This window comes from Callospermophilus lateralis, chromosome 3 (assembly GCF_048772815.1).
Source record: "Callospermophilus lateralis isolate mCalLat2 chromosome 3, mCalLat2.hap1, whole genome shotgun sequence".
Taxonomy (NCBI): domain Eukaryota; kingdom Metazoa; phylum Chordata; class Mammalia; order Rodentia; family Sciuridae; genus Callospermophilus; species Callospermophilus lateralis.
In genome coordinates, this window is record NC_135307.1 from 43,085,116 (window position 1) to 43,157,204 (window position 72,089).

At 36.6% G+C, this 72,089-nt stretch overlaps 2 protein-coding genes across 4 annotated transcripts; both read right to left on the reverse strand.

Annotated features, from left to right (window-relative positions):
• Positions 1-22,231: 22,231 nt before the first annotated feature.
• Dtd2 (D-aminoacyl-tRNA deacylase 2) lies at positions 22,232-33,137 on the reverse strand. 3 transcript variants are annotated; one of them, XM_076850174.2, is made up of 4 exons: positions 32,984-33,137; positions 29,589-29,658; positions 25,550-25,712; positions 22,232-23,133 (listed from the first exon to the last, which is right to left on the reverse strand). In XM_076850174.2, exons 1-4 carry the CDS (start codon positions 33,092-33,094, stop codon positions 22,968-22,970), a joined length of 510 nt encoding a protein of 169 aa, XP_076706289.1. In that variant the 5' UTR covers positions 33,095-33,137; the 3' UTR covers positions 22,232-22,967. The 3 variants fall into 3 exon arrangements, with proteins under 3 accessions (XP_076706289.1, XP_076706291.1, XP_076706290.1); XM_076850176.2 differs by having other exon boundaries at positions 25,494-25,712; XM_076850175.2 differs by having other exon boundaries at positions 22,232-25,712.
• A 16,818-nt stretch (positions 33,138-49,955) lies between these two features.
• On the reverse strand, positions 49,956-54,343 carry Gpr33 (G protein-coupled receptor 33). Its single transcript, XM_076848196.2, has 2 exons — positions 54,335-54,343; positions 49,956-50,984 (listed from the first exon to the last, which is right to left on the reverse strand). Exon 2 carries the CDS (start codon positions 50,976-50,978, stop codon positions 49,956-49,958), a length of 1,023 nt encoding a protein of 340 aa, XP_076704311.2. The 5' UTR covers positions 50,979-50,984; positions 54,335-54,343.
• Positions 54,344-72,089: the final 17,746 nt, after the last annotated feature.

The following is a 72,089-nucleotide window of genomic DNA, read 5'->3' on the forward strand; positions in this document are numbered from 1 at the left end:
ACGATGTGGATGTATATATAGGTTAGTGTAAACAATAATATGAATATATTTATACCTATGATACATTTATACATATATAGTGGATGTGCATATAGGTTATTGGAAAGTGTCCTGGAAAAGGTATTACAGGATCCTGAGGAGAGGGCCAGTACTATAAAGTCCATGTAGGAGGCACGTGAAAGATTTAAAGAGAGAAATGACAATTAAAATGGCCTTTGAGCCAGGCAGAGTGGTGCACACCTGTAATCCAGCAGCTCAGGAGGTTGAGGCAGAAGAATGATGAGTTCAAAGCCAGCCTCTGCAAAAGCAAGGCTCTAAGCAACTCAATGAGACCCTGTCTCTAAATAAAATACAAAATAGTGCTGGGGATGTGGCTCACTGGTAGAGCACTCACCTGACACACATTAGATACTAGGTTCGATTCTCAGTACCACATAAAAATAAAATAAAGGTATTGTGCTCATCTTTTAAAAAAGGGGTGGGGGTTGAGGAGGTGGCTCAATGGTCGAGTGCCCCTAGTTTAATCCCCGGTAAGAAAGAAAGAAAGAAAGAGAGAGAGAGCGGGAGGGAGGGAGGAAGAAAGGAAGGAAAGAAGGAAGAAAGGGCTTTGATGCCAGGCATGCACCTGTATTATAGCTCCTTGAGAGGCTGATACAGGAGGATGTCTTGAAGCCAGCCTGAGCAACATAAGGAGACCCTATGTATCTATCTCAAGATAGATAAAATGGACTTTGAATGCTACATAAGAATGAAACAATAGGATACATTGTGTTAGATATTGAAAAAAACTGAAAAATAAGTTGAGGGGGCCCAACACAGGGAAAGTAATTCCTCTTGACTGAGTATGTGATGCAGAATAATACCAGAATTTTAGAGCTATTAGAGGTAGAAAGTATATCACTTATCATTGAGTACTACCACTAGTTTTACAGAGGATTCAAAGATGACTCCAAAATTTCAGCTAAATGACTACGAGAATGAAATTAGAAGAGACAGTTTGGAGGAGAAAATAGTAAGTTTAATTTTGAACATGTCCCATTAGAGGTTACAGTAACACAGTCAAGGAGAAATGTGGGACTACAGTTCAGAAGGTGGGTCAAAGCTAGAGATGAAGATTCAGACTTCCACTTGGAGTTGACAACCAACACAATGAAAGGGGAAAAAAGAGAGAGAAAAAAGCAGAACTCCAAAACCCCCACCAGTTTCATCTTAACTAAATGGAAATGTGTCCCACCCTTCAACTACTCTTATACTTCGTTTAATACTTTGTTCATTCTCAAATTGAAATTTTAAGTCACAATAAAGAGATAGCTGTATTAAAATTAGTGGAAAGAACATAGCTTTGGCATCAGTAACTTATGTCCAAATTCTAATTTCACCACCGTAGGCATGGCCTAGCAAAACTATTTCTTATCTTAGAAGGTCAGTTTCCTCACTCATAACATGAGAATAAGATCTCCTTCTCTGGAGTGTTCTGAAGATTTGAGATACAATATAAATAGCATGTTTTCCATTGTCAATTGACAGCTGGAATTAATAGGCACTTATCTTAACTCCTCATTGCCAACTTGTCAACTCAGTTGGTATCACTGTCTGGTACACAAAAGGCACTCATCAGATATTTGTTGTAGGAATGGAGAATTTTATACATTTTCTATTTATTTTATACTCATTACTATAAAATTTGCAGTATTTGTATAAATAATGTTATACTGCATCTTCTTGGCTTTCTGTACAGATTAATTTCCCCACCAATAAACAAAGCATTCTCAGAAGTAGAACTGTTTGGTATTTATTGGCATGTGTGAAAATTTTAAATCCAGTACTCATTTAACTTGCTATGCGATATCCTGCTTTAATTTATTGTTCAAACACAACTGACACAATGATTTTAGGTTCCAACCAGCACACATTTAAATAACTGAAAATAGTAGATTATCTGTAAGATTATGTCAGTTTCAAGGACTGACATTTGTTGGGAGCTGCCACATGGGAACTGAGTACCACTTAGCTTTGAGCATTAAGAGTGTGTTGATGTGGCAAGCCAGCCATGGGCTGTGTGTGTGAGTGTGTGTGTGTGTGTGTGTGTGTGTGTTTGTGTGAACTATGAGCATTGAGCGCATAGGGTGGACTGAATTCCTGTTGCCCCTCTGTTTGGGCAAACAATGTAAGCGACTTTTCAGTTGCTCTGCCTATGATCCCCACACAGCACATGAGATGGGCAATGCCTTCCTAGATGTCAGTCAACCTGCTGACAGCAAGACTTTGGGAACCTAGACTCAGCCCCCTGAAACCTGACCCCTTGCCTCATTTGAATGGCTTCCCTCCAATAAAAGGGTTCAACACTTGCTCTTTCCTCTCTTTCTTGCCTGCCCTGCCCCACTTGTGGGAGCTGTGGCTGAGGAGCGGTCACTGAACCCAAAGATAAGGTAATTTCTGTGTCTGTGTTTTTATTTAGTCCCCAAATTCACTTGGAGTGACCCTGATTGGTTTAATTGTGTGCCACAACAGACATTCAGTGATGGAGGCTGGGGATGTAGCTCTGTTGTAGAGAGCTTGCCTAACATGCACAAGACCTTAGGTTTGATCCCCAGTACTATCAAAAAAAATCAGGGGCTGGAGTTGTGGCTCAGAGGTAGATCCACATCTAGCATGCGTGAGGCACTGGGCTTGATCCTCTGCACCACATAAAAAAAAGATATTGTGTCCACCTATCACTTAAAAATAAATACTAAAAAAAAAAAAAAAAAATCAGTGATGGTTGGTAGAATGGTATTATCCAAACAATGGAATTCTAGTGTATTCATGGAACTAGGGTTTTTCTCTTGATTCTACCCTTAAAGAGATTAATAGGAGTTCCTTTAAAAAGGCATTCTTAAATAAGTTTGAGGAGCACTATATATTAAAATATTTTAGTCGTTTCTCAGAGAATCATCATGTGTTGTAGTAGACCACTTTTTTAAAAAAATTCTTGTAGTTGTAGATGAACAGCATGCCTTTATCTTATTTGTTTATTTTTATGTGGTGCTGAGGATCCAACCCAGTGCCTCGAAAGTGCGACGCCGCTGAGCTACAGACCCAGCCCTGTAGTAAACCACTTTTAATGTAGTCTTTCTCAAACTCATTTACAATGGAATATATGTAAATGTTAAGAAAGTGTGTGTGTGTGTGTGAGTGTGTGTATGTCTGTGTGCACGCGCATATTTTAAGAGACAAAGTCCCGCTATGTTACCCAGACTTTCCCCACACTCCTGGGCTCAAGTAATTCTCCTGCCTCAGCCTCCTGAATACCTGGGACTATGGCATGTCACCAGTAAAATATGTCCATATGCACCAGTAAAATATGTAGATTTTAAAGGAGTGCACATGAATGTCTTTTAGAACTACTATTCCTGGGAGCAGACTTTGGGAAATGCAGCTCTGGAAGCTGGTTATTAATGATCCACTCCAGTCATGCCAGGTTGTTCAAAGTTAACAGAAGTACCATGGACAATGGGGTATATATGTGGCAAGCTTATGTCACAAACTCACGGGTTAAGCACAGGTTCCACTCTGTCAATTTCAATGTGGTCTGAAGCCTGATATGTAACTGATACTCCACTCCAATAAAAGATTCGCAAGCGCTTTGTGATTTAACTTTCCACTTTTTGTTCTATTAAGCATTATTTGTCAATGTACTGCTGAGCTTGCTGTAATCTGTGACAGCTTTCAGCACTAAATTTCCAATGAGAACTTTTGACCATGAGTAGAATTCCCTCAGTAGGCAGACTATCACTACAAATATTCAGTTGAAGAAATACTTAAGCATAGAGGCATAGATCTTGACCCACAATGGCAAATAAGTCAGGCAGATCATTTCATCTCAAACGAAGTGGTTAAATTTAGGGCTGGTAGCTTTTAAGCAGGAATACTTAGCAAAGGCAGATATGCCATATTTATCTTCACACAAGAAGTGGCTGAAAATATGTATACCAGACTAGGACACTTAATATCCTCTCTAAATCCTTATTCTCTGATCACATCAAGAAGTACAGTGTTTCACATCGTATATAATCTTTACGATTTTGTTTGTTCCAAAGTTGCTGTCATACTTTATAAACAAGCCTCTTAATCTTGTTGGACTGTATTTTCCTCCAATGGAGCATAAGTGTTTTGTGTTAAGGTGGTCTCCAACATCTCCTCTAGTTTTATAATTCAAATACTCTATTGTTACTCTTTTAAAAATCTCTTCAATGCAAATAGAGTAGCTATCATTCTGAAGAAATAGAAACCAAGACAAGAATAGTCAAGTGATTTGTTCATGTTTGGAACAAGATTCCAGAAACTAGATTTTAAAGTCTGAATCCTTGTTGGATAACTTTTCCGTGTTATCCTAATACATGTATTAAAAATCGTATAAAGTATACTAAGCTGATGACACTTTGTAAGGTCTCTCTTTTATAGGGATATAGTTATACATTTATTTTAAAATACTGACATCAGTTTGAATATGTAATTTTTTTTGTACCAGGGATTGAACCCAGGGGCACTTAACCACTGAGCCATATCCCTAAGCCTTTAAATTTTTTTTTTTAGTTGTTGATGGACCTTTATTTTATTCATTTATCTATCTGTGGTGTTGAGCACAGTACCTCACATGTGCTAGGCAAGCACTCCACCACTGAGACACAATCCCAGCCCTCCCCAGGCCTTTTTAATTTTTATTTTGAGACAGGGTCTCACTAAGTTGCTGAAGTTGGCTTTGAATTTGTAATCCTCCTGCCTCAGCCTCCCAAGCTGCTGGGATTACAGGCATGAATATGTAATATTTTTAAAAACTTCAGGAAACAAAAACAATCCTGTTATCTCTGTGTGACAATTATTTTCATTTATTTGAATTATTTCAATAATTACATGTGTACACACAAGTAATATGATTGTGGCATATCAACTTTGTATTCATAGTTATTTCATTACCATATAAATATCAGTTTCTGGGTAATATGTTGCTCACAAGGGCCTGAGGGAAGGGAAAGTTATTATGATAATCAATACACCTGGGGGAAACACCAGTTATCTCCTACATGTGAGTAAATAATTGGCAAAGAGTAAAGAGCACTTAAAGTGATTCTGTGTCTGCTCTGATTCCCCTTTCCCCTCATAACTGGTTTAAAAATCTCATGATTAGAACTAATCCTCTGGTTTTCACAAGAAAGTCAAGGAAGAGACTTCAAGAAGCCAATATTAAATTCCTGTGACCTGAGATGGAAAGAAGACCCTGGAGATCTCCTTTGGCTTACACTTTAATACAATTCTCACCTTGAAAGACAAGGAGGATGTGACCCTGAAAGGGTGAGCAGCAAGACAGGAATGTTCCAGCCAAGATGGGAGGATCAGCCAGCAATACACCTGCTGCGGCCAGGGAGAACAGTCTTTGGATAATGGGATCCGGAGCAGTCTTTAAGAAGGGGGAAGGAGGTGTCTGCAGGGAATCAATAAAAGTAGGGCGGAAAGGAATTACAAGAGTCCTTGGTCTGCTTGTCAATTTTTCCCTGCCACAAAGTCCCTGATGGAAACCACAGGACATACCATCCTATGCCAAATTAATCACAAAGCTAATCTATCAAGGTGAAGGAACAAAATTTAATGACATTAGCAGGCACAGTCAAAACCCAAGGAATAGAATGGGTCAAGCCAGAGCTAGAACTGAGGAGGAAGGTTATGCTATTTAAATACTATATAAACCTTTAATTTTTAAAGCAAGTTCTTTAGGCAAGTTACCTTTAGACAGGTAACTAAGTTTGTGTTTTCATATAGGGATGCTTCATTCTTTACAAGTAGCACATAAGGTATTCCCCAAAGAAATTGTATTCACCAGCAGGAGATTTATTTGAATATGATGATCCACTTAAAAACCAAATACATTAGAATAATACACAAGACAACACTGCCTTAATTTGCTATAAAATTCATAATTAGAATTATTCATCTAGCTCAAAAAATTGAACTAGGCAAAACTACATAGTTGATAAATAGTATTCATGCCGAATCGTCTATTTGAAGACAAACTATATGCAGTAGCATAAAAAAAGCCTAAGGTAATTCTTATCAGTTGTTGTGTTTATGAATATAAATCTATTAACTTCTTTGGGCCACATTATTCTTGAAGCAGATTCTAGAAAAAATTAGTTTAGTTTATACATCAAACTTTTTCTTCAGCTACAAACTTAGAGGAGAGAACCCTATCTAGATGCAACTATTTAACTGACCAGTAGGAACATTAGCTAGAAATTAAATTACCCATATAATATGATTAAGGTAATCAGTGGAGTCTGAGTCATAGATCAGGAAGAAAAAGAAAAATGCTAATAATTTGGAATAGAATTATATACTCTTGAACTCAATTTGCCAACCTACGAGGATTGACAGACCAGAGCACAAATCCATTTATAGACCATATTTGCTCATCTTAATAATATTTTATTGACTTATACTTTTTCTCCTTTTGTTTGCTTCCTCTCTGTATACTCTATGAAACCAAAATCAAGAAAACACTCTCTTATTTATAATAAAATGTTAATTTTTTAAAAAGTAAAATATATAACTCTGTCATCCTAACTGAATTACATTAAATGTGTGTAATTAAGAACAGACTATAAGGGAATAAATAAAAATGAAATAATTATATTTGAACAATGAGATTCATGAGCTTTATAAAATCTTTCCAATGTTTGTAACTGTTACATTGCTTTTACAAAGATAAAAACATTTTAAAAAGTTTTCTCTTTGCAATTTCTTGGTACCTTTTTTTTTTTCTTTTTACTCCTTTGGAAAGGTACTTAACACATAGTAGGTGCTCAACATAAACTTGTTGCATAAATATAAAAATATAAAAGGTGGCAACTAAAATTACTGGCAGTTTGGCTTATTTTTAAAGGAATCTGATGGTAAGTTAAGGATAAAACAAGTCAGAATTTATTCATCCACCTGCCCAGAGTCCACTAATTGACTATCCCTGCTTCCTTAAGCTAGTGGTAGAGATTTATTAGTAGGATAATGTATTGTTTACTGTTACATTTTTGACTGTGTAAAGAGGAATTATAAATAAACCAGGTTTTTGGACATGGTATCTAAAGCCCAAAAAAACTAAAGAAAAAGTATATGTCAGACATTATCAAAATTAAAAACATTGCGATTTAAAGGATATATCAAGATAATGAAACAACCCATAAAATTCGAGAAAATATTTACATATAATTTATCTGATAAGAGTATCCAGGGGCTAGGGTTGTGGCTTAGTGGTGGAACACTGTCTATCACGTGTGAGGCCCTGGGTTTGGGATCCTCAGCATCAGAGATAAATAAATAAATAAAGTAAAGGTATTGTATTCACCTGCAACTAAAAAATAAATATTTTTAAAAAAAATTTCCAGAATATAGAAAGAACTCTTACAACAACAATAAAAAGACAAATATCCCAATTAAAACTGGCAAATATTTGAATAAACCTATTCCAAGAATATATAACTGGGCAATGAGTACATGAAAATGTGCTCAACACTGTTAGTCATTAATGAAAGGCACAGCAAAACAATACAAGAAGATATCATTTCACAAACAGTAGGTTAAGGATAATTTTTGGGGAGTGCTGGGAATGGAACCCAAGGGCTTGGGAATGCTAAGCACATACTCTATCATTGAGCTACACCCTCACACTAAAATTATTCAAATAAATTATTTTGTTAGTTGTAGATGGATACAATACCTTTATTTAATTTATTTATATGTATGTTGTACTGAGGATTGAACCCAGTGCCTCATACATGCTAGGCAAGTACTCTACCACAAAGCTACAACCCCAACCCCCAAAATAATTTTTAAAAATGTAAAATAATAGGTATTGGTAAGGATGTAAGGAATTGGAATTCTCATATACTATTAGTGGGAATGTAAAGTGATATAGCTGCTTTGGAAAAGAGTTTGGCAGTTTCTCAAAAAGTTAAATATAGAGTTAACATTTTGGTATGTACCCCAAAGAAATGAAAACATATATCCACATAAAAACTTGCACTCAAATGTTCATGGAATTTAGCAGGGCATAGTGGTATGCACCTGGAATCCCAGTGGCTTGGGAGGTTGAGGCAGGAGGATTGAACAAAGCCAGCCTCAGCAATTTAATGCAGCCCTAAGCAACTCAGTGAGACCTTGTCTCTAACTAAAATATAAAAAAGGGCTGGGGATGTGGCTCAATGGTTACGCACCCCTGGGTTCAACCCCCATTACCGATAAAATAAGATAAAAGCAGATTGTTTTCTAACTCCACATCATGTACAATCACAAGAATGGGAAGTTATCCTCCATGTATGTATAATATATGAAATTACATTCTACTTTCATGTATAATTAAAAAGAACAAGTAAACAATTAAAACAAAGCAAAAAGTTCATAGCAGCACTATTCCAAAATAAGTGGAAACAATGCAACTATCTATTGACCAATGAATGGGTGAACAAATGTGGTATATCCATATAATGGAATATTTATTTAATTCCAAAAATGAACATGGATGAACCTTGAAAACATTATGTTAAGTGAAAGAAGCCAGACATAAAAGGCTAAGTATTATATGATTCCACTTATATGGAATGTCCAGAATAGTCAAATCAATAGAGATCAAAAGTACAATGTGGTTGCAGGGGCTTGAGGTAGAGATAAAATGAGGTACAACTTTAATGGGTACTGTGTTTCATCTTTTTTTTTTTTTTGAACCCAGGCCCACTTAACCTCTGAGACACATCCCTGGCCCCTTTTATTTGTTTATTTATTTTTTTAAAAAAACTTTTAGTTGTCAATGGACCTTTATTTTACTTCTATGCAGTGCTGAGTATTGAGCCCAGTGCCTCACACTTGCTATGTGAGCGCTCTACACTGAGCCACAATCCCAGCCCATGATTCTTTTTATTTTGAGACAGGATTTTGCTAAATTGCCGTAGAGCCTGGCTAAATTGCTGGGGCTGGCCTTGAAATTGCTATCCTCCTGTCTAAGCCTCCAGTGCCACTGGGATTATAAGGCATGCACCACCACACCCAGCTTCAGGGTTTCTTTTTATATGATGAAATGTTCTGGAATTAGTGCTGATGCACAATCTAACTGTAATATTGCACAATACAACAATATTGCTCAATCTTGTGAATAGATGAAAAACCATTGAATTATATGAAGTGGTGAATTTTATGGCTTGGAAGGCCAAGAGAAAAAAAATTAAGATAGATAATAGATAAGCTGGAATAGTGGGATAAACTGCAACTGAATGTATGTTGGTCCTAGATTAGGCACTCAATGTACTTCTAATTCGGCTAGATAATCAGAAAAATGCAGAAGTTACCCAAATGTTCCCTCCAGAAGAAAATATTTTAGCCTGAAGTCTAAAACTTTAAAGGGAATGCTTTACTAGTACTACATATGTCTTCCAGATCCTCTTCATTTTGCCTTTCCTAAACAATATGAAATCAAAAGTAAGGGTCTCATTTGATTTATATTACCATCATTTACTTTTTTTCTCCTAAACAATATTCAACCTAAAATTATCATTATATCTCTATTCATATTTACTCTATTTCTCATCTCCCTGAGACTTTATATATATTATTTTTATTTTTGAACCAGGGGTTAAACCTACAGGCACTTTCCAATGAGCTACATCCCCAGTCCTTCTTATTTTTCATTCTGAGACAGGGTCTCACTAAATTGCTTAGGGCCTCACTAAATTGCTGAGACTGGCTTTGAACTTGTGATCCTCCTGCCTTAATCTCCTGAGTTGCTGGTTCTACAAGAATGTGTCACCACACCCAGCTAATTTTGTGTACTTTTTAATGCCCTGTTTCTCTCATGATATAAGTCCTTGAAGTCACTTTTTCTTTTCTTTCTCACAAATAACTTGCTGATTCTTCTACCCCTCATGTTTTCTTCTGAAACACCATTCTACTATTAATAAACTTTCCTATACTTCTAACTTTTTGTTATGCTCAAATTCAGGACCCCCAAAAGACCACCAGAGACCAAATCGATGTAAACAGCAAAGAGGTGTTTATTGCGAGCTAGCTTGGTCCTCCATGCGCACACAGCAACTGGTGACGCTGAGAGGCCCCAGCCCAGGGTTTGCAGCAGTTTTATACATTCTTTGGAGAAGGCAGGGACTTCACATACATCATAGCATCTCTTAGCAAATCATCACACACTGCGGGAAAATCAAACAACAACTCTAAAACATGATTAGCACATTCACTGGCAGGAACAAGTTGGGTAGGGGTGATTGGTTACTACAAGAGGGGGATTCCTTTGAACTGATTGGTTTAAGCCAAAAGGGGTGTTCGTGCTGAACTACATGGTTTTTCAAGATGTTATCAACCACCATAAACTACTGGGAGGGTCATCTGGCATCCCAGGTATTTCCCTGTCTCATGCTGATTGGTGGCTGCTAGGGGATTGGTATGGGTCCCCACCTAGCCTGACTGAGTCAGGGACACCTGGCGCAGCAGGTCTCTCCTGTTATTTGTAGATAAACCACTTAGCAGGGTGGGAATGTGCCTGGGTCTTTCCAAGGACATAGGTCATGTCCCTTCCTTGGACAGGCTTTGCTCTGAGGTAGAGGCTGGTTTTTCATTTTCTCTCACAATCCTTTGATCTCTTTTCCATAAGGGAAACCTGACTTGCTCTGACCATACAGATCCCTTTGGGTGAAGGTGATGTCTATTTTGAGACAGGAAATGGAGATGACAGTTCCCTGTCTCGGTATCAGCGTTTTCAGACCATGATTCTCCTTTGCTCCTCCAGAGAAGTTCACATCTTCTTGAAACATTACTCTCTCTTCATCCTTAGCTCTCTCTCTTTCATATCATAGTTTAACTAAGTGCTTAAAGATTTGAGCACAGGGTTATAGGTATTTCTCTCTATTTTGATTTATCTTTATTGTCCAAATGGAGTAGTTTTCCAGCAGCATGGCTGTTGAATTCCTTGACATTCTCTACTACAACTACACATTCCCACAGCCTCACCCTAGATCTTATCAATTAAAATAGCTCTAACCCAAAGACCTCATACTGTGACCAATCTTTAATCTTTTGACTTCTCCCACTCTTACTCTCTCTAAACTTTTCCCTTCTGACTTGTTAAAAGCAGTAGTCTTCTTGACTTCTCTTTAGTCTGTTAGCACCTAGCTGATTCTATTCCTTTTCCAGATTGGTTTATGAGATCAGTTGTTTCAACTACTTTCTTACTAGAATTCACACTTCCTTCCACTCTGTGACCCCAGTACATTGTGTCTCTTCTGCCAGTCCCTGAATGTGGATCAACACAACCATCTGCTTTTCCAATCTGCTCTTGGACTGTCAAGAAAATTGCATAACCGTGCTTTCCAATTTACTGCATTATTTATGACTCAGACTCAGCTAGTTGGCTGACATACCCATAGTCCGTCCGTACTGGCTCTGTCAAATATTCCCTACTTTCCTCAAGCCACTACTCCACACTATCTTCCTCCTTCTCAGATGATTCTTTTGTTTTACAACAAAAGTAGAGGGCATGATGTCTGAAGTCCATCAGAGCTCCTGTTTCATCCTAAACTCACCCATCTTTTCCTTTCATCTCAGGGGACACCCACAGTTTCCCAAAATCATCCCTTCATCTATGATTATTTTGTTTGTTTTTGTCTTTGGTTTTGTGATATTGGGGATTGAATCCAGTGACACTCTACAACTGAGCTATATCCCCAGCTCTCTTTAATTTTTATTTTGAGACAGGGTCTTGCTAAATTTCCCAGGCTGGTCTTATGATCCTCCTGCCTCAGACTCCCAAGTCCCTGGGACTACAAAGCCTGTACCATGATGCCTCACTATCTACTGTTTTGATATGGGATTTTGCTCCATAAATTATTGCCTCTCCTTTCTTAAAACTTCTCTATTTCCCCTTCCTCTAAACATATGCTTGGATTTTTCTCCATCTTAAAAAAAGTCCCTTAATATTGTCTTCCTAAAAAAACTAACAATCCTCCATTTTCTTCCCTTTATTCCTAATTTCCTGAAAGAATTGTCTACAGTTACTAACTTTAAAAGTCACATTTAATTCTCAAGATATTTGGCTTAGTTTGGGGTGCATGCATGTATTCTCAACAACTCTGGAGGCTGATGCAGGAGGATCACAAGTTCCAGACCAGCCTAGGAAACTTAGCAAGACCTTGTCTCAAAATAAAGAAAAAATTAAAAGGGCTGGGAATGTAGCTAGTGTTAGAGTATCCCTGTATTCAAGAAGATATTTGGCTTATGTAATTTTAAGGAACCTGCACTCAATAATATTCATAGTGATCACTTAACTGTCAATTTCAAAGCCTTTTTTTCCCTTCCCAGGTGTTGGGTTTGAACCCAGGACCTTGTGTTTGCTAGGCAAGTAAGTGCTCTACCAAACTATGCCTCCCCAGCCAGGCCTTTTTATTGTACTTTGTTATTTGATCTCTCTTTTGGTTTTAACATCATTCACCACAACATATGTCAATGGAAATTCTCCCTTCTTTTGGATTCCAGGACATCATTTTCTTCTTTCTTCACATCCCTTGTCATCCCCTTGATGGTGTCTTTTAATCTTAAGTATTTACCTTCTTACTGTATCTTAATTGACATCTTTTATACACTTTGTTTCCACTTTGGTGACTTTTTAAAAAGTGTACAGTCCAATAGTGGTAAATAGATCCACATTTTGTGAAAAAGATCTCCAGAACTTTTTCATCTTGCCAAATTGAAACTCTATAGCCATTAAACAACAATTACTATTTTCCTCTACACCTAGGTCCTGGTAACTATCATTCTACTTTTTCAATGGATTTGACTGCTTTAGATATTTCATGTAAGTGGGACACATGGTATTTGCCTTTTTGTGACTGGCTTATTTCACTTAGCATAATGTCCTCAAGGTTCATCCATGTTGTAGTGTGTAATAGGATTTTCTTCCTTTATACGTATGAATAATATTCCATTGTATGTATATACCACACATTGTTTATCCATTCATTCTTCAATGAACACTTGAGATGCTTCTACTCTTGGTTATTGTGAATAGTGTTATTATGTGCACATGCTTTTTTTTTTTTTTAATATATAAACTGGTCTCACTATGTTGCCTAGGATGGTCTTGGTCAGGATTCTTCTACTTTAGTCCCTGAGTGACTGGGATTACAGATATGAGCCAGTTGAAATAATGTTACTATGAACATGAGGGCACAAATATCTCTTTAAGACTCAGATTTTAATTTTTTTACTATATACCCAGAAATGAGATTGCTGCATCATTTAATAGTTTTAATTATTAAGTTTTAGAGGGGCTGGGGATGTGGCTCAAGTGGTAGCGCACCCGCCTGGCATGCGTGCGGCCCAGGTTCGATCCTCAGCCCCACATACAAACAAAGATGTTGTGTCCGCCAAGTACTAAAAAATAAATATTAAAAAAAAATTCTCTCTCTCTGTCTCTCTCACTCTTTCTTTAAAAAAAAAAAAAAGTTTTAGAGGAACTGCCATATTATTAACCTTAGTGACTTTACCACATATGGGCAGTTAATTCTCAAATCTACATTTCTTGACCCAATCTCACTGACTTCTAAAATATATAAAGGTATGAGCCCCCAAAGGAAGGGAATATGTCTTATTTTTTATCTTCTATTTTTCCAAGTGCTTCCTATACAGTACATTCTGTATAAATTCTTTTTTTTGTGTGTGTTTTTTTAAAATTAATTTTTATTGTAGGTTGTTCAAAACATTACATAGTTCTTTTTTTTTTAATTAATTTTTATTGTAGGTTGTTCAAAACATTACATAGTTCTTGATATATCATATTTCACACTTTGATTCAAGTGGGATATGAGCTCCCATTTTTACCCCATATACAGATTGCAGAATCACATCAGTTGCAGAACCATTGATTTACATATTGCCATTCTGGTGTCTGTTGTATTCTGCTGCCTTTCCTATCCTCTACTATCCCCCTCCCCCCTCCCCTCCCCTCTTCTCTCTCTACCCCCTCTACTGTAGTTCATTTCTCCCCCCTTATATTTTTCCTCCTTTCCCCTCACTTCCTCTTGTAATTTTGTATACCCCTGAGGGTCTCCTTCCATTTACATGCAATTTCCCTTCTCTCTCCCTTTCCCTCCCACCTCTCATCCCTGTTTAATGTTAATCTTCTTCTCATGCTCTTCGTCCCTACTCTGTTCTTAGTTACTCTCCTTATATCAAAGAAGACATTTGGCATTTGTTTTTAAGGGATTGGCTAGCTTCACTTAGCATAATCTGCTCTAATGCCATCCATTTCCCTCCAAATTCTATGATTTTGTCATTTCTTAATGCAGAGTAATACTCCATTGTGTATAAATGCCACATTTTTTTTATCCATTCATCTATTGAAGGGCATCTAGGTTGGTTCCACAGTCTTGCTATTGTGAATTGTGCTGCTATGAACATGGATGTAGCAGTGTCCCTATAGTGTGCTCTTTTTAGGTCTTTAGGGAATAAATAGACCGAGTAGGGGAATAGCTGGATCAAATGGTGGTTCCATTCCGAGCTTTCCAAGAAATCTCTATACTGCTTTCCAAATTGGCCGCACCAATTTGCAGTCCCACCAGCAATGTACAAGAGTACCCTTTTCCCCACATCCTCGCCAGCACTTGTTGCTGTTTGACTTCCTAATGGCTGCCAATCCTTAGGGTGGTTTTGATTTGCATTTCTCTGACTGCTAGAGATGGTGAGCATTTTTTCATATACTTGTTGACTGATTGTATGTCCTCCTCTGAGAAATTTCTGTTCAGGTCCTTGGCCCATTTGTTGATTGGGTTATTCGTTATCTCATTGTCTAATTTTTTTTAGTTCTTTGTATATTCTGGATATTAGGGCTCTGTCTGAAGTGTGAGGAGTAAAGATTTGTTCCTGTATAAATTCTTATTGAAAAGAGTATGCCTTTTGAATTCTGAGTATATCTCCCAAAGGATGCTAGAAGAGCCAAAGTGTATATATTTTTCTTATTATCATGTAAATAAGGTTGAATCACTGTTGTAAGCTTCTTAACTGTAAGAAGTCTAATTACCTGTTTGCTTTCAATGCCTACCAGTTCTTTGTATAGACTAGGTAATAAGAATCTGATTAAGATAGGTAATAATCTCAAATCAAATTGAAGATAAAAGACTAATTTTGAAACACTTGCATGATTTCTCTTTCTTGTCTCCGAACAAAATATCAGAAAAAAGGGAGGAGGAAAATATAGGAATTAATATGGTATTACTATTGTCTTCCATGTGTTTTAAGATAAACACAAATATATGATAAACTTCATTCTGATCATATCACAGTAAGTTAGAATATGGCAATAAAAGTTTTAGGAAAGTTTAGTAAATTGCAAATTTATATAACACTGTGGGGGAAAAATTTTAAACCTTGGTGGAAAATATGGATATTCATTATTTATGAGTTTATGGCAAGAGCACTGAGTAGCATCTTAAACAATATTCTGAAATCATCTTAAAACTAAAATTAGGTCTGTATTTATAATGGGGAAAAGAAAGCTAACTACTACCAAGGTGACTGAGGGCACAAAATTTACATACTTGCTTAAAGACTATAGATATTTTCTTTTTCCCTAATAAACAGCTTTGAAATTTGCAGTAACTCCTGCCAGCTCAGAACCCTGAGAAAATAAGTCTTCTTTGTAGGAAGAAGAAGAAGAAGAAGAAAAGGATATTATTAACAATGGAAAAAGAATGTGGCGTAGCAAAGGCTCAAAGTGAGCCCGGAGGACTATGAACACCGAATCACCAAGGAAACATGGAACTATGAAATGGCAAAATGTGATGTGAAATGCCTGGAGCTCATTCTGTTGGTTAGCTTTTTTAAAAACCAAAGGAAAACACGTGGGCTATCAGAAGTATGTCATTATTTTAGGTCGGCAAATAGCATGAATTATTCACATATTAGTTGAATTAAAAGAAACAATAGCAGTTTAAATAAATATAAACCTAAACATTTTTTTTAGTTCATTTGATTAAAGTTTAATCAACTCCTTCTAATTATAAGATTCAGTTTTTACAGTCCCACAAAATGGTAGAGCTGAAAAGGGATCTTGGAATTTATCAACTACCATTACTTCCCTTTTATGATGTGGCCGAGAAAGCTGAGACTCCAGAGACACAGACCTCTTAGATCTTCATTCAGAGATAGCACCACTAATAAAACCAATTCTCACAAGCTAGTCTGTGTAGGAATCACTGATGGGAAAAGTGTCTGTTAACTTTGTGGGTGGGGGATATGGCTCAGTGTAGAGTACCTGCCTATGTGGAGGCTTGGGTTCTATCCCTAGCACTACAAACAAAACAAAACAAAAAAAACCCAACCAACCAACCAACCAACCAAAGAAAAACAAATTATAGATTTCAGAAATTCAGAAATTTTAATTTAGTAGATATGGAGTGAGATGTAGAAATTTGTACTTTTAACATGTTTTCCTAGTATTTTGAATTCAGGTAGTCTTCAGAACATACTTTGAGAGATAACTGGAAAGCTGGATAAATCAAGGATTCACTTAGACAGGTTCTTTATTCTTAGGGAGACACTTCTCAGGGACAATTCACTGACCTTACTGGGAGAGCAGAAGAACCATTTCCCCCATTGATCATCATTTGGGACCTTTTTATTTTTTTCATTCACTTTTGAGCTTATTATCTAGTTTCAAATCTAGTTTTTAAAAAATCTTATGTGGCTTTGATTCATTATAGATTTTCCCCAACATGTTTTCTGTGTAAACACTTTGAAGCTACAGTAATCATGTCAATAAATACCACCTTGATTCTGACAGCAAAAGAAAATCACAAATCCTGCAAAGTATCTACAGTTATTTTAAAAAACAACAAAAAAAACTTTGAACTGGGTGCTTTAAAAGATGGAATTAAAGGTTGTAAAAGAAAAAGTTCTATATTCCAGGTAATTTTTCCTTGAGGAGGGAAAAGAGGAGGAAGCACGTGATTGCCATGACTTGTTTCACAGTCTCCTGCAATAAAACAATGTCTCAACAACTATTTGAGGTCAGCAAGAAGGATATGTTTAATTGAATTTTCAGGCAGATGTCCCACCTGCCTGCCCTGCCCTTCACTGGGGACCTTTCTTTAAAGACAGAAAGGCACACTGTATAGAAAGGCACTTTTGTGAAATGCAGCAGGCTCACACACAACCTGGGCCTCTGAAAGGAGAAGCTAAACTATAAGTGCAAAATGAGAAGAAATAAGAGGAATAAATTTTAAACCCTGACAAAATAACATTGTTCTTGAAATGAACAGGTGGGTATATAGCAAATAAGGCAAATACAGCAAGATGCCAATTATAGGATCCAGATAGTGGGTATCTGGGTGTTGTCTCTATAATGCTTTCAACTTTTCTGTGTGTTTATACCCATTTTTCCAATTTTTGAAACAAACTCCAGTGTTTCCATTTACTTGTATTCCTCCAATTATGTGTTTGATTCTTTCCTTTGGCATTTTTTTTTCCGTTTTTCCGATTGCTCTCAATTTTTTTTCTTTTTTTTTAATTGGTTGTTCAAAACATTACAAAGCTCTTGACATATCATATTTCATACATTAGATTCAAGTGGGTTATGAACTCCCATTTTTACCCCAAATACAGATTGCAGAATCACATCGGTTACACATCCACATTTTTACATAATGCCATATTAGTAGCTGTTGTATTCTGGATTGCTCTCAATTTGGTTGGAACTCAAATTCTCTATTATTTGCTATACCATCTCTAAATTTTAATTTTCAAAATTCTGCTGAAATGTTAATGCTCTCCCAATGGGATGAAATCTCTTCCATCTCCACAGCGCTGTTTTTAACCTTCCTATTGGCACAATTACTTTCTTTGTATTCCCAGTTAACTATTTCAATATCCCAGTTATGTTATAATGTCTATGAGGATAGAGCTGTGCTTTTTTTTTTTTTTGGTGTATCTCTATAAACATACTAATAAGCAGTGAAGATTAGATGATTAAATTTTGTTTTAGTTTCACCTATAATTTTTATTATTAAGATTCAAATCAGCTTCACATTTCTACTTGAATAAACTTTCAGATGCAACAAAACTAAACATATTACAATCTGAATCCATCTTCTCCAGTAACCCATACATGAATTTGCAGAGTGATTTTTCATTCTTCCTTTGTTTTTAGCTCAACCCCAACCAATTAGCTGCTCTGAAGTATGTTCTTCTTCAAGACATTAACCAGTATCTCCAATTATGTTTATTTTCACCAGTGTGTTGTAGAGAAGTAGGGAGCCCCAGTCTCTTTATGTTTGCACTATTCAAAAAAGCTCTCTTCTTTGGGGCTGGGGTTGTGGCTCAGTGGTAGAGTGCTCACCTAGCATTTGTGAGGCCCTGGGTTTGATCCTCAGCACCACATAAAAATAAATAAAATAAAGGTATTCTGTCCAACTACAACTAAAAATAATTTTTAAAAAAAGTACCTATGTGGTATTAAAAAAAAAAAAAAAAGCCTGTCTTCCTGCCACCAGATTCTTTTTTCTGTAATCCTTATATACCATGACACTACCAGGTAAATACTTGTAAAAACTCCTTTAATTATGTCACTCTTTTCTTTAAAAGCCTTCAATGACACCTTGTTAGTCCAAAGTTTGAAATGCCCTCCTACATCCCTAGTACCTATAGAAATTTCCCCCATTCTCTGAAGGATAGTTTGAATTGCCATGCTTTTTTTTTTTCCCATGCCTTTTAAAACAAGGATCTTCCATCCCTATTCTATTCTATATCTCATAGATGGCATCATCCAAATACCATAGACCACATACTACCTGATACATTTGTCTTACATGTGCCCTACTAGATAGTAAGTTCTTTGGGGTTATAGGTCATATCATAAACTATTTTACACAGCTCCCAGTTCTACTATGGGCCTGCAGGTTCTGAGACTACAACTTAAAGTGGAAAGCAACTAACCATAATGCAATATTAGGCAAGTTTTAGAACATTTTCAACATCTGGGTTTACAAAGGTAAGTATATATAAATACACATATATATGTGTATATATAAAATAAAGGCCAGAGGGACTATCTAATTTTATCAGGAGAAAAAATAATCCAGGCACCAAGCAAAAGAAACCTTGAAGATGATCGTATCTGCTCATAAAGAGACTTACCTTGGACTGCAAAGTAAGTCAAAAGATGCCAGGAATAGAAAATGTACCTTAGCAGGAGAATTTCATGTTTTGAGGTCAGCCTCAGCAACTTAGTGAGTCCCTGATTCAAAATAAAATAGAAAGTGATGGGAGTGTTGCTTGGTGGTTCAAGCCCCAGTACAAACAAGGAAAAAAAAAAGTGTGCCCTAGTTTATTTATATCAGTACAAAGCTTAAGTAAACAATATCCCAAAGTTGGAGCCAAGGAGTATATTTTTTTTTGCAAGTATGTTCAGACATTTCCTGAAAAATCTCCATATCCTCTAGGAAAAAAAAAAAAATCCACAATTACTTTTCCAGACACAAATGGTATAACAATAGTTAATGGTTCTCAAATACTATTAAAAAGGGTGTGGGGGGGCTGGAGATGTGGCTCAAGCGGTAGCGCGCTCGCCTGGCATGCGTGCGGCCCGGGTTTGATCCTCAGCACCACATACAAACAAAGATGTTGTGTCTGCCAAATATTAAAAAATAAATAAAGTCAATTGTTTAAAAAAAAAAAAAGGGTGTGGGTAATTCTCTATATAAATCCTTTTTGCATTCAGATAAAAAACTGATCATAGGTCAAATTTTATGAAGCTTTAGAGAAAAATGCTGGCTAATACAGTGCAAAGAATTCATTCATATGGAAAAGTCCAGTATAAACTAGAGTCATACTTATCTCATTGTTGGCTATTTGTAACACATCTCATGGAACTGTTTTATTTCATAATTAAATATGGGGGGGGGTTAATAAAGATTCAAACATTCATTATTATAAACAAAATAGAGACATTTTTGTTTCAAAAGAAGTTTATTTTATGGAAGACTTAAATACAAGCTTTCTTAAATAATAGTTTTCCATGTCTAAAACAATGATTTGCTTTTTGAACACCTTTTTTAGGTATAAATCTTTGATATAAATTCAGTTGTATATTTTTTTAGGATATTATTCAATAAGCTTTTAGAAAACGTAAGGTGACCATTTTGATATAACACAGAAATAAAAAAGAAGCAACAATGTCCATATTTGTGCTGAAATTAAATCCTTCATTGTACGTTACGTTCACCTTTTCCGGTGCTATTTAGTATATTAATACAAGATGTAGCTGTATTAAACTTGGTTCTTGCACGTCCAATCTCTCCTTATTCCTTAACAACTAATTTATTCCTTAACAACTTATTCCTTAACAACTATGTATGAACTGCTGTATAACTTAACTCAAATTAAGAGTATTCTAGCCACTGATGTATCTCCATATTAATTCAGAGATTTTGAGAATTACTCAGCCTATACAATAGGCAGAGCATTAAAGAAGTACTGTGAGAGACAAAATGTTTGTACTATATTAAGTCTATCTACCACTATTTGGTTTCTCTGCATTATTACTTGTACTCTTGTAGTTAAGATATGAAAATACAAAAAAAAATTAAAATCAAAGTACTCAATCTTATAAAACACATTACAACTGTCAAGACTGGCACAACGATAATGCCAAGGGAGATAGAGGTAATCTCTACCTTCAAAAGAGATTGACTTGAGCTATACATGGAACAATGATGGACTTAGAGGACAGTCTCAGAGGGCAATTTAGGTAAGGGTAAGACCTAAGACAAATATCCTTAGGGCCATACTGGAAAATTTCTGTACAGGAATATCAGGAGAAAAGATTAGAAAGTTAAACTATAGCCAGGTTATAAAATATTGAAACTAGCCTTAAGAGTCTGGACTTCATTATGAGTAACAGTGGTTTCTGGGATTGAGTGTATGCAAGAACTGCCTGGGAGGTGGGAGACTGGTGACTGACTAGACACATTTTTGACTCTTGAGATTCTTCCTATCCTTTACCATGAAGTACTGGGGATTGAACCAGTAAAGCACCAGGGGTGCTTTACCTTTGAGCTACATCCTCAGCCTCCTTTTTTGAGACATGATCTTGTTAAGTTGCCAAAGTGGCTTTGAATTTATGATCTTCCTGTCTCAGTCTCCTGAGTTGCTGGGTGTTATGGTTTGGATGTGAGGTGTCTCCCCAAAACTCATGTATGAAACAATGCAAGAACATTCAGAGGTGAAATGATTGGGTTATGAGGGCTTTAACCCAATCAGTGAATTAATCCCCTGATAGGGATTAGCTAAATGTTAACTGAAGGTGGGCCTACAGTGTGGTTGAAAGAGATGGGCCATTAGAGGCATGCCTTTCAGGTATACATTTGGTGAACAGAGCTTAGTTTCTGCTTCTTGATTATGGTGTGTACAGCTTCCCTTTGTCATACCCTTCTGCCATGAGTCCCAAAGAATGGAGTCAGCCACCTATGGACTGCGATGGCTGAAAACCCTTATTCCCAAAATAAACAACAACAAAAAAACTTGTCACTGTTTACACCCTGCAAATACCTTTACTTAACAATGCATTTTTCTTGCTCTTTCTCTGCCTCTCTGATATCTCTAGAATCTCCAATCACCTCTCATACTTTGCCCTTTTTAAATGTTATTTCTCAAGATTCTAACTTTGGTTTTCTATAGTTCAGAGTGATTGCACTGGGAGCCTTGATACCAACCTTAGAAGTTTAATCTTTGTCCTCATGATAAAGAAGAGTTATGAAAGTTTCTAAGCATTAGAATATTACAGACATGTTCTAAGAACACTTCCTTGGAGACAGTCTGTAGAAAAGAGAGATAGGAGCAATAGGAGGGAAAATTAATAGGGAGACTATCAACATAAAGACATTTTAAACTAGGCGCGGTGGCACACCCCAGTAATCCTGTAATCCCAGTGGTTTGGGAGACTGAGGCAGGAGGCTCGAGATTTCAAGGCCAGCCTCAGCAATTTAGCAAGGCTCTAAGTAACTCAGCGAAACCCTGTCTCTAAATAAAATATAATATAAAATATAAAAGTCATCACCAAGGTATGGTTTCAGAATGAAAATGTTTTCTAGTAGTTCTTCCCTTTCAGAAACTGTATTTCAATGAATCAACAGACAATACACTTCTAAATACACTGAAGTTTCATAATCACGTACAATTTTTTAATTATACAAATTTTGTTACATTAGGTCCTCTGCAATGTTAATCACAGATAGTAAATATCTGACATGACATTGTTCTCTTATAACACCAACATTTCTTATTCTCCAAAATAAGTGGCATAGAATTCTATGATATTTGATCTTGATATTTGATGTTTAATTCCTTCATTATAGAATCAACAAATTACTAATTTACAAGTTATTAGTGTAGATATTATTTATAAATGGCATGTCTTCTGTTATAATGTGAACTAACTAAGGAGTGGTAAAAGTGTATTTCATTTTAATTTATGAGTGTATTCAAAATATTAAAGCCACATCTATTGTCTTTACACAATATTTTCATAATTAAACCCAGGAGGTTTCTAAATTGACAGATAAAACTTTTATTATTATTATTATTATTATTTTAGTTGTAGTTAGACACAACACCTTTATTTTTTTATGTGGTGCTGAGGATCGAACCCAGGGTCTCGCACATGCAAGGTAAGTGCTCTACCGTTAAGCCACAACCCCAGCCCCCACCCCAGATAAAACTTTTAAAAAAGGAATTGTATCCTATTTGAAACATTCTAAAATCTTACTACTCCTTAAATAATCCACAATGAGAGACAATAAGCCTTTCCCAAGGTCAATTTCAACTTTAGCAAGTTTCATTACAAGAAAGGTTAAAAGAAGGAAATTATTCCTCCCTATTGTGTGACCTTGGGAACATTATTTAATGAGGAGTGCTATCCTCATTACAGATATACCCTGAAGATAAAATAAGAAACATATTGAAGGTTTTTGAGCACCTTGAGTCAGAAGAGCTACAGAGAGCCAAGGCGAAGTTATTTTCATATGCCTTTTCTTTTGCTTTTTCCCTCTTGTTGTAGCCTCCCTGCAAATGAAGGAAAGCTGAACATCACCTTGTGCTTAATAACTCTTTGTGTACTTGAAATTGCTATTCTCCACAAGTGTCTCAATCAAGTTTTTAAAAGAGAATTGCTTGGACTATAAAATAGCAATCTAGGGCTGTGAGTCAGCATTTTACCTAGACATACAATCAAAATGATTTAAAATAGGTAATACAATCTTTTGGCAAGACAAATACATCTCCTTGGAGAAGCTTTTCAGAAAATTGGAGTTTGCAAGTTTATGAATAGTTTATTACATTTCAATAAGTGTATTGTGAATCAATAAAGTAAAAGTTAAGGACAATGAGCTCATTATCAAGCCAGTTATTGATTCTCAAGTTCCAAAATAGAATAGTACAGGAAGGGTAGAGAGAAAATGGGATATTGTGCAATAATTAGAAATTTTAAGTATATTAGGAATAAAAACCTACGGAAATTATCACATAAAGGAATTTTTAGTGGCTACTTAAGATGTTTAAGTTAATTTCTTCATCTTTTTGGTAATCAGAAATATTTAGTTTTCACTGTTAAATAACATCTTTTAAATCAGGTCTAGAAGTATGCAAAAACCATATATTTATTACCTATTTTTAAAATCTTTATTTTTTTTACATGAGCTCTCTTATTATTATTATTATTTGCATTACAATTCTTACCTTTTACAGACTCATTTCTTCTAAGAGTTTCTCATGTATTTTCCTTTGAAAAGTTTACTGTGTTAGCTATTATCTTACATCATTCTCATAGTCAGCTCGAGGTGCCACAACAAAATATCATAAGTTGAGTGACTTAAACAATAAAAATTTTATTTTCTCACAGCTCTACAGGCTAGAAATTCAAGATCAAGGTAACAGCATGATCAGTTCTGATGAGGGCTCTCTTCCTAGCTTTGTATATGTCTTGTGGTCATCTAAAAAGACATATACATCTCCTTGGAGAAACTTTTACTACATCTTCACATGGAGAGAGTATAGAGAGGTAGTTCTCTGGTGTTTCTTTAAAGACACTAATCCCATCATGAGGGTCCCACCCCTCAAGTCCTCATCTTAACTCTAATTACCTTCCAAAGGCCTCATCTCCAAATATTATCACAGTGGGGATTGGTGGTTTAACATATAAATTTTGGGGGAGGGCACAAATATTTAGTATATTAACATTTACTAACAGAAAAATTGACAATGGTTCCAAATCATTAAATCAATACAAAACTGATTAAAAACAACCAATCAATACAAGTCAACTAAAAACAACTTCCTGAGAAAGCTTCCCTTTTTCTTCCTTGTATAGCAATCTAATTCAACAAGAAAGGAAATTCCTAAAAAAATTTATGAACTCAGTAATTTAAACCAAAGATAGAAACTGAGACATACATGGTTTTGGTGAACACTGAGAAACAGAGCATTAATCTCTCTTTGTGAATATGTTTAATAAAAACAACTATGAATGTTTTATACCTGATTCCTATATCAACTAAATATTTTTTTTACTCAAAAAATTTTTATTGACACATAACAATTGTACATATTTATGAGGTACTAAAGATTATTAAAATAATCTAAAGCATTTAGATGTCCTTGGAAAGTAATATAATGTACAATAACATTTCTACATTACATTTTCATAGATATTATTAAAAGGAATAGTAAAGGAATAGTAAGTTACATATTATTTCATTCAAAATATAGAAAACTGAGCTGGGAAGACAGCTCAGTGGCACAACATGTGCTCTGCATGTGCAAGGCCCTGGCTTTGATCCCTAGCACCACACACAAAAACCAGAAAACTGAAATAATGAAACAAAATCGACAAAGTTATAATTGGTTTGTGTTGGATTTCACCTCAACTTTCATACAGTGACTTTTACTTTTAGTACATAGTACATAAATTTGAGGGTATAAGAAATGTGTTTTTCTTAATTGTATACATTACTTCATTACAAAATAAAATGTATATAATCTTTAAAATATGGTTCAAAAGGCTTCTTTAATGATCATCAAGTGAATAAACAAGGATTTTTCAAATACTTGAGTGGAAGGACAGAGTGACTGAGCTCCAGAGTTTAGGTCACTTGACAAGGTCATCTGATTAGCATGTTGCAATTATTTACGGGACCCAAGATTTTCTTATCTGAAAATGCTATACATTAGTATATTCAAGAGACAAAGGGGAAGAAAATCTAATTATAGTCCAGGTCATTTTATACCACAAAATAGCTGTAGGAACTAACTTTTAATTTCTCAAAACTCAATTAGGTGTGTGTATGGTCCATTGGTATCCAGCTTTAATACCTGCCTGTTCCCATAAGTGCCATGTTCCACTACAACCCCAGCTTCAGTGCACTTACTGTTTGCAGCTAATTCTTTTTCACAGAGAGACACAAATAGGGAATAAAGTTCTAACCCTTCTTCTTTTCCACAGTTGGAGTGATACTGCATATTTCTTCCTTTTACTCTACCACCAAGGGTGGCTTGAGGGATGATAAGAATGTCTCCAGGTAGATCCAGTACAGAGACGTGCTTGCCATTTTCTGTCTCACTTAATTTCACATTTAATAGTGTATTAACTAGATGGGGAAGAAAGGCAAAACAATTTGAAGTAAAAAACAAACATGAAGAAGAAACATCAATCTTTTAGTTAGCAAATCTCATGTTGAAAACCCAGTTTGTTAGCTCTTGCTCCTAAACCACTCTCTATTTAAATTTTAAAAAGTGCTTCACTAAACTAAATGAGCATGAAAAATAAAGCAAATTTCATGGAGAAAACTGCATGATGTTTAAAATTTGACTTGACAGCTAAGATTATCTAACAATAAGTCATCTAGAAAGTTCAAGAATTAACTGTACAATGAAACCTTAAATATTGTTGTCTCAGGGGAATACATGGCAAGATTTTATCTTTCTGTTCCTTTTATTTCATAAGCAAATCCCACTGGAAAAGAACATTATAAATCCTTCTCAGAAAATTCTGCTCTGTAACAAAATTAAAATTTTAGTACACTGGGGCTGGAGTTGTAGCTCAGTGGTATAGCACCTGTCTAGCACATGTGAGGCACTAGGTTTGATCTTTAGCACTATATAAAAATACATATATAAAGGTATTTGTGTCCATCTACAATTAAAAAATATTTTATTTTAAACTTTAAATTACCTAGAGTTTTAAGATATGACAAATCTTCCAGGTTCAATCTCATTACAAAAAAGCTGATTTTATAGTTTCATAACCTTAAAGGCACAATTAACATAGACTAACCATTTTATAAATATAACCCATGGGAGAAACACAGGTGAAATTCATTGTCAGAAATGAAAAAGTAATTCAAAGATATGGCTACTAGCATTATCTTTGTATACATACAATAAAACAGTGATATTTTATAGCATTTATGAGACTATAGCTAATAAGTGTCAAAACTACTATAAATATCTAAGTGTAGCTAAACCCTACAGTTAGAAAACCTTTACACCTCAACATTAACCATTTTCAAAACAATAAATAAGTGTCTAAAATAGACTCAGTATCTCCCTACTTCTATAAAGATATAAATGATTTCTGCTTGCAAAGAAAAGTTCTAAGACAACAAATGATAAAAGAAACCTTACATTCCTGCCCTCAAATCAGATTTTAAAAGGTATGCTTCCTGTTTTGAGCAGTCAGTGATTTTGATTATAGGAGGATTTATAGGAAACATTAGTATGGAGTTGGTATGGTGACCCCACTCTAAACATTATAAAATTAACCTTGTAAAAAACTGCCAAGATAAACACCCAAAGAAATTCCCAAGCTATGCTTTAAGCACCTTCAATTTTCACTTAACAATCACTTATTTTTAAATGCCTTTAATTTTGTCTATTACAAATCGAACTTTACTATATAGCCAGCAATCCTATTGACCGCTTCTAAGGAAACTATAACTATCCAGAGCACTTCTTTCCAATGAAAATCACTATCCAGCTATGCAGGCCTCTGGCTACGGAGAGACTAAGTAGTCAATTTTGGAATAACAGGCAATGGGATGTAATATAATTTATTACACTTCCCCACACCTCCCTCTACTGGTTATTACTTGGAATTCAATGCTAAAGGTATACAAATATGTATATATAAGTACAATACAAATGCAAATATAAGTAGGTAGAATTAAAATGAGATAATGCACTAAATGCATGTTGGAAACTAAAAGATCCTAAGACAGGTTATCAATCAAGTATCTTCAATGATGTATATGGGAATCAAGCTTTGACAGATCCCTGGATCTCAGTTCAATTATACTAAAGATGAATTGAAGACGATTCTACACATCTCTATATTGAATATGCTATTTCAGATTTTAGGATATAACTAGTTATGTTCCCAAGGGATGAAATATTAGATTGGAAAGATCTGAATCTATGTAATAAATATGAGGTGGGATTTAAGAGAATCCCAAAACATTGGCTTACTATGCCTCCTGGAATACAGGAAAATACAAACTAATGCTATCAATATGGATGCATTTATTTTCCCTGTACTCAGACCATCAGAATGAGAGTCATACAGCTCTTTACTGTAAATCATGAAGTTTTGTGTTAGATTATTCACTAAAAGAGTAAAGGCAGGCCTCATAAGCATTTTTAATTCACCACAATCTTATACATGTATTTAAAGTGCACTCACAATTGTAGACACAGACAGAAGCACATAGGATTTAATCATTATAAAACAAAATAGAGCTTGAATTTGGTGGACTTAATTTGTGCTGTTATGATAAAGATCTATTTACAACTCTATGAGAGGGGCTGGAGACGTAGCTCAGTGGTAGAGTGTTTGCCTAGCATGTACAAGGCCCCCTAGTTCAATCTCCACTACTGGAAAAAAAGCAAAACAAAACAAAACAAAAACCCCCAAAACATCTCTATGAAACAACTTTAGAAAGTCAGCTTTAAGTCAGAAGACAAAATATTTTCTCATTTTCTTCTTAAACCCTTCGAAATTTCCTTATTATCCTCTGGATTCAAATTTCAAACTTAAAAGTTACTAGCTTTCCATCTCACTCATCACAGTCCTTTCTTCTTCTTCTTTTTTTTTTAATTGTTGATGGACACAATAGCTTTATTTTATCTATTTTTTTTTAAATGTGGTGCTGAGGATTAAACCCAGTGCCTCAGGCATGCAAAGCACGTGCCCTACCACTGAGCCACAACCCCAGCCCTCATCACAGTCCCTTCTTAAGTATAGTTTCATGCTTTGACATAGTTGTCAAACATGTTTGATCTACGAATATAAAATTCCCTTCATTAGCTTGACTTTTTGTCAAGCTATTTGTCCTTGAGTTCTATTATGTGAACCTCTTCTAGATTAACTTCTACAAGCTTCAACTACTCATTTGTGTAATTTCATTTTTTCTTTTCTTTTTTTTTTTTTTTTAAAGCTTGAGACAGGGTCTTGCTATGTTGCCTAGGCTGATCTCAAACATCTACACTCAAACAATCCTACTGAGCAGCTGGAACTACAGGTACATGCCACTGTGTTCAGTTTATACTTACTAATCCAAATAATGGGTGCTGCCCCTCAATCTTAGGAATAGCTCCATTATTTCATATCTATGAAGTACACACAAACACACACACACGCGCATATTTGTTAGAACTGTATTTGAGACATGCTGCATTGAGACAACATGTTAGTTGATTTGGTACATCTGAACCTATATAGTTATCAAAAGGAATGTGCAGTGCTATGAATTATCCAGGATTTTCAAAAATTGCAGGCAAAATTTTTCAGAGGTCCTTAAACATTTATTCTGCTTTCTATGGAGCCAGAGGAGGTGTGGCTGAGATAACATTGAATTCGGTTCAAGAACTAGAAGAACTGTATTTATACATATTCCTACAAAGAAGTACATAAATGATCAATGTAAGTTCTTTGATAACAATGATGTAAATCTGAACTGTCCAGGTTTGATGGGACTCATCCTGTATATACAATGTCATACACTGCTTGTTATGGACTCTTCTGTTATCTGGGGATAATGGAAACTATATTAAGAAACACAGCATCTGTTTCTCCCTATGTGGCCACCCTACTTCTAACAACTTTCTGTATCCTTGGCTGAACTGTGTGTCTACTCTTCTAAATCAACCTATAAGCCATCTGAAATGATGTAGATGTTTTAAAAGAATTCTACCATATATGCACACTTTAAATTTTGTAACAGGCAAAAAAATAAGCCAACAATACTACACAGAGTTGAATAATAACATATATAGGACAAATAAGATTGTGCTTCTTGGTTGGGGATGTAGCTCAGTGGTAGTGCTTTCTCAGCATGTGCAAGGCCCTGGGTTCAATCCCCATCACCAGGGGGAAAATAATTGTGCTTCTCTCTCTCTCTCTCTCTTTTTTTGGCCTATTGCTGTTCTTTCTCCATCTTCCAAAAAAGAAAAAAACATCAACCACATACCCATTTTTGGAAGAAGTTCTTTATCAGCTCCCTTGAAGAAGCACACATAGATCACTAATCCTCTCTGAACCTATAAGAAATCATCACAGAAAGCTCAGATTAGAAAGAAGTCTACACAGAGCTGTAGAGGTAAGTGAATAAAATTTTATAACTGTTACAAACTTGGAGGTTCAAATCAAAGAAAAGAAAGAAGACTTACAATAGATTTGATTTCTAAATGAATATATAAGAAAATGAAATATTTTAAAGTTTCAATCAAAATTATTTTTCAAAAAATTACACTTAAAATACAACCAACAGGGTTGGAGTTGTGGCTCAGTGGTGGAGCACTTGCAGGTGCTACAGGTTTGATTCTCAGCACCACATAAAAATAATAAATAAAATAAGGCATTGTGTTCATCTATAACTAAAAATATTTTTTTTAAATACTACCAACAGCAATTTACCTCTACTAAAATCAATAGGACTTTCAGACAGCCTCCTCCCAGTAAGTAAGGATGACAAACTTAAGAAATATTTATATAGCAGGGCCCATTTATTCAACACCAAATGAATTCATACTCTATCAGATAGGAGATAAATAAGCAACAGTGTAACTGATGTCTTTTTATAATATCCTCTTTATTCCCCCTAATGTGCTTACTTATATAGTGAAAACAAGGTATAAATTCCAGGAAACCCTGATTATTTTTTGTTATTGTTGTTATTGCTTTAAATATAACATTTGTTAATAACTTCTACATGACAAGGTTGGTTGTTATCAGGAGTATAAAAATAGCTCTTGTAAGAGACTATAAGAAAGAATAATTTTGATTCTGCTGCTGAGTTAACTGTTCAACTTTTGATTCTATGTATTAACTTAATTGATCAAGGAGCCTCATTGACTCTAGAAGTTATTATGGAGATTAAATGAGTTAATATTTGTAAAGTGCTTAACACAGTGCCAGGTTCATAGAAAATACTACCTGTTTATTATGAGAATATATAAATAAATTTAAAGGCAAACACACAATTTATTTAACATTTTAACTTCCAAAGCAGTTTACAGATAGGACTGTTTTATATATGATAGGACTCAATTTATCTGTTAATTGTATTAACATTCAACTGTATCTTCTGGGCTCTATGTGTTATCTAAATGGTTTTCTATGTAAATATAAATGCAGCTCTGCAATCATACTTGATTTACGGGAAAAGGAGTCATTTTTAAAAAATGCAAATGTGCCCCTGAATCAAAAGCAAGAGCCTCCCATGCATACCCATAATGATGGGCTGGCAAGCTACACTACTATCACAAGTCTTTTCACTGAGCCCAAATCTTTAGCATACACCGCTGTACATTGCAATGTCAGAATTAAGCACCTAATAATTCCCAGAAACAGATACCTGTTCTTTCCAGTAACCAAATTACCTCCTCATTATTTTCTTTTTGTTTATTCCAATAATAGGTCTGAAGTTATAATATATAGATTCCTTTTTTGGGATGTGTGTGTGGGGTGGGGTTATGGCTCAGCAGTAGAGCGCTTGCCTCAGACGTGCAAGGCCCTGGGTTCGATCCTCAGTACCACATTAAAATAAAGTTATTGTGTCCAACTACAACTACAAAAAATAAGTATTAAAAAACCAGATTCCTCTTTTCAAGTCAAAGTCACTTTCCTGTAGCTTGTTACAAAACATTTCAAATATGAAGAAAAGTACAGATAATTCTCACAGTAGCTTAAAAATGTTCAATTCCCAGGAAGAAAAACATTAAATTTGTGACACCATAGTTCCACATGAATGAAACTAAGAACAAGCAAAGCAGCTTTCAAATCTTTCAATATCTAAAAGGCTATTTCTAAAAAAGAAAAAAAAAAGAACTTTGATAATAGAACAGGGTAGAGGAGGTGTGAGAAAGATGAAAGAATTTATGCTTTCTCACCATGTAATCACTTGTCATCTCTTTAATATAGTTGTGTGTGGGAGAAGGGAAGTCTTTAAAAATAGCTTTTAAAGTTTATAAACACAAAACTGATAGCTTGGAAGGCTGCAATAAAATATCTCTGGTTTTGCATAAGAAAATGTGGTGTGAAGAACATAAAAAAAATAAAGAGGCTCAGAAATACTCTAAATGATAAGTTAGAAGTTTACAGTGCCAGGAAGCAACAATTTAAATAGGTGAGTCTCTAGATATAAATATAAAACCACACAATTTCAAACATGCAAGACAAATTAAAACCTCAACAAAAGGTTACAACAAAAATAAGAAATAGGAAGAAGAATTTCTGAAGAGAGGTGAGAATACAGGAATTTAATGCACATAAAAATTCCCAAATCAGCATAGGATAACAGATTCTGACTTAAAAATAATTACCCACGCATCATAGTTCATGTGTAGTGTTTAAAATAATGACTAGAATTGTTAAGAAATGCTAGGTCTGGGACCCAATTCAGAGATCAGTGAATGAAATTTTACTACATTAAAGATTCTGAGTATCACTCAAAGTCTTAATTATGGACTTCCCTGGCTTATATTTTAACTTACTCCGCATGTATGACTAAGGACTTAAAAAACATTTCACTTGTTTTTGCAATGTAATGGGAGACAGGACATCAAGAAAAGGCAGGTAGGCAGGTAAGCAAGTAGGGGGAATTCAATGTAAACGTTTCATAATTCTTTGGAGGAAATGTGTTTGATAACAGTGCAACATTATTATACAAGGAGTGATCTATTTTAGGTGGAAATTAGTCAAATTCAAATAAACAAACAAAAAATGTTTCTTGGGTTGGGGATTGTAATTCAGTGGTAGAAAGTTTGCCCAAGCGTGGGAGAAGCCAGGGTTCGGATCAACCAGCAAGAAAAAACAAAACAAAACAAAATAAATAAATCAAAACGTTCTTGAAACAGAACTGTGTCTTGGAAAATATCATTTCTGTGCTAAAGTCAAGACACAATCAACATAATAAGGTGGGGCATAAATCAAACTAGATCTGAACTCTTGAAGCAAGCTAACCTACACACTTGAACCAGTCCAGCTCCGCCCAGGCCAGAGCAGCAGGGCGTCTGAAACTACTAGGCCTCTAGTCCACCGAGCTCAGGTACGCGGACTGAGAGAGGTTCAAATAAACGCGGTCTCTCCAGTAGAGAGGCACTTTCCTCCTCGTCGGAATGTCTGGCGCCGGGAACAGTGGTGCTGGACAGAAAGATAAAGCGCAGCCAGGAAGACCGCCGGGGCAGTGTCTGGCGCACCGGCCCGAAGTCCGGCGCAGCGCATGGCACAAGCCGCGGTACCTAGCTGCTCTCCTACTCGGTTCCCAGGAGGACCAGTGGGGGCGGGGACCGAGTGACCCAGACAACGCGTAAAGAACCGCCCCTGAGCGCCGTAGGATAACGAGAGCTGCCGGGCCGACATTACCTCCACCCACTGGGCCGCAGCGTCCCCCTCAGCTGGGCGAATTTGTAGTCGCGCGTGCAGGCACTGCTGCAGAAGCGCCCGAGCCTGAGGCGTCCGGCAGCCGTCAGCCATGGCTCGAATCCGGGTTACTGTCGTTGGGATTCAGGCCGCGCGCCGATAAGGCCCCGCCCCCGGGGAACTGGCAGGAACGGCGAGGGGGGCGGGGCGACGGAACAGCCCTTGCCTTCCGCGGCTCCGCCCCCTGGAAGACGAGGAAGGGGCTTTGGCTAGGGTGTCCCGGATGTGCAGGCTTCAAAAACAGCCCTAAGTCCCTCCGCAGAACCTGTCCAACTCTGTAGAAGGCGCTCAGTGCATACTCTTAAACGACTGGATCTTTTTCCTTTACATCTTTTCAAGAAACATTTTCACTTCAGAAAGCTTAGGCTTCCAGATGTTGAAAAACTTTAAATCTGCTTAAGTCCTTATTATGCTCATTATGAAGATAAATAGAATAAATCAAATGAATCTCAAAGCAAGCAGAGATGGAACTAAAAGCTATAAATCTTTCAGATTTTTTCGTATCTCAATCAATGAAACAATGTTGCTTCCTCTATCAAGAATGCTGCCAAATCACTCTGATTCCACAGTTGCAAAAGGGTACTGTCATGCTATGTGAATATACATTTAAGTAGCGATTCTTTAGGAAATATCCTTGATAGCAATATTCTTATCCGAGGAAATGTGATTGTTAATAAGTTATTTAATCTGCTACTAATACAAAAATAAAAACATATGATGTATTAATAAAAACATATAATGTATTAATTCTGTGATGCATTTTCTGTAAGTACATGTTACGATGTAAATAAAAGTAAACAAAGGTTTGATTTTCTTTCCCACACAACACATTCCTTAAACTTGCATCAGATTAGCATTTATTTCTACAGGCTTGGAGGGTTCAGACAAGAAATAATAGTGTTGCTCTGATGGCATTACCTAGGTCATTGATTGGGACCCAGTTGGCACAATATGCCTATACATTCGGGTCTGTTCTAGAAGATGACATCACTGACGGGTATTGCTATCCCTACAAAGCAGTGTGACTGAAGAAAATAATCCATGCATAATCAGTGGTCCTTTATGCACAAAATTGAAGCTGCTTTTTGCTTGTTATCCTGAAGGCTGCCTTACGCTTTTAATAAAAACAAAAAAAGCAAAATCTCAGATTGTCTCAACTGCTGAATTACAGACAGGGCTTCCAACATTTGTTGATAATTACGCAGCACAGACACGTTGAATTGCTTAATGTCTGCACTTTTATATCATTAAAACTATTGAGTCTCTATTCTTACTCAATCTCAGACCCAGATTTTATATCTGGAAGGAAATTTACCTAGAGATTGCAGCCATGACCTAGAATAAGAGAGGACTTTTGTGTCTATTTACACATGGTTGCAGGAGATAGAAATCTATTGAAAATAGCAAAAATGATGCCAAAAATCTTCCCACAAGGACAGCCTGTAATAAATTGGAAGCATTTCCTGTGAATGAATGAAGTTTGATTGGTAATGGTTAGATTTTCAAAAATCATCAACTGCTTTAAATCTTCCCATTGGATAAGAATCACTGGATGTTGTGGTAGGTAATGCAATAGTTTGTGACTCACTTATTCTTTCCTCCTACCGGCAGAGGGCAGTAGAGTAAGCACCCCCAAAGCATGGCTTAAATGTTTTATTTTATGAAACCTACTCTCATTCATACAAGCAATAAAATAGTAAAATGTAAATAAAAACAAAGTACTGGAAGTAAAGAAAGTCGAATTATGTCAAGTTCCTGACTGGAGTACTTATATAATATGTAGCAAAGTTTTCATAGATGTGTCTTTAATTTTCTTCATAAAGCAGTTATATCTATCATATGTAATGAAGGTGGAGCTATTTGTACAGTTTGCTTCAAGTTAGAAGAAAAGTCAAAGCATAGCTTTCAATTGTCATTAGAAGAGATTGTAGTTCACTGGAACATAAGAGAGCTTTGCCTTGAGGGTATATGAGAAATCACTCTCTGAGCAGGAATAATTCCCAATAGTTACAATGTTGATGGAGGAGTATATGGGCAGTGGAATTAGTTGTGGACACATTTAGGCTCTTAGAGATGGCATAATAATTGATTCAGAATTATTTTTTGTTCAAGTTGGCCACTCAAAATTCTAATATTCAAAAGTATCTTGAGGCACTGAGATGTAGCTCAGTGGTAAAGCACTTGCCTAGCGTATGAAAGGCGCAGAACCACAAACAAACAACAAAGCATTATATTTCACCAACATGAAAAGTTTGAGAAAGACTTCAAAAAGATCCTTTATAGTTGACAGCAAGCTTTGGATTGTAAAGAGAAAATAATGGAGAAGGGAAATATAATGTGCTTCATAGTTCTCTGGATAAACAGAGTTTTTCGTAAGATTTATCTCTAAAATGAGCTTCTTACCTGAGACTTTATATGTGGATATGTTAATAAGTAGAATTGCAACTGCGAGAGGTAGATGTTTTATTTTAGGAAAGGCTGGATGAAATCTAGCCTCCCTTTTCAAAGCCCTGAGATTTGTTTTTGTTTTTCAGTGCTTAGGAAGATAATTAGGTTCTGAGAAATTGGTTCATATCAACAAAAATGCACATGAGACTGGGGTAGACCCAGAATACTAATTTAGTTATGATAATAAGGAGTATTGCCATGACATGGAGTGGAATTTCTCACAGAGGGCATGACTGACATATTTCTTCTATAGTTAAGCATAGGATACCTGATCCCTTTCAGAAGTTAATTTATTATAAGAAAAGCTTAAAGCCTATATAAATAGCATACTTTTTGTGTAGGCAGAATAACAAAAAAATCAGAATGTGGCTTTGTGAATGGAGTCAGAACAAAAAGGGTGAGAAAAACTGAATTTCTGTACTAACCACTGGAAATAGTAAAAAAATATACTGTACTATGTTCCTATATCAAATTTAATATTAGAGTTTCTAAGGCAATTTCTTAAATTGTCCCTTGACAAAATCAGAATCCATTAATACAACCCAAAACACCTCAGAGGTATTATGTCCCCAAAGTACTGACTTGACAGTCATTCTTCTAAAGATCAGTGCATGGCCTTAGGATATCTCACCTGATCCTCATAAATTTCACCTGAGATTTTTGAGAAGAGTTGAACAATGGGAAAATTCAAGGTTTAGTTCCTGACAAGGGCTTGCAGGATAGATATTCTTTATTACTGACCCAAGACACTATAGGCTAGAGATCTAAAGAGCAAATGGTGAGGTTATACTTTTTATTGAAAAGTGAAAGGCCAAATTAGAACTTTCATTTAGATGAATAGCTAGCTATGCTAGTTCTACACACATGCAGGTGGATTCAAGGAGATCTGAAGAAGCAATTCTGTGTCCTCTGAAATATACATAAGAGAATTAGGTTCCAAGCAGAAATATTTTGACTTGGGAAAGTGTTAAAGGAGCTATCCTGAGAGGAAACAGATGGCATAGTTCAAAGGGGTGGCTGAAGAGAGACGAAGGAAGGAACCATTAAGCAGGTTTGTGAAAGGTTTAGGTAAATGAACAAGGGATAGTGAAAGATCCAGCGGTGGCAAAGAACAGGAAGTGGTTTCCATTCTGAAGGGGTAAGAGGAAGGAACAGTGTTCTTCTTGAACCAGCAAGAGTTGTAGCTAGAGGAAAGATACCACTGTGCCCAGCTGATTCTCATATCCTTTTTAGAAAAAAGTTGTGAAAGATTATGGGGAAAGACATTTCTGGATAACTTTTTAATGAAATGCTGAAGCCTCTGGAAACTACTTGGTCCTATAATGGCTATACAGGTTTTGCTTGTCTTTGGTTGCATCATCTTACAACGCTCTTGAGATAGAAATTAACTTCTATTTTCAAATAATTTATATCTGTAAAAATGTAAAATTGTTTCCAGTGGAATGCAACTATTACCCTGTGAATATTGACTGGATTTTAAAAATCCATTTGTAAATTCATTTCAGCATATTTTACTTAAGTATAAATGTGAAGCACTTTGAGTTTGAGCTGTCCTTTTTACAAAGATTTTTATTTTATAATAGATTTGGATTTATAGGAAAGTTTGCAAATCTTAATACATATGTCCCTCACCTAGTTTCCCAGCTTTAGATCAAATTTTAACACTTCAAATTACTGTTACAACTGTCACAACTGTAGAATGAGCACTCAGGACTTTGATTCCATACTTTATTCAGATTTTGTTAGTTTTCCCCTAAATTCCTTTTCTGGATCTCACCCAGGATGTCATATTACCTGTAGTTATTGTGTTTATCTATGTTGTGATAGTTTCTCAGCGTTTAGTTGTTTTTGGTGACCTTTGCTCCTGGTTTTGAGAAACATGGGTCAGGTATATTATAGGATACCCCTCTATTCGAATTGGATATTTCCCCCTAAATAAAGAGTTATGGGGTTTTAGAGAAAGAGAACAGAGGTGAAGTGTCATTGTTATCACATCATATCAAGGGTACACGCTGTCAACTCTTATTGCTGGCGATGGTAATCCTGATCATCTGAATGGAGAAGAGTTTGCCAGGTTTCTCTACTATACAGTCACATCCCTTCCCTCTAGTGCTTTACTCTTTGGAAGCAAATCACTAAGCATAACCCATACTCAAGACGTGGGGAATTAAGATCTACCTCCTTCAGTGGGGAATATCTACGTAAATTATTTAGAATTCTTCTTGGACAGGAGATCTGAGCTCTCTTTTGAACTGTTTGTACTCTATTATTGGTATTCTCCTTATTGGGTTAAATATTAATGGAAAAAGATTTTTAAAATTGTTTTTTAGTTGTAGATGAACACAATATCTTTATTTTATTTGTTTTTATGTGGTGCTGAGGATCAAACCCAGTGCCTCACACATGCAAGGCAAATGTTCTACCAACTGAGCTACAACCCCAGCCCTAGGAAGAAGTTTTTGACACAATGTTGTGGTTTGGATCTTAAATGTCCCCCAAAAGTCTGAGTGTTGAAGGCTTGGCTCCGAGCCCATGGTGCTTTTGGGATTTATGAAAGGTGAGACCCAGAAGAGGAAGTTACATCATTAGGGACATGCCTTGAAGGGGATATTGAAACCCTGGACCCTTTCTCTTTTTGTTTCTTGGCTGCTATGCGATTTGCTTTGCTCTACCTTGTGTTTTCCACTATGATGTTTTGCCTCACCAGAGGCTTAAGAGCATCAGAGCCCACTGACCATGGACTGAAACCAAATTAAGCCTTTTTTCTTTCAGCTGATTTTCTCAGGTAAGGTTTCCCCAGGGGAGATTGATAAATTATCTTGATCTTTGTGTGATTTTTCAGTTTATAGTGTGGTGATACCTGAGCAAATCAATCCAAGCCCTTTTAAATATTTGTATGTATCTGTCAGCCCTTTTGCCAAGCCTGTTTCATAATTTTGATTCTTTTTCCTCCTCCTCCTCCTCCTCCTCCTCCTCCTCCTCCTCCTCCTCCTTCTTCTTCTTTGGTAATGAGGATTGAATCCAGAGGTGCTAACATACTGTATTGATTTTATTTTGTATGAGAATTATGATTTCATTTTTTTGAAAATGTATTCTTTCAATTAGGAAATATAGGAATTTAAAAAACATATATAGTTATTTGAAATCCATGGATAAATACCATGAACATCCTTTAAAAAGAGATATCAAATAATATTACTAGTCAAATAAAGAATATAAATTATTGGATCACACTGACTGTATTGCTAAGAAGCAAAATTATAAGAAATCTAGTTTTGTAGATCTTAGTTGGCTTTATTTGTGATTCTAGAATCAAGCAGCCATCCATACACAAAAATTATCAAGAACGCCCTTGTCTACCACATTATATTTATAGCTAGAGAAAAGAAGGTGACATACAGAAAGTGGAAGTGAACTATAGAGACAGCCCAATTTGTCTCTGTAGCTCAGAGGTAGAGTGCTGATCCCAATTAAATATTGCTCCTATTTGTCTTATTTGAATATGATTTGAATAGTTGGTCACTTCTTATTGGGTAAGACTCAGCTATTTATTATAAGGGTAGATTATATTCTGTTCACACATCAAATTAAGTTACAGTTCACTCTGTACAGAAAAAAACTTAAAGAATGTATAGACACAACTTAAGAATATTGGTCAGAGTTCCATCAGTGTTGTACTCAGCTTTTTTGCCACTGTGACCAAAATACCTAACAAGAACAATTAGAGGAGGAAACATTTATTGAGCGGCTCATGGTTTCAGAGGTCTTAGTCCATGGATGGCTGACTCAATTCCTTCAGGCTGATATGAAGCAGAACATCATGGCGGAAGTATATAGTGGAGAAAATCGGCTCAAGACATGATTAGGAAGCAGAGAGAGCTCTGCTCAACAAGGACAAAATATAAACCCCAAAGGCACATCTTCAGGGACCCACCTCCTTTAGTTACATCCTGCCTGAACACAGTTACCATCCATTAATCTCTATCAGTGGATTAACACATTGATTAGGCTAAAACTCATGATCCAATCATTTCACCTCTAAGCTTTCTTGAATTGTTTCACACATGAGCTTTTGGGGGACACCTAATATCTAAACCATAATAATCAGCAATCAAACGACTTACTCCATACAAGGAAACCTGAGAAAGTTTATTTACAAAGGGCTTATTTTTGAAGGTGTAGGTAGAGAGTAACCACAGAGGGTTAATAACCCAGGGTATAGTAGAAGCTGAGATGTTACCATTCCCTTGACCTGAAGGGAGAAGGGAGGTAGTCTGGAGTCCAGAGGTGGAGACTTGTACAGACCCTTGAGATTAGTTGACCTTCACTAAGAAGCACAGCCAACTTCAGGTGATGCTTTGGGTGGGGATTTAGGAAATAAATATCTGCTCTATTCTTCACCTTTCTTTCATTTCCTGCCAGAGGTCCCTATTGGTAAAACTCAGCTAAAAGCCAGAGGCATGAGGACCCATTGATGTGATCCACAGAGGCCAGCTTATTGGGATAGAGAATAAGGTAGAAAATGCTTGAATGTGGATTTGGAGAGCAAGTAAAATATATCTGGCATAATGACTTAAGATGTCTCAAAGGCTATGGTGAAGATGCTTGAGACATGTTTTTGTTGGGAGATGAAAGCTGGGAAGGCAGAGATAGCTACAGTCAATGTTTCTCATAGAAATCTTTCATTTTCCCAAGAGTTTAGAGAAGTGAAGTTTGACTTAGTGAGTTATCAGTGGAAAATGATTCAAGGTCATTGACCTTCCTTCCCTGACAACTCTTTTTTATTTTCCAGCCGCTGAGGACATGGTAAGACATCACAGGAGAATGTCTGTTGGGCTTCTAGCCTTGGTGAAAATGCCCCTATAAGCCTAATGGGGAGCTGCAGGAAGGGGTAGACTACTGCCTGCATTCCTGTATGGGATCATGCAGACTTGAGCAAAGTCTTGAAGGAGACCACTAATAACCTATTTCTTAAGGCTCTCCTGAAATCTTCTAGACTGTTGGTGAAAGGACTTAGAATCATATTCGATATGGTACAGAAGAAATAAAAATGAACTTTTAAAAATTGTCTGTGAGTCTTACAACTAAGTAAGACTTATAACTAGAACTTACTTCAAAAGAGCATAAATGAATAATAGAGATTTCAATAATGAATTGCTTAAATACACCAAAATCTTTAATTGATTTGCTGGAAAGGAGAGCATTGTCATCAGATGGTAGCTCCCTGATTGCTCCTTTCGGCAAGGGAAGCAAAAGAAATATTGTAGGTCCTCAAAATGTTTGAGTCAGGTCATTCTAAAGAGCCCACAAACAGAAAAGTCCAACTCCAGAATTAGCTAATAACTGCATTCTTGTATTCATCCAACTGTTAATAAACATTCAGTCATCATGCCAGACCATCATGGAGGTACGTGAGGAATAAGATGCTGTTCTTTCTCTCAAGAAGATCAGTGAAAGAAAACAATGGAAGTATTAGGAAAACTCATTTCTCAGTGGGGCACTGTGGCGTAGGCCTCTAATCCCAGCAGCAAGGGAGGCTGAGGCAGGAGGATCCCAAGGTTAAAGCCAGCCTCAGCAACTTAGCATGGCTGTAATCAACCTAGTGAGACCCTGTCTCAAAATAAAAAAACAAAAAAGGGCTGGGTATGTGGCTTAACCACTGATGGTTAAGCATCCTTGGGTTCAATCCCCACTACCCAAAACAAACAACAACAAAAAAAAACCCCCATTTCTCTCCACAGTGAAAACCCCCATTTCTCTCCACATCACTCTATTCTTTCCTTCCCTTCCGCCTTCCAAGAAGAGAAGGACAGGACTCAGAAGGGGAGCCACCTCTGGGAAAGCTCTGAACTAAACTAAGCAGAGATGACTACCCCGACTGGAGGGAAGGAAGGACTTGTTGCCCAGTTTGGCAGAAAATGAATTTTCAGTGTCATAACACCACTGGGCAAATTTTTTCTTAATCAAGAGTTGACTTTGTCTTCAGAACTCACTTCTGCCTCCTATTTCTTTCATAGCACTTCTCTATACTTATGTTACGCTGCCTTCAGGGTTTCTAAAATTCCCTGTAGGGCTTGACCTCCAACTCCAATTGGTTTCTTCCACTGGGCCACAGTCAAAAGTCTAATATCCTAAGTACTGCGTTTATCTGTTGTTTATCTCTGCTGGGTGTGAAGCTGATTAAAGTAATTCCCATTATCCTGTGAATGAAACTTACCCTTCTTAAAAGGTATATTTGCATTTTAATAGCAGTCCTTTAACACAAAGTAATCTCTAATTGGTAGAATGTGTGAGTTACTTTCTGTGGGAAGAAGGAGAAGGGGGAATTATTCCTTAATTCTCTAAATTTAAAAGAGTTGCTGCTCTCAGAGCATCTGGAGTCTCACCTCTCAGTCACTTCTCTGCAGGATGCAATTTTGCTTCTTTCTGAAGTAATGACGATGAAAAGTTTTTTAGGTTAAATTCAAAGGATGTGTTCCAGGCATCTTCCTTAACCCATCTGCATATCCTACATCTTGAAGACTTGATTTTCCTTCACTCTTCTAAATACTCCTTCTGAAGTTTTCTTCATGGGACCCCCTTACCTGACTGCTTCTGAATATTAGTTTCCCAGTTTGCGCTTTGGTTGTTCACTGTGCCCACTGACTGGAGGCTATCACTTAATTCCTGTGGTTTTAGTTACCATTAATTCATTCTTCCTTCAATAGATAGTTATTGGGCATCTACAATGTGCTAAATGTGGTTCTAGGACATGTATATACTGTCATAAACAGTACCACATATGTGTGCACATAAAGCTGATTAGACAGAGTGAGAAAGACAGATAATGCACAAATGAGCAAATATTTAATATAATATTAGTACTAATACTATGAGAGATAAAAAGCAAAGTGAAAGTGCAATTTTCAATAGAGCCTCTTGGAGAAATGACAACGGAGCAATTTCAATGAAGCAAGGGATCTGCAGGTTTGTAGGGCACAAATTTATTTCTTGAACTTTAGATCCTCCTATGGTTTGGATAAATGTCTCCTAAGAGCCCATGGGTTAATGTTTTGATCCCCCCTCTCATGGTGCTATTGGAAGGTGGTGGAACCTTTGAAAGTTCAGGCCTAGTGGGACAAAGTCTGGTCTTTGGAGACATGTTCTCAAAGAGGATACTGGGATCCAGGCTTCTTCTTGTTTCTTTTTTTGCTTCCTGGATGCTTTGAGGTGAGCAGCTTCCTCTTCCATGTGCTCCTGCAATAATGTGCTACCTTGCCACAGGCTCAAAAACAATAGAACAACCATGAATGGAAATCCCAAAACTTTCTTTTTTTTAAAAAAAATTGATTATCTTAGATCTTTTGTTATAGTGATGAAAAACTGATGAACACAATTCTTATAACCAAATACCTATTGGATAGACCACCTGATGTATATCCCTCAAGCACCTGAAAATTCATATGTCTAAGATTTACCTTTACCCACCTTTTTTTTTTTTTTTTTTGAAAGAGTGAGAGAGAGGAGAGAGAGGGAGAGAGAATTTTTTTTTTAATATTTATTTTTTTAGTATTTGGCGGACACAACATCTTTGTCTGTATGTGGTGCTGAGGATCGAACCCGGGCCGCATGCATGCCAGGCGAGCGCGCTACCGCTTGAGCCACAACCCCAGCCCCAACCCACCTTTCTTTTCTCTTTCTTTCCTTCCTTTCTTTCTCTTACTTTATCTTTCCTTTCTTATCCCTTATTTCTGAAAATGCCACCACCATCTGTCCTCCAAGACAGAATGTACACATTTTTCATATGTGATTCATCATCTGAACATCTTTTATATTTGGGTAAATTCCCATATTATGAGTAATCCCTTCTTACTCATGTAGAATCAGAACTCAAATTCCAGTCTATTTTGCAGCTGGAATACTGGCATGTGAATAAAATATTCCCATGCAAACTAAATTTGGATGTGAGCAATGTGAATAAACAAGCTCTGCATAAGACTCTTATTGGCAGAGTTTTCAGGGATGGGGGCACTTGAGACCTGATACAGAAATGATATTGGTAGAAGTAGCAGTTGCAGTAAAACCAGGTTGCAGGACTCAGTAGTAGCAATAGCAGCAGTTGACATTTTTACTGAAATAGAAAATACTAGTGACATATTTTAAATCTGAACAGTTCTGTGGCATGTTTAGTTATTTGTTATAGTTTGGATAATGTGGTGTCCCCCAAAAGCTCATGTGTAAGACAATGAGAGGATGTTCAGAGGTAAAATGATTTGATTATGAGAGTTGTAACCTAATCAGCAGATTAATCCACGTATGGAGACTAGTTAGGTGGTAATTGTAGGCAGGTTAGATGTGGCTGAAGGAGGTGAGTCACTGGGGGACACTGCCTTTGGGGTTCCTATTCCCTGGTGAGGAGAGCTCCCTCTGCTTCCTGATTGCCATGTCCTGAGAGGCTTTCTTGTGCTATGCCTTCCACCACGATGTCCTGCTTTACCTTGGGGAAACTGTAAGCCCCAAATAAACTTTTCCTCCTCTTCATTGTTCTTGTCAGGTCTTGTCATCACAGTAATGAAAAAGTTGGCTAAAACAGTATTATTCCTGGGAGCTTAGTCTTAAGTATTTCTTTGACTATCCCAATAATTCTATAAACTATTTAATATCTTCTAATTAATCAGTTTTTGGTTAAAAGAGCCAAAATAAAATCCACTGTTTGCAACAAAGAACACTCTTGATGCAGGAATCACCCTCAACTCCCCCCCCCCCCTTTTTTTTTGCTACCTCTCAACCACAGAATTTATAGGACTCTACAGTGCTGGGGAATGAACACCAGTTCTTTGTGCATGCTAAGCACATGCTCTACCACTGAGCCCTCACCCTCAGTTTTGACCTCTCTCTATCAGGGCAGCCAGTGATCTTTCTAAAATGCAACCTGATTTTATCACTTTTTGCCTAAGGACCATCCGGTGGCTTCCTAGTGCCCTCAATATAATGTCCAGGATCAAGTTCAAACACCTTAGTACAGACTCTCAGGATCTAGTCCTGATGGACCATTTCAGCTCATTTTCACAGCCTGTGTCTCAAGCCTGTGTTCCAATTATACTTTGTTGTTGTTGTTGTTGAGCTAGACTAGCAGCAATGAAATCCCTTGAGACTCTCTTAAAAATGCAGAATCTCAGTCCTACTCCAGACTTACTGAATCAGAACCAGCATTTTAATAAGATCATTAGGTGTTTCATTTGCATATTGAAGTTTGAGTAGTGCTGTGTTGTAGCCCTGCACTCTTTCCTCCTGGGCTTTTACACATTCTGCTCCCTGCATTCTCCTTTGCATGCCAATCATTATTCCACAGGATTCTGCCAGATATTCCCTCTTTCAGGGACAATTTTTTGACAAGCAAAGGCTGGGTTGAGAGGCATTCTCTTAATACCCCCAACATGACACTTATGCTTCAACTCAACTACCTTTCAACTCCTTTTTTTTTCTTTTTTTTTCTTCTAAACAAAGGTTTTCTCTCCTGGGTTGCATTTTAATCTGGAGCACTTTTAAAAAATGCTGATTTTTTGGATCCTGTCCCCTAGAGATATGGTTTTAAATGGTTTGGAAAAGGCCTTGATGCTGGAATTTTAGAAAGCTATCCTCAGTGATTATAACATGGAGGCAAATACAGAATAAAAGCAGTAGACTTTAAGCTCCATAGAGACAGGGATTGTGTCTTATTTACTTCTGTATTGCCAGACTCTACAAATGTGCCAGGTATATACAGTATACTAGTAAATAATTGTTGCTCCTAGTTTCTCAGGAATGTACCATCAGTTTTGCCTTGTATACACCATCTTACCTTATCTACAAACTTAACTCACAAGTTAGCCACTGAGGAACCTATTTATCTAATTGAAACAAAAGAGCCATTTCTTGACGAAAAGAACTTGAGTTAGCATTTGAAGTACATCTCTAACCACCCCTGTCTTCTGTTCTTGAGCCAGTTTGATGTTAATAAAACAAAGCACGTTTATATAATTGGATGCTAATAGGCACATTGTATTGAAACACTGTTTCCATGCAACAATTTTAGGAAGCAAAGTCACTAATTTTTTTGTTTATAAACTTCTTGGGTCCTGAGAATTCAAAATAGTGAGGAGGTTGATGAGATCAACACAACTATAACCATAGATTTATGGGAGGTTACAAAATGCATTTTGTGGGGGGGGATTTCTTAAGTTTATACATGATTTTCTTACATGTAAAGTGACCTTTAAAAATAAAACGATTGATAATATATTTGTATAGTGCTTTATATAATGTGATGGCCCTATATAACTTTCATTAAATATCTTTTATTTGATACCAATTGTGCATGATATTTATTCTAGAGAATAAATGCTGTAACTTCTTTCTGTCTTGGAGGAGTTTGCAATCTGTAGAGAAATGAAACAACACACACAAAAGAGTCCTGAAACTAGACCTCATGAAAAAGCTTACACAGATCACTGTAAGGAATGATAGACAGCACAGGGTTAACACACACCACAAAATTCACATTCGAGCGCATGTTTCTTATTTCACAGTAACAAGTCTAAGGAGGGAAACAAAAGGTGCTTTATGTAGCTGCTGTTTTCAAAGCACAATTCTTATTGCAAAAATCCTAAGTTCCATTCAATAAGTTTCTTCTTAAATCCAGTATCATAAAAATTCAATGGGCTTGTCAGGATTTGGAGAGGTTGCAGAGGGAAGAAGCACCTTCCACTTCTCACCGCAGGGCCCCTGAGAGCCACAATTTGGCCATCAGTCTCAATCCTCCCTTTGTGAGAAAACTGTTTAAGCTTTAGACACTTACAATAGGGTCCAACAATTGCAATGTTTATCTATGCAAAATTTTTTAAAATCATATTCTCAGTGAGGAAGAGCAAACTACCAATTGTTCAGGTGCCAAGGTATCTGTCATCAGCTGCCCTGATACCATGTTGACTGGCAGGATTCCTAGGGCATCAGAGTACTGTCACTTTCACTATATAAAAGGTTAACCATAAAGGATAATTTTCCTTTCTTTCTAAGACTCCTTATAATTAATATCCATTTTGAGGATTTCTGGGTAGACTATTTGCTTGTGGTCTGGAATGATTTGTGGAAAGATAGCTGGAACATTTAGGGATTGAGTGTAGGTTGTGGCCTAAATATTTCCATTCTGTATCAATTGAACTAAACAGATAATTCAGTTGATTTGGGATAGATCAAACTATCTACTGATTAATATCTATTTGTTGATGAATAAAACATATAAATTGCTATAATTTGATCTGATATGCACCCTGAAGGCCTTTGTATTAAAGGCTTCATCCCTAACCATGGCACTAAAGGGAGGTGATGGAACCTTTAAGGGGGGGCTACCTGGAGAAAGTTAGGTCATTGAAAGTGTGCTCTTAAAGGGAATGTTAAAACCCTTCCCACTTCTTCTCTCTCTTTGCCTCCCAGGTGCCTTGAAGTGAGCATGCCAAGTGTTTCCATCACAATCAGTTGCCTCCCAATAAGACTGACAGCAATGGAGTCAACTGATCATTGACTGAAACTTATTTTTTTTTGAGATGATATTATTTTTAATTTTTAAAATTTGTTCTAATTAGTTATACATAACAGCAGAATGCATTTCAATTCATTGTACACAAATGGAACACAACTTTTCATTTATGTGGTTGTACACCATATAGAGTTGCACCACATGTGCAGTCATACATGTACGTAAGGTAATGACGTTTGTCTTATTCCATCATCTTTCTACCCCAAGCCTCCTCCCCTTCCATCCATCCCCTTGGCCCAAAGTTCCTTCATTCACCCCATGCCCTGCCACCCCATTATGGATCAGTATCCACTTATCAGAGAGAACATTTGGCTTTTGGTTTTTTGGGATTGACTTACTTTGCTTAGCATGATATTCTCCAACTCCATCCATTTACCTGCAAATGCCATAATTTTATTCTCTTTTAATGCTGAGTAATATTCCATTGTGTATATATACCACAATTTCTGTATCCATTCATCATCTATTGAAGGGCATCTAGGTTGGTTCCACAGTTTAGCTGTTGTGAATTGTGCAGCTATAAACATTGACGGGGCTGTGTCCCTATAGTATGCTGTTTTTAAGTCCTTTGGTTATAGACTGGAGAGTGGGATAGCTGGGTCAAATGGTGGTTCCATTCCAAGCTTTCTATGGAATCTTCATAGTGCTTTCCAGATTGGTTGCACCAATTTTCAGTCCCACTATCAAAGAATGAGCCTGCCTTTTCCTTCACATCCTCGCCAACACTTATTGTTGTTTGTATTCTTGATAACTGCCATTCTCGCTGACATGAGAGATGAAATCTTAGAGTAGCTTTGATTTGCATTTCCCTAATTGCTAGAGATGCTGAACATTTTTTTCATATATTTGTTGACTGATTTTATATCTTCTGATAAGTGTCTGTTAAGGTCCTTAGTACAAGTTTTTTGAGTTCTTTATATATCCTGGAGATTAGTGCTCTATCTGATGTGCGTGTGGCAAAAAATTGCTCCCAAAATGTAAGCTCTCTCTTCACCTCATTGATTGTTTCTTTTGTTGATAGGACACTTTTTAGTTTGAATCCATCCCATTTATTGATTCTTGATTTTATTTCTGTGCTTTAGGAGTCTTGTTAAGGAAGTCAGGGCCTAATCTGATGTGATACAGATTTGGGCCTACTTTTTCTTCTATTAGGCTTAGGGTCTCTGGTCTAATTCCTAGGTCCTTGATCCATTTGAGTTTTGTGCATGGTGAGAGATAGGGGTTAGTTTCATTTTCCAGTTTTCCCAGGACCATTTGTTGAAGAAGCTATCTTTTCTTCAATGAATGTTTTGTTTTTAGCGCCTTTGTCTAGAATGAGATAACTGTATTTATATAGGTTTGTCTCTGTGTCTTCTATTCTACCATTGGTCTACATTTGACTGAAACTTCTGAAACTATGAGCCAAAATGAACCTTACTCATTATAAGTTTATCTCAGGTATTTTTCTCATAGGGAAAGAAAGCTAACACACCAACTAAACTAAATAAAAAAGTAATAGATCCACAATAATATGTGGCCCTGTATAACTTATGTGCTTTAATATTTTGCAAAAGGCTTGAAGCAAAACTTAAAAACTAGGGAAGAGGGCTGGGATTGTGGCTCAGTGGTAGAGTGCTGGCCTACCACTGAATTACAACCTCAGCCTATGACAGATTCTTAAACATTATAATTGTCTTAGTCTCATAATTTGGAGACAGCTAATCTCTGAGTATTAAAAAGAGACACTTAAAATGTCTTTATAATTAAAACATTAAAGTATAAAAACCTATGCTGTCTGTTGCTATAGGTTTCTATGACAGAAAATTAAAATCCAGGATATTATTGGCCTTTAGAAATTAATATTCCTATTTTTGACAGTCAAAGATTAAGAATCACATGGACGCCAGTTTCATCTACTGGAATACCTGTAATTTTAAAAAGGAAAATAACAAGTGTTTGTGAAGATATGGAGAAACTGAAAGTTTTTTACATTGCTAGTGGGAATGTAACAGGTACACATTGAAAAGTTTGAGGGCTTCTCAAAAAATTAAAACAGAATTAACATTTGACCCAGTAATTCCACTCTTACGTACTTCCCTACAATAACTGAAAACAAGGACTCCAACAGATACTTGCAAATAGCTGTTCAGAGCAACATTACTCACAGTAGTCAAGAGGTGGAAATAACCCAAGTGTTCACCAACAGATGAATGGATTTAGAAAGTGTGGTATGTCATACAATGGAATATAAGTAGATATGGAAAGGCATAAAGTTTGGATACATGTTGTAACATGAATGAACCTTTAAAACATTATGCTAAGGCTGGGTTGTAGCTCAGTGGTAGAGCACTTGCGTCATACACATGAGGCACTGGGTCAATCCTCAGCACTACATAAAAGTAAATAAATAAAATAAAGGTGTTGTATCATCCACAACTAAAAAATTAAAAAAACCAAAACATTATGCTAAGTTAAATAAGTCAGACACAAAAGGATAAATATATGATTTTACTTATAAAGAATATCTAGAATAGGTAAATTCATAGAGAGCAGACTGGCAGGTATTAGGGACTGGGGCTAAGGAAATGGAGAGCTCTTAATTAATGGGTACAGAGTTTTTCTGGAGGGATGAAAAGTTTTGGAAATAGTGATGGTGGTTGTACATTATTGTGAATATAACTAATACAAATGAGATGGTGAAAATGGAAAATCTTATGTTACATATATTTTACCACAATTAAAAAAGTTTCAACTCACATTTGCAACATGACCTATTTCCTGTTTCCTTGGAGATCTTTTAATATTCATAGATCTAACTATCATACAACCTAATGTCACCTAATGTTTCTCTAATATAGGGAGTGTAGTATATAAGGGCAGAGGGTATAACTCTAGTGGTATAAGTCACAGTGTCCATGTTTAAGTATCTAGAATTTAAATTTCAACTTGCGAATTTAGGTTTTGCGTCTTTCCTGCAGAAGAATCATCATTGAATGTTGACTCAAACAGAGCAAAAATGGACTTCTTGAAGACCTTTTTGAAATTCTCCCCAATAAATAGGTAGAGTGTGGGAGAAAAGACACTGTTGAAAGAACTGGTTACCACTGTAACTACCAGACTCAAGTCTAAAAGGAGTGACTGGTTTGTAGTGAGAGTTAAGCCCTGGTGTACATGGTAGGGCATCCAACACACAAAGAAAGAGATAATAGCAGTCATCATGACTTTGAAGGGCTTTCTGGATTTAAACAGGCTCCTCTCTTTCATCTTACTGGCTACTCTTTTGTAACAAAAGATGATAATGAAGAAAGGTAGAAGGAAGCCCAGCAAGAAGCGGCTGATGAAACAGATTGCATGAATCCGTCGCCTTAAAGTTTGCATCTCTTCACTTTCCCAGTTAGCCGACACAGCATAGTTATTTCTGCAGGTCACCTTTCCATTATGGTCATGATGTGTCTCCCTGAAAACCAAATAGGGTGAGCTGAGGGCAGTAGCAGATATCCAGACTCCCAGGATAATGTTGGAAGCCAAGCGTGGGTTTCGGTGCTTCTGGGACCACACTGGGTGAAGAGTGAGAAGATAACGATCCAGACTGATGGCAGAGAGGTAGAAAACAGAGGCGAACATCCCCAGAGACAAAGTGCTATTGAAGACCTTACACAATGCTGTTCCAAAGATCCAGTAATGGTCCTGAAGATAGTAGATACCCAAAAATGGCATAGTCAATATCGAAATAAAATATGAGAATATGAGATGAAAAAACAAGAGAGTATTGACTGTCTTTTTCATCTTGAATTTTAGCACCCATAGATAGAGGCCATTGGTGATGGTACCAACTATAAATGACATGAACAAAGAAAAGGCAATAATCATGTCTGAGGCAGAAGCTGAAAAGTGAGTGCTATTTCTTACTAAAGTAGAAGTATTGATCAGGTCGTCAGTAGAGTTGATCAACTTCATAATTACCTATGGAGAAAAACAAAGCAAAATAAAATATTAAATGTAGAGATTAAAGTAGTGATTTTTGCATAGTAATAGTCCAAATGACAATATTTTAACAATGGCAAACATATTATTTCTATAATAATACAGACAAAACGTTTTTCTAAGGTGTACACTTTTATGTTGTATGTAGAATTAAGATCAGATTAATCTGAGCATAAAAAACAGAAGTATTACAGATGAAATAAATGTGAAAGAGAAAAAAAAGATTGGGATTTTTGGACAATTGTTAAGTAATCAATTTAGGCTAAAAAATCTTCTATATAGATGTTAACTGGAAGTCTGACCTTTCCTGATGGGCACAACTTCTTGAGTAAGGCAATTCAGAGTCATTTTTACTTGACTAAGACTTGGTTGGGACAGGGACAAATATTGCTAATGAAATAAACTTGAGTAACAAAAATAATTGCAACTGTTGAAAATTAGGGGTTGTTTAATTAGATTTCCCTTATAAGCTATCTATATTTAGTAAATACTATTATCTAGTATTCTGATACTTGGCATATAACAGTAATCTTCATATGAGAGCTGCAGAGTACTACGAGAATGTGGAATCTTCAACCAAAGAGGTAAGTATGTTATAGGATACAAGGAGTAGTTATTTTCACTTGAGGAGAGGAGGAGGAAAAAAAGTTCAGAAACTCACATTTATCTAGTATCTGTGTTATTCCATAAAAAATCATTTCTTTTTTTTTCACAAGCCTGTGAGGCAAATTTTTAAGCAGGGGAGAAAGGGGGTTTTAAAATGGCTAAAGATCTTTTATCATCCACATTTTCCACCACGCCTTTGTTGTGACAGATGGGGAACTGTACCATTGTTTCACATTGTCTGTGAAAATTGGCAATTGACAATGCTCCATGAATCAAGAGTACCTAAATATCAAAGTATCTAAAGCATCAAATTTCTTGAATAACAGTTCCTATAGTATCAAAACTATAAACCCCAAAATGTTTTGGAAATAGCTATTATAAAAGAGTCATATCAAAAATTGGTTTTTGATGAATTGGGTAAAGCAATAGAAATGACTAACGATGCATTTTTTTTCACTAAGCAAAAACATTTTAAGATTATAAAGGGAAAAGAAATGAAATAATTGTTATATAAAAACCACAACTGACTTAAGTCAATGCTGCCTTCTAAGGGACTTGTGAAATTTTCCTTTAAAATAGAAAAAAGTTCCTCTCTTCAGTAAAATCCCTTAGTTGTCTGCTTTGTGAATAAAACTCAAAGTCTAAAGGGTATGGAATGGATAGCAATGGAGAGTGAAAATTCAAGAAAAAGGTCATGTTAAGGTCCTGAGACCTAGAGGAGAGGGCAGGGGAGTGGGGGTGGTCTTAAGAGAGGAGGCACAGGAAGAAGCCAGCAGGAGGTTAAGAGGCCTGAAGAGAAGTCAATGAGATATTTTGAGAAGCAGAAAAGACAGAGAGGGTGTAAAAATAATAAGGTCTAATGCCCAATTTTTGTCTATTTGCTATGTTTTGATATAATATAATGTCCCTTTCCCCCATTAAGCCACAATTGTCTTGTGTTGGTGGTTGTGAAGAATCAAAAGAAAAGAGTTTGTGTTCCCTATTTGGAAATGGAGTGAGATGGAGAGAAAAAAGACAGCAGTAGGAGGTGAGATGTGACTGAGAGGAAGCATGCAGTGGAAATTGGATAGATATTGGAGCTTGAGTAGCCAGGGAGAAACATAATCACCTGGAGAATTTCCCAGGGGAGAGGGAGAGAGAGAGAGAGAGAGAGAGAGAGAGAGAGAGAGAGAGAGAGAGAGAGAGAGAAGCTAGGTATGCCTTTGTTCTTTCTGTATACCTAGTGTGTTTGTGCGTATGCAGATAGGTTTATGGTTTCTGTATATGTCTGTTTGGTGTGGGGTCTGTGTATGTGTATCTGTAGTATATTTGTGTGATCTGTGTATATATGTCTGCAGGCTATGTTTGGAATGGTGTATGTTATGGTGTTTATGCTTTGTGTGTGTGTAGGGGGAATCTCTTCATATGTGATTGTGGAAAACTGAATTTTAGGAAAAATTTTAATTGTGTGGCTGAGCTCTTAAAAGGCATATGAAAATACTGTAGAACGTGAATAATATCAAAATGATTCTGAATATTATATAAAGTTTCCTAGGAACTTTGATTTATTGTACACAACCAGGAGAATTCTTCATTTTTTTAAATCTTTATTTTATTTGTTTACTTTTATGTGGTGCTGAGGATCGAACCCAGAGCCTCCTATGTGTTAGGCCACAACCCCAATCCCCTTCATTCTTTAATATTTTTTAAGAAGGTTTTAAAGTACTTAAACATAAATTAATGGGGCAGAGTTCAGGCTCCGGTGTTCCATAGTCCTGGGTTTGGATCTTATCCCTACTACATTTTAGCTCTGTGACTACAGACTCTTAAGTAGCTCTTTAAGCTGGGGTGTTTTTGTTTGTTTGTTTGTTTGTTTTATCATACTAAGGATTGAATCCAAGGGGCACTTTACCACTGAGCCACATTCCCTATGCTTTCAATTTTTTATTTTGAGTCAGGGTCTTGTTGAACTGCTTAGGGCCTAAGTGGCTGAGGCTGGCCTTGTGATTCTCCTGCCTCAGCCTCCCAAGTTGCTGGGGTTATAAGCATGAGCCACTACGCTCAGCATTCCCTATGAATTTTTATGAGGGCTAAATAAGAAAATGTTTTAAAATTACTGAGCTCCCTTCATGCTCAGCTTATTATATTAAAGCCAGTAACAGCTTCATTTTGCTCTTTTAATACTACAGGATATACTTCTTTAAACAAAAAAATTTTTTTAGTTGTAGTTGGACACAATGCCCTTATTTAATTTATTTTTATGTATTTATTTTTTAAATATTTTTTTAGTTGTTGATAGATCTTTATTTTAGTTATTTGTATGTGGTGCTAAGAATTGAACCCAGTGTCTCACACATACTAGGCAAGCACTCTACCACTGAGCCACAACCCCAGCCCCTTTATTTTATTAATTTTTATGTGGTGCTGAGGATTGAACCCAGAGCTTCATCCTCTACCGTTTAGCCACACCCCAGAATATACTTCTTTCCTCACTAGAGCACTTGTACCCTCAGAAAGTCTTGAAAAATCCCAATGTCCATCTCTTCAGGTAGAGCTCTCAGATTTGGAGTTATCTTAAGGTTGATGTAATGGCACTTATTGGCACAAACAGCTCTAAGGAAGACACTACTTCCATTTGGGGACACTGAGCTGCTTTTGTGGGAATGGGCCACAGAACCTGAGAAAACTGATCCTGGAGGGTCCATTCAGGTGATAGGACTAGGCGATAGTCCAGGGAATCTTACCTTAGAGCTGTGTCTTCGTTCCAGAGAGTCTTGAGCAAGCCACAATGACTCTACATCAGCAATCTTCTAAGGACAGAGACAAAAATCGGTGACACTTGGCCTTCAAGTTATCTGCTTTTCCTTTTGCTGTTGCAACTTCCTAGCCTAAAACTTACTATTTAAATATTTACTGAGTCTTTTTGCTCTTCCTGGTTCCTTTTTCTGTGGAACGCACTGCTGTAGAGGTGGACGCAGAGAAGTGTTTACTTCTCTTCAAATTGTTTCTTCTAACATTTCAAAGGAGAATTTTTAAAATTTCATAAGCAAGATAATTTTTAAAAGTCTAATAACTGATTTCAGGTATTAAAACATTGGTTAAAATTATTTTCTTGTATTAGGTCATCCCACCAGGAACCTGCTCTGCCTCAATTTTAGGATTTTGATTAGCATATGGATAAATGATGTTGGGTACATAGAAATGCGGTAAATATCAGGCATGAACAAAAATAGAATCTGGAGATGAGCTACCTAATCTTGCTGGAGAAAAGTGGTTAGAAAGAAAAACTTAAACATCGAGTCTCACATTAAAATGGAATCCATTTATATCAAAACAGGCAAAGATTTATATTGTTTAGTTTGGAAAGATGAAGGCAGACAGGCTGAGTGATCTGCATTTGAACAATTGTTGAGAAGGATGCAAAAAAAAAAAAAGCAAAAAAAAAATGGAGTTTGTTATCACATCCTAGGAGATAAACTCATTACAAGAAATACTACAACAAAGATCACACCTTTATGAATTACTGACTCAGTCCTACATTTCCTATTTTCTTCTCTCTAATTCAACTCTGAATTTTTTTTGATCTATCTCTGTGCTGACCTCAGTGTCCTGATTTCTTTTCTGCTTGCTTTTCTCTTCATCTCTTCACTGTCAGCAGAGAAATACATAAAAACCACTACACAGGTTCAGTGGAGAAGAGCTCGGGAATCAAAACCATTACCTAGTCGATGTTAGACTAAGAATTTTAAAGCTTTCACTGCTCATCTGTTCCCTTATTAGAAATAGGATTAAATTTTACTTCTCAATTCATTTGTGGCTGTAACCTTCAACCTATGAACTGATCTTCTTTGCAGGTTAAGGATGAGTTTTCAAACTTGCAGCTGCATTTTGAAAGGGATTTCTTACCAGGTTTTCATACCCTTTGGGTTAAAACACAGATCCAGAAGCAACTTGAGGTATTATTTGGTTCAAACCTACTAATTTTGAAGATCAGCAAATTGAGATACAGAGAGGTTAAGTGAATCACAATAGGTTTTCACCAAAATCCCTTAGGGTTATCTCTTTTAGAGCTATTTAAGAACTTGTCCTAGTTTCTATTATCTATTAACAAAGAAGTTGAGGCAGAAATAATGTACACTAAAAATATTGATGCACTTCTTGTGGGTATTATATTGATTGAACAAGGCAGTATAGAATAGAAAGCAAAACCCTAGATAAAATCCAAACTCTGAATCTCAATTTCCTCAACAGCAATAACGCATTTCTTTCAAGTATTCTTGTGGGGATTAAATGAAATATTATAGGTAAAGACTTAGCATGATGCATGGTACATGATAAGTATTAAATAAGTGATAATTATGTCAATATTGTGTAAGTCATAGCAAAGGACCCCGCAAGCCCAGTGGGTTAGGGTGAATATCTGAGCAGTGCAATTCAAGAAGAATTTATTGAGTAGTTATTGCATTCCAGACAGTGTTTGAGATTGGGGAAAGCAAAATAAATAATTCAAAGTAATTACCCTTAATGTTTACAGTTGTTATAGAGGATGATATCTGAACTGAATAGCTTAGGAATGTTGGGGAGAGAACATTCTAGATCTTAGAAACCGTATGCTTAAAGACTCCTCAGCAACACCATCTGCTTCTGCATTTCTATATGTGTGTGCTGTGGTTATACAAAACAACATAAACAACATTAGTTTCCATTTCTATGAGTTCTTTACTTGAAACCACCTGACTTAATTTGGAACATGAAAAGCGAACTGAATAGAACCACAACAGCAAAACCACATCAGCAGAGTCATTAATTCCTCAAACATAGTCTGTATATTTCATCACAGTTAATTACCACTAGCTTAAGAACTTATGAGAAGAAAATAGTATTGATAGTATTTCTAAGGAGAATTATGGAAGAATTCAATTTTAGGCTAATTGTGATACTAGCTCCAATGCCTGCTTTGGGGGGAAATTAAACACTATTTACAAAATATTTGTTGTTTATGAATTTTAATAATTATAGAATTAAGAAATATAGAATGGGGGCAGAGGAGAAATGAACCCAAAATCCCCCCCCCTTTTTTTTGCGGTGTTGGGGATTGAACCAAAGACCTTATGCATGCGAGGCAAGCATTCTCCCGACTGAGCTACATCCTCAACCCCCCAAGTTCCCTTTTTTAATTCATAAAATAACATAGAAAGGAGATTTGACTATTAGCCTAGTGGTTTCCAGCCTGGCTGAAACCAGAATCATCTAGAGATCTTTAAAAACGAGTAGAGTGCTCCTGATATTTGATTTATCCACCCAGTATTTGCTGAGTATTTATTGTACTTGAAACACTATTCTTGCCTTTGGGGAGACAGAGTAAACAAGAAGAGCTGTGTTTGCGTGGAGCTTACATTCTAGGGGGAAGAGATGGATAATACACCAGCAAATAAATACATAAAGAAAAGACATCAGCTAGTACAACAGTGCTATGCACAGCACCAAAACACGAAAATAGGATGAGTGGCTAAGTGGCTGCCTTAGATGGAGTGATCCAGAAAGGTCACTGGTCCAGAAAGGATGTTTGATGGAATTGGAATGAATGAAAAAGCCAGCTGTGCAGTAATCAAGAGGAGGAAAAGAAGGGTGGATGTATATCTTGTTCCATGTCTTTTTGTCTTATTTTGTTTTGTCTTAATTCTAGCTCATTTATTTAAAAGATCAACATTCCCCCCCTTTTTTTCATTTGGAAGGAATAATCATTGATAATTATGAACTTCAGAGGGTTCTGTAAGGCCTAACTCTGAAAGGAGCTTACCAATCCCATGTGGGATTCTTAGATGAATGTAATGAGGAAATGGAATATGCAATCTCCTTCTGAAGTAGTTATTTTTATTTTACTTGCTAAAACACATAATGGCAATAAATTTTATTTTATATGCTTTGAATGCCCATTTTATTTCTACACTTTTGAATTTATTGCTTCCATCTTAACTAGATGGAATTCTAGGGATTGAACCCTGAAACTTACATATGCTAATAAGCATGTGCTCTACCACTGAGGTGAATTCTAACATCCCCAGCCTAAAAAAGTTAAAAAAAAATTATATGGTTGCAAAATTTCAGTTGTTGAAAGTGCTGAAGTTACTTCTTAATATTTCTGGCTAAAATGCTTGTGGTGGATCAAAGGGTAGTTGAGAGAAAGATTGTTCCATGTCTTTCTACTCCATATGGGCTGCTTTCTACTTCCTGTCTGCTCTTACTCTCTTAATTGGGACTTCCCATTTATTGGAATATTTGGCTCATGATTTTAACTTCATCCCTTTGTTTATAGCCTAGGTTCTCCTTCTTGAGGGGCTTAAGGGCCTCCCATCCCACCCCAAGCATTCAGGTGTTGGAAGCTCAGTTCCTAGTGTGGCCATGTTGAGAGATGGCAGAACTTTGTAGAGGTAGAGCTTAGTAGAAGGCCACTGCAGGTGTTGCCCTTAGAAGGAACTGGTGTAGTTCTTGTGGGGCCCTCATGAGAAGGTGATTATGAAAGAGCAAGACTGGCCCCTCTATGCTCTGGCTTGTTATCTCATTTTGTTATCTCTCCCTCTTGCTAATGTTCCCACCATGATGCCATTTAATGTGATGCAATGCAGCCAGGGGATCCTCACCAGAGCAGGTGCCATGCTGATTGGACTTTCAGCCTCCCCAAACCGTGAGTTAAATAAAACTCCTTTTCTTTTATAAGTTACCTAGACTCAGGTCTTTGGCTAAAGTAATGGAAAAATGGACTAATTCTCATCCTTGTTATGATAGCCTTCTTGGGAACATAAGTTCAGTTTTGTTCAAGTGACTCTGTCCTGGGAATATGCTTCCGGCAGGTGGCCTTATTAGACATAAAGTATCACATTGAATGAACCTCAGGCCCTTTTCATGTCTGGAAATTCCCAGAACTGCAGGCAGGGTATACTTAGAGAAGAGGCAGGGGGTACTGCTGGGAAATTGACCTAGATCTTGATTACAAAATAACTTAAACTTGGTTCAATCTCAGGAATGACAGGGTTGGGCTTTGGAGCAGAGGTAGAGAAGACAGGCCTGTACAGGAAAGAGTTAAGGCTTTGGGTAGATTTGTATCTTTGCAACTCAGACCCAAGGTAAAGTGCTGAGAATGTACAGACCCAATGTTTAGAATTTCCTATGACAGTAATGAAACACATAAAAATGATTGAATGGTATTAAGGGTGTTTGAGATTAGAGACCAGTTATTTGTGAGTCTACCCTCTGAAGATGGGGGAAAATAACTTATCATGCAAATTTTAAATTGTGACCAGTTCAGTCTGTTATATTTTCTTCCATCCTAAATGTAGGAGTAGCAGAGCAGATTGTCAAAATATTCAGGGCTGATGGTTTCCAAGGTAATATTAAGGAGAGGAGGACAGCTGAGTTGAGATCACCAATAAAAGAGTAGTAGAAGTGACTGTGCTGGGGGTTTAGGTGGAATAGGGAGAATGGAAAGTCATGATACATTTGCCAGATGGGGAGAAAGGGAGAGAGAGAGGGACTGGAAGGTGTAGTAGTAGCAGTGTATATATAGGCATAGAAAACTGGCCAGATATGGAGTATTGGAATATTTGAGGTGTAGCAGCACTGAATGGTGGCAAAGTCTCTAGAGTGTTCCAAAGGAAAGCAGGTAGTAAAACAACCATCAGAATTAAAACTTGAAAATAAGATATTGGATAGTCCTTATCCCCAAAACAGTAGATATCATTGAAAGGTTTTAAGCAAGTAGTGATATGGGCACGACAATAGTTTTAAAAAGACAGCCCAACTTTTGAAGGGGAGAATGGATAAGTGGGGGGTGAGAGTGAAAGTGGGAAGAACAATTAACTTAGTTTCCTCTTTTTTTTTTTTTGTTTATTTTTGTGGTGCTGGGGATTGAACCCATGACCTTGTGCATGCAAGGCAAGCACTACTACCAACTGAACTATATACCCAGCCCCTTAGTTTCTTTTTTTAGAAGAAAGGGTAGGAGCAACATAATTCAATTAGTACACAGGTCACATCTGTGGGTTACTAAAACATCACCCCATTGAGGAACTATGGAAAATGGTGAATAATAGATATTGCTGGGTTACCCCACCTGCATTGTGAAGAGGTGGGGTCTTTATAGAGTCAGTCTGTCAGTCCTTGACTGAAGGATATTCCCAGGGGATGTTAATTTCTTGGTACTTTCTCTGCCAAACACATGAACAGAGAGAACATTTGGGTAGGTGGGTGTATTCCACAGAAGAAAATCTGGCCATTAAAGAACAGAAATGGTAAAGACAGAGTCATGGTGGGCATTGAAGGGGATCTTCAATATCTGTTAAAAGGCTATTGTGTTAGTCCAGGCAAGAGACAGAGGTGGCTTGGACCAGAGTAACAGTGATGAAGATAGAGAAGTGAAAGATGAGCACGTAAGCAACTTTTGGGCACATTAATTTCACACTCTCCATTTTGTTAACCCTACTCATGAAAGTTCTGCTTTTTTTTTTTTTTTTTTTTTGGACTGGGGATTGAACTCAGGGCACTTGACCACTGAGCCACATCCCTAGCCCTATTTTGTATTTTATTTAGAGACAGGGTCTCACTGAGTTGCTTAGGGTCTTGTTTTTGCTGAAGCTGGATTGGAACTCACGGTCCTCCTGTCTCAGTCTCCCCAGCCTCTGGGATTACAGGTGTGTGCCACCACGCCTGGCTACTTTCATTTCTTTCAGGGAGTATTCCAGTGTCCTCTTTTCCTTTTCTTATTTCAAACCATAGTTATCAGAAGGTAACATAAGACTGAAATTCAGAGTTCCTTGTCTTATGAATCACATGTCCTTTTTCTTTCTCCATCTTTATGATGGAAATGAGAAATTTCTATTGCTAGGGAAATGAAAGTGGACAATAGAAAATCATCCTTGCCAGGTGTGCTGATGCATGCTTGTAATCCCAGCTACTTGGGAGGCTGAGGCAGGAGGAGCTTGGGCACTTTAACAAGACCCTTTCTCAATATAAAATAAAAAGGCATGGGCATGTATCCTAGTGGTAGAGCATCTCTGTGTTCAATCCCCAGTACCCTTCCACAAGTCCTTGACTGAGATTATTATCTAATCATCAAAGGCCCAGAGATGCTTGCCTGGTGTGTATGAGGCCTGGGGTTCTACCCTTAGCATTGCGAAAACAAGCAAGCAAAAACCCCAAAGAGTTGACTAAGGAAGTAATCTAGCAAAATACTAAGGAAGGAAGGGTTTGGCAATGTACAAGATAACTTATAAGTTTTTACCAAGACAACAGAGATAGTATCTGTTGTATAGCAACAAGCTTGAGACAGAATCAGTCACACTTCTGTGTGCAAACCTGGTATTTACAAGAAAGAGGAAGCTTCAAACCACCCTGAGCTCTCTGCAGAACTCCAGCTGACATTCTTTGTAAAATATTGTTGACAAGAGACCTAATTATGGCAAGGGTCTTTGGGGGGGCTACTCCATTTCTTTTGGGGGCTACTTAAATTTAAAATCTTAAATTTCATATGTCCTCTTTTTATCTTAACTTTAAAATTGTACTTGATATGGGCACGACAATAGTTTTAAAAAGACAGCCCAGCTTTTGAGGGGGAGAATGGATTGATGGGGGGTGAGAGTGAAAGTGGGAAGAACAATTAGCTTAGTTTCCTCTTTAGAAGAAAGGGCAGGAGCAACATAGTTCAATTAGTAAGCAGGTCACATCTAGATTTTTTGTTCTGGTATATACATCTAAATATGTATTTAGATTTTTTTTTTATAAAAATGGAATCACTGTTCATTCTATTTGGTAACCTTTTCTGTTTAATAAATGTTATGTTTTCCATGTCAATAAACTAATAGATTAATAAATATACATCTGTATTATCATGTTCTATTAGCTAATATTCTGTTAGAGATTATTTTGAAATTCAATGAAATAAAATATGTGAATATAACTGCCAAATAAAAATTATAACTTCAGAATATAAATAGAACTGAAATTCAGGCTTTATATAATCAGCCTGCTGGTTGATCTTTCCACACCTTTGCTAGCCAACCATTATCATGTAGGCAGTCTTAATTCTATAAAGCAAGACTTTCACATGGAATTGTTCATGTATCAGGACCAGGAATCTTGTGTCTCAGTCATCATGGAAGGTATCAGAAAAAAAGGTAGCCCAGGGACCTGCATAGATGATAAACTTCCTCTCATGGTTATGTAAGAGAAGATTTTCTTTTTGTTAGGTACTGGGGATTGAACCAAAGGATGCTTTACCACTACATCCCCAGTCCTTTTCAATTTTTTTTTTTTTAAATTTTGAGACAGGGTCTCAGTTGCCCAGGCTGGCCTGAACTTGAGATCTTCCTGCCTCAGCCTCCCAAGTAGCTGATATTATAGGCATGGGCCACCATACTTAGCTCTCTCTCTCTCTCTCTCTCTCTCTCTCTCTCTCTCTCTATATATATATATATATATATATATATATATATATATATATATATATATATATAATTTTTTTTTAACCACTGAGCCACATTGCCTGGCCCTTTTTATGTTTTTCTATTTTAAGATAACGTCTCACTAAATTGCTTAGATCCTTGCCAAATTGCTGAGGCTGGCTTTGAACTCACAATCCTCCTGTCTCAGCTTCCCTAATTGCTGGGATTACAGGTGTGTGCCATGGTGCCCAGCCTTCTTTAAAGAATAAAATGTATACTCTCCTGATTCAAGGTTGCAAAACCAGAAGATCCCAGAAGAAAGAAAAACTTTTAGGAGATGGCTTCTCAGAGCAGAAAGTTAAGTTTCATCTCTGTGAAGTCTTTCCTTGTAGCACTCTGGAGGTGTTTGTGTTCTCTTCTTCATGGAATAAAACTTAGTTTATGAACTCCCACTTCAGTGAGCTTATCAGAACATGAGGAACATTCCAGATTCCTATTTGAATATGTGTTCCTCTTACTACATTTCCGGTTTTAAAATATCCCTTAACATTCCAAGAATTATTTTTGTAAATGAGCTTGGCAGCAACTCAAAACACTATAGCGTTTGCTAGGTGGCTAGTTCATAGCCTCTCTCTGAACATCATTTTACAGAAGTGCTTTCAGATGGTTTAGAATACAGACATATCCTACAGGCTCAGCTTGTACAACATCCCTGAATCTCATGGGACATGGTTGAGTAGAGGAGCTTTTAGGTTTGTTGTTAGCCATCTTTTCTCCATACTACATCTCCTGGGAACCAGCAGGGGGCAGTGAAATTAGAGCCTCCTGGGAAAGAGCTATATATGACTTCATATATAGCATCTTATGGTGCTGTCCCAGTGGCTTCTCTAGCTAAGACAATTAATGCCTCAATTTCTCAACAGAGATGGCTATATTTAGTTATTGAGAGAGAACAGCAGTCTTATGGTCAAATAATATTAACTATAAGCCTGTTATGTGCCAAGTACTGTGCTGACACTCAGAGAAGTAAACTAGAAATCGTTCACCCATTGCAGAGCTTCTGAATTAGTGGGAATAAAACAAAACAACCCCCCCCCAACAAAACAAAACAAAACAAAACAAAAAAAACAACAAAAAACAGTAGGCAAGAGATCAGCAATGACAACTGAGTTTAGGAATATAAAAGGGAAATTGACCTAGATAGGGAGTCAGGGAGATATCCTTGAGGAAGGGCCATTTTAGTAGATACTTGAAGGTAGGTGGGTAATGGGGGTAGGGACTGGTATTTCTAGCAAAGGAAACATATTCTGAGAAGGCCCCAAATATGTTTGAGAACTGAAAGAAGTTCAGCACAGCTGGAGGGGAGAGAGCTAGAGAGAGAGGAGAGGCAGGAAACATATATAGGACAAAGTTCATCTAGAGCTTTATAGTCAAGATAATTCTATTGTAATTTATCTTGATGGAAAGGAGAAAGACACCATAACTGGCAAATGGAAATTAAAACTTCAAAATATAAATGATACTGAAATTCAGACTTCATATAATCAGCCTGCTGGTTGACCTTTCCACACATTTGCTACCAGCCACTATAATGCAGGCAGTCCTTAGTTCCCATAAAGGAAGATTTTCATGTGGATTGTTCATAAATACTAGTTTTCTAGGAATACCCACTGATATAACAGAAATTTGTTTTCTCACAGTTGGAGGCTGGAACTCTGAGATCAAGGTGGAGCAGGGTTAGTTTCCTCCAAAATCTCTCTCCTTAGCCTGCAGATGGCCTCCTTCTTGTTGCCTTTTTATGTGTCCTTTTCTCGGAGCATGGAATCGCTGGCCACTCCATATTTCCAGGTTTCCTCTTTAAGGATGCCAGTCAGATTGGATTCAGGCCTGCTCTAATGGCCTAATTTTAACTTACTCACCCCTCAAAAGGCCCTATCTCCATATAGAGTTGCTTTCTAAGGTCCTTGGGGTCAAGACTGCAACATGTGAATTTTGTGGGGACGTAACTTAGCTCATTACATGGCTGTAGTATAGAGAAGAGATTGGAGAAGGGCAATTGAGGGGATCTTAAGGAGACTACTGAGAGAGATGATAGTGACTCAGGGTGTAGGCCGCAAAGAAGATGGGTTTGAGAAGCATTTTTTTAAAAATATTTTTTTTAGTTGTAGATAAACACTATCTTTATTTATTTATTTTTATGTGGTGCTGAGGATTGAACCCAGTGTGTTACATGTGAGTGGCAAGTGCTCTACTACTGAGTTACAGCCCCAGCCCTTGAGAAGGAAGTATTTTGATGGAAGATGGCATATGGAAGTGAAAAGAGGGAAGAGTCAAATGACTCCTAAGTTTTTGGTTTGTGCATTTGACTGAAGCTAAGTCCTTGTCTTGGAGCTGTGGTGTGACAGCTTGGGTAGGCTGGAATGCAAGTGGCAAGAAGAGCTTGCCATGCTGGCATAGGCCTGAAGTACAGTAAACCAGGTCCTAGGCAATCCAGAGCATCATGTCAACCTTTCATCCCAGGGCCAATGTCAACTCCCACTCCACACAGTACCACAGCTCTGAGCCCTCAGCATCCACAGTCTGCAGACCTCAACCTCCTGGGAAACTAGGATTCAGCAAGTAGTGAAAAAATGGAAATGGGGCAGACCTGAATGGAAGTTCAGACTCAAGGATTAACCAAGAGCATTAGTACTTTTCCAAACCCTGATAAGCACAAATTTGGACCAATTGCTAGTTCTTTACCAAACTCCAATTAGCATAAATTTGGACCAATAGTGTCAACCCAAGTCTACAACTATATAAACCCCTAGACTAGCACACTCAAATGGCAACCCCTCACCCAGCAGGAGTTCTGTTTCTATTCACAGTTGAATAAATCCTACTCTAACACTCCTCCTCTGTGGATGCCATTCTCTAATTTCACCAAACAAGAACCCAGAAAGAGGGTCCTGGGGTTGTGGCTCAATATTAGAGTGCTTGCCTAGCATGCATGAGGCACTGGGTTTGATCCTCAGCACCACATAGAAATAAAATAAAGATATTGTGTCCACCTAAAAATAAAAAATAAATATTAAAAAATTTTAAAAAGTATTTTAAAAAAAGAACCCAGAAAGAAGAAATTGGCTTTGAGCTGCTGGAGTATGCTGCAACACTGCAGGGTATACCCTGCCATTAAAAGAAGTAACATATCACTCATTGGTAGTGGAGAAGAATTGGGCTTTCTCAGCTGCAGAGGTCTGCAGCTTATGCAGACCCCACCCGCCAGCAGAAGCAGAGAAGCTCTGTTTCATGACCAGCTGGTGGTGTAGTTTATTTAAATAACAATATAGAAAAAGGAACAATGGTTTGTAAGGGAAGATAATGATTTTAGTTCTGCTGTTATTGAAGTGCCTGCCAACCATCAAGAAGACTAGGTCAGAGGTCAGATAAGAAAAAGCTAGGACAGGCCTGGTAATAAGCAGAGGTTTTGCTTGAATGCCCTGCCCCACATTACTTTAAGGGTCAAGGAGGAGATGCCACCTTGTTAAAAAGTAGCCATATGGATCAGACTATGTTATAGGTTAGATCTGAAATGTACCCTAAAGTTTTATGTATTAAGGTCTGGTCCCCAGCTAATAGCACTATTGGGAGGTGGTGGAAGCTTTAGGAGGTGGGACTCAATTGGAGGAAGAAGGTCATTAGAAGCACATACTTAAAGGGCTTATCTTATTTCCAGCTTCTTCCTTTCTCTTTCTTTGTCCCTTCCTTTTTCTCTCTCTTTGCTTCCTGGCTGTCATAAGATGAGCAGTTTTTTTCCACCACATTCTCCCTGCCATAATGTTCTGCCTAAGCACAGCCCTAAAATCAATGAAGCCAGTAACCATGAACTGAAATCTTTTGAAACTGTGAGCTCAAATTAATCTTTCCTCCTTAAATGTTTATCTCAAATATTTTGTCACAGCTATGGAAAGTTTTTCTAATAGCATGACTAGCTTTCCTGGTTTCCTGTGGCTAATAGGTTTCCAGAATAAGGGACTTTCAGTTTTAAAACTGGGAAAGTCCCAGGGAAACGGAAACAACTTGATTACTCAATAAAAAGATTCTAATAGACTTAGGTCTTTGGTTGTTCAGTGACCCCACAAGAAACAACTTTAACCTAAAGCAAATAAAACTGCATGTGTGGCTTATTATAACCTTCTCAGTGAAAGGACACCACAATTTGCTTTATCTTTTTAATAAATAATTTTTAAAATTAAATTATTTATTTATTCCTATTTGTTATACATGATGGCTGAATGCAATTCATTTCATATTACACATATAGAGCACAATTTTTCAAGTCACTGTGCACAAAGTATTTTCATATCATTCGTTTCTTCATACATGTACTCAAGGCAGTAGATGAATGGATAGGGAAACTTTGGTATTTATACACGATGGAACATTACTCAGCATTAAAAGAGAATAAAATCAAGGCATTTGCAGGTAAATGGATGGGTTGGAGAATATAATGCTAAGTGAAGTAAGCCAATCCCCCAAAACCAAAGGCCATATGTTTTCTTTGATATGAGGATGCTGACTCATAATAGGGGTGGGCATGGGCAGAATGGAGGAACTTTGGATAGGGCACAGGGGAGGGAGGGGAAGAAAGGGAGGGGGCAAGGGAGTAGGAATGATGGTGGAATAAATAAATTATTTTAAAAACTAAATTAGGGGTTATTAGAGTGACCACATGTTTTGAATTGCTGAGATCACTCTTAGATTACGTCTATTGCCTCACATTGTTACTAATATCACCCCTATTCTCAAAAGTGCCCTGATTTTGATGACAAATTATATGATCACTTGATCTTCGATAAAATGATCTAATTATTTTTTTCAGGGGCAGGCAAGGGTTGAGGGGTAGTTCATTTCTCCAAAGGGTTTCCTTCCTTCCTCCTTCTCTCTTTATCTCTCTCTCTCTCTCTCTCTCTCTCTTTAACCAGGGGTGTTTAACCACTGAGCAATATCCCCAGCCTTTTTTTAAAAAATATTTGATTTAATGTTTGACAGTGTTTGTTTTAAGATAATTCACTATTTACTACTTTTAATAAATAAAAACTTTCAATTAAAAACATTTTGTATTGAGAATTTGATCATAGTTATACATCTGCAACAGAATTTCTCATACACAGATTTATCCTTCTGTATCTCACTTGTATTTGACTATCTCATTATTTAACCAAATTATCCTGAATCTTAAAAATTTATTTCTAGTTAAGCTTTCACAACATTTTATAAGCAAAGAAATTAGAAGTTGAAAGGGAACTGTTATAGAAAAGCAAATAGTCAATGCTAATTAAGTAGACACTGGAGGGAGAATTATCAAATTAAGAAAACATTTTATAAAATTATTTAGGGACGTGCTTCTTTCCAAAATATATCAGGTAATTTAGTATGAAAACCACATTTTTTATATAATTAATTTTGTAGCATACATCTAAACAATTAGTCTAAAATTGTAAGTATTTATTATTCAGAGAATAGAGAGGATGCATGGTATCTAAAGAAACTGTGTCCTAAATAAATCACTTCCCAGATTATTAGGCATAAATTTAAGTATTTTATATATATTACAATTAAATTAAATGTTCACCCTACATTTCACCCATTTCATTCTTATATATATATATTTCCATTTTAATGAATGTTATTGACCACTAGAGGGAGAAACAAGAAAAGCTTTGAAATTTTTGATAAATCTGAGCAATTAGTTAAATGCCAGCAGTGAAGTGCACTAATTGCAGTGAAATAATGGATTCAAGGAAGATATTAGCACATATTGTTGATTGTTGCAAAGCTATTGATTTTATGAGATTCTGTAGAAATAATGTAATGGAAAGATGACGTGATTTCTCTAAAAAGTAAGGAACAACATGTCCTATGGTTTACTAGCTAAATTACAGTTTTGTTCAACCTGTACCTTTGCTCAAAGAGTAAGTGCAAAAAATAAGCCTGTATAATAAGGATAAATGATGAAAGTATTAAGTGTTCCAAATGATAATAGAGGAAAAATACTAACATAGCCAGAACAATTTCCCTATGCTTTGCATTAAATACATTTGACAATTAATTCTTAAAAGTACAAATATATAGATTTGTTAAAAAGTGAGAGAAAATTCTAACCAGCTGAAGGTGTGTTTATCTTAAACTGCTCAATATATGAATTTATCAAGAGACAATTACTTGAACTCTATTCCTTAGTTAAAAAATGTCTTGAACTTTTTTCTTATCCAAGAAAATACTGAATTCTTTGATCATATGGAAAACATATAACATATAAATTCAACAAATAAATGTTGAAATCTTAAATATTATGTACTTAGGACTCTCAAAACTAAATCTTTTTTCCTAGAAGAAATAGACTTGGAAGTAACTAATGTATTCATTAAGATCTATAAATCAAGGAAGATATGGACTATGCCATTAGGAAAGCAGAGTCAGGGTGTTATGTGTGTTGAGAAGGAAAATTGCTTCTAATTTGATGTGTCCGTCGGGGTGGAGATGATGAGAAGTCAGGGGTATGAAGAAGCACAAATCAGAGAAGGCTTCATGAAGGATGTAGTGTTTGATCAGGGCCTAAAGATATTTAAGATTTAGAAATGTGGTGGCAATTACAGGAAAAGCATTCCACATGCAGGGAGTAGATTGATCAGGAGGATGGAAGCAAAATTCCATGGACAAATGCAAACTGTATAAATTCCCCATATGCAGTAAATAGAAGAAAGGGATTGAACACAGCGCCTCACTCCTGCTAGGCAAGAGCTCTACCACTGAGCCATATTCCCAGCCCCAAGAGGAGCTGATTTTAAAAGACATAAATCAAGCCCAACATTTAACATAAATTTGTTTAGCTTGAATGATTAACTGTTGGATCATAGGGTTGCTCAGATATTTGATCAAACATTTTTCTAGATATTTCTGTGAGGGAGCTTTTAGATAAGAGTAACATTTATATCTATAGACTAAGTAAAGCAGATTGCTCTCTATAATGTTGGTGGGCCCCATCCAACGGACTGAAGGCCTGAATAGAACAAAAGACTGACCCTTCCCCCAGTAGGAGAAAATTTGCCTGTCTGATGGCCTTTGAACTAGGACTTCAACTCTTCCCAATTCTATAGCAGCCTGCTGGCTTTTAGACTCAAACTGTGACATCAGCTCTGCAGATTTTGAATTTGTCAGCCTCCCAATTCCTGTCTGTCTGTCTGTCTGTCTATCTGTCTGTCTGTCTATCTATCTATCTATTTTCTATCTATTCATCCATTCTATTGGTTCTGTTTCTCTGGAGAACCCTGACTAATGTAGTGTAAGTATAATGTGATTGTTCCTTTGGAAGTAGTTTTTTCCAGAGTTACTTTTGCTTCACCTCTCTTTGCCTTTTTGCAAGGTTGCTCCCCCTCCTTGATCCTTTTGCCAGGATTATGTCTTTTCCCTTTTGACTAGTATTTTAAATAGAGAATTCTCTGCTAAATGGTTAAGATGTTAACCACTATATATATATATTTTTAGAATTACAGAACCCAGAACATCTGGTGACCTTAAGATAACACCAAGATGTGTAATGACCTTCCTAGTTCTTTTAATCCTTTGCATCAACTAACACAAAGCATGTAAATTGCTATGAGCTTTAACTTGCAGAAAAGTAATGTCTAATTGAAAAAGGACTATAGGAGCTAATCCAGGGGGTTGAGGTTCTTTGCCATGTTCCACAGAAAAAAGGAGACACACGCTCTGGATAACCAAGACCAGACTCAACACTTAAACTTTCTGCCCTGTTTCATCTTTCCCTCCTATAAAAATCCTTTGCATCCCTAAGTCCCCCCCCAAAATGGAGGTTTGAGGGCAATAGTCCCTCCATCTTCAAAATTCTGGCCTTTGAATAAACCTGATTCCTTCCTACCATCTCTCATCTCCCAAATATTGGCTTTTGAGCAGTAAGCACCCTGGACCTGAGTCTGGTAATATTAATTTTTCTTAATAATCTACCAACAAATATTTACTAGACACTACTTTGATCCTAGTGCTGTGGTAAACCATGGGAGAAATACTAGTATAATTTTACAGAGAATATGAAAGAATCTGAGTGCTTCTTAAAGAATATATGCTGATTTTAATAATTTAACATAATGTTTTACTTTATTAATTTATTATTAAAGTAAAGAAAAAATACTTAAAATTGTAAATTGGAAGAAATAAGAAAAATATATTTCCAAGAGCCTAATACAGTACTGCTAGCATTTTGGTGTATTTTCTTTCAGTAATTTTTCCTTTGCAATCTTTGATATGTACAAAATTTTACTATGTATTAAATCATAATTTTTTTGGTGGTGCTGGGGATCATGCTGGGGAAAATGTATATGCTAGGCAAGTCTTCTACCACTGAGCTACCTCTCCAGCTCTGATCTTTTATTTATTTATTTATAATAGTCTATTTTTTTTTTTTTTGAGAGAGAGAGAGAGAGAGAAAGAAAGAGAGAATTTTTAACAATATTTTTTTTTTTTTTTAGTTTTCGGTGGACACAACATCTATATTTTATTTTTGTGTGGTGCTGAGGATCAAGCCCAGCGCCATGCACATACCAGGCAAGCACGTTACCGCTTGAGCCACATTCCCAGCCCAATAATCTATTTTTTAACTGAACTTTGTATCATAAGTATTTCCTCAGATTGTTTCATAGTCTTATTTTCTAATTTTAATGTCTGTGCAATTGACAAACTTACCATAATTTTCATAATAATTTTTTAAATTTTATATTTTCTGTTTTGTTCTACTGATTCACCCCCTCCCACCCCCCAACCCCCGCTTTTTGTTGTTCTAGGGATCTAACCAGGACCTTGTGCATGCTTCTATTTTTAGATATTGGGGTTGTTATGTAGATTTCCCTTAATATCCTTAGTATAAATATATTTATTACAGCTTTCATATTTTGAATTATTTCAGAATAACTTCCAAGAAGAAATATTATTGGATCACCAGGTATGAACGTTTTTATAGTAAGTTGAAACTGCTTTTCATAATTTTCATAATACAAAGCTACTGAGATAAACTCTGTATTTGTCTATTTAATATCCATTTTTATTTTTATTAATAAAAAAACCTTTTTTTTTAGTGAGAATGTGACTTGTTCAAAGCATCTAATTTCCTCAGACTCCCTTGCAACTAGGTATATCCATATGGGTGACCTCTGGCGTATGACAGTTGTTGGGTTCAGCTTCTAGAAACACCTTTTTTTTTTTTTTTCTTACAGTAATTAAAAGAATATGCTCAGCTGCCATAGATATTTTCCTCTTTCCCCCACCTTTCTTCTTCTTTATTGAAAGTAGAGCCTTCTTGCAACTTTAAGTTAAGCTAGTAGAACAGGAAGCCAGAAGGAGCTTGTGACTTTCTTGAACATCTGCACCAGCTCTGGATTCCTTCCTTTGGAATTCTTTTCACATGAGTAAATTAATTCATGCTTAGTTAGGCAACTGTAGTATATTTGTGCTGCATAAAACTGAAGAAAACCTAGTAATAACATATATGCATAATTACTTACCCACAATAGTAAGTGTTATCAGTAAAATTGTCAGGGAGGGTACTGTGTTGGTATTCTTGATTATAAATAATAAAAGCCTAACCTAAACATGTTTAAATGAACGATGAAATTTGAAGTAGGTTCCACCACAGCTAGAGGTCTAGGTGGTAAGTGACAGGTGGTCAGTGATAGGTGGAGATGGGCAGTTACATACACTTTAGCCCCAGTGTCTCCCTGCTAGGTGTCCTGCCATAGCCTCCAGAGCAACAATGGACCTCCCATTTCCTTCTTTCAGGAAAATATCCACATAAAAAATAATTGTCCTATGGAGATATGGATTCTGAATTTTACTTCAAAAGTAAAAGCTAAGTTAATATGTAATATATGTATACACACACACATATATAAGCATCTCTACACCTGTGATACTAATTATTACTGACTTTCTTTTTTAAAAAAAATCTTGTTTTATTTGTAGTTGGACACAATACCTTTATTTTTATGTGGTGCTGAGGATCGAACCCAGCGTC

Bases quoted from the DNA above. Each gene is read 5' to 3' on its own strand.
- Gpr33 (XM_076848196.2), bottom strand. From the start codon at position 50,978: ATGAAGTTGATCAACTCTACTGACGACCTGATCAATACTTCTACTTTA.
- Dtd2 (XM_076850174.2), bottom strand. From the start codon at position 33,094: ATGGCTGACGGCTGCCGGACGCCTCAGGCTCGGGCGCTTCTGCAGCAG. The intron at 25,713-29,588 runs GTATGTGGTTGA...TTCCCCATCTAG, and splicing joins AGAACTTCTTCCAAAAATGG to TTAATACACTATTAAATGTG. The intron at 23,134-25,549 runs GTTAGAACTTTA...CTTCATTTGCAG, and splicing joins AACTGTGGAAAAGAAGAAGG to GGAGGCTACAACAAGAGGGA.